Source organism: Garra rufa, chromosome 21, assembly GCF_049309525.1.
Source record: "Garra rufa chromosome 21, GarRuf1.0, whole genome shotgun sequence".
Classification (NCBI taxonomy): Eukaryota; Metazoa; Chordata; class Actinopteri; order Cypriniformes; family Cyprinidae; genus Garra; species Garra rufa.
Genome location: NC_133381.1, coordinates 26,853,806 through 26,925,894, shown reverse-complemented (window position 1 = coordinate 26,925,894; position 72,089 = coordinate 26,853,806). Strand labels below are relative to the sequence as shown.

At 40.3% G+C, this 72,089-nt stretch overlaps 2 protein-coding genes across 2 annotated transcripts; both read left to right on the top strand.

Annotated features, from left to right (window-relative positions):
• Positions 1 to 24,749: 24,749 nt before the first annotated feature.
• Positions 24,750 to 31,734, top strand: LOC141295367 (uncharacterized). The gene is made up of 2 exons (XM_073826577.1): positions 24,750 to 26,565; positions 27,154 to 31,734. The coding sequence occupies exons 1-2, from the start codon at positions 24,750 to 24,752 to the stop codon at positions 31,533 to 31,535; spliced, it is 6,198 nt and encodes a 2,065-aa protein (XP_073682678.1). The 3' UTR covers positions 31,536 to 31,734.
• Positions 31,735 to 37,193: 5,459 nt separating this feature from the next.
• On the top strand, positions 37,194 to 51,149 carry LOC141295256 (uncharacterized). Its single transcript, XM_073826466.1, has 3 exons — positions 37,194 to 37,503; positions 48,589 to 49,736; positions 50,241 to 51,149. The coding sequence occupies exons 1-3, from the start codon at positions 37,260 to 37,262 to the stop codon at positions 50,535 to 50,537; spliced, it is 1,689 nt and encodes a 562-aa protein (XP_073682567.1). The 5' UTR covers positions 37,194 to 37,259; the 3' UTR covers positions 50,538 to 51,149.
• Positions 51,150 to 72,089: the final 20,940 nt, after the last annotated feature.

Below are 72,089 nucleotides of genomic sequence, written 5' to 3'. Positions count from 1 at the left end.
TGAAAAGAAAGAAGCATTCAATAAATGTTTTTAACGTGTTTGTGAATAAATCCAACCACCCCTGTGACAGATTTAATTTTCACTTTCCCTGATCCATGACGAGATGAGGACCATCTTGACGGCAGGGATGGCCGCGATCACACCGAACGTGTTTTTGCAGTTGGAGGCGCCTCTTTTGAATGGTTTTCTGTTGGCAGTGAGCGTCCTGCGCGCTGTTTATGCGCCCCCGGCGCCTCGCGTTTTTGCAGGAGCGCTCTGAGCGCCTGAAGTTGAAAAAAAAATCAACTCTGAGCGGAAAAACGCCCAACGTCATTCGCGTTTTTTTCCATTGTCCAATCGAATGAACGGAGAGGCGGGCCTTCTGTTATGGTGACGAAAGTTTACCGTTGCTTAAAAAGTCCGGAGACTGCAAGAAATGGAGGAGAAACCTTTGGTGTCTATCGTGGGTAACCCGGAGCTGTATTATTTAGGGTTTCTGCTAATATGACAGTTTACTTAACAGCAAAAAAATAAGATTTTAGAGCGCTCGCGCTATAATCCTTTGATTTGACTGACAGGACAGCTGTTTTGGTCGTTGCTTAGCAACATAAAAAAACCCGCAGCACACCGCTCTTTTATTAAAAGTCACCAAAAAAGGCAGTGCTGTGCGCCTCGCGTTTTTAGAACTAAAAGACGCGTTCAGTGTTTTTATTTAAACCTAAATAAGTTCGTCTGTCAGTTGGCAGGCAGTTTTGGTCGCTTTATTAAAAGTTGTTGCTGTGTGCAGTGTGTAAAATAAAATAAAAATAGTTTTACCCTCCTGCTGACTATAGTGTCGTGCCCCTCCCAACCCATTCACACACACACATAGGCCTAGATGATTCGACTATCGGTCGACTATAGAAAGATTAGAAAATTCTGATTCGACTATGAAAATTCATAGTCGGGGACAGCCCTAATTTTCATATTATAATAATACATTTAATTGCTTTTATTTTTGTTCAAATTTTCATTTTTAATAATGAACCTACAATGCAAGCATACTGTATAGGTTTTTGCATTTATTTATGAAGGGAACAGATGAACAGAAACTGCGTTACTTTTCGTGTTCAATACCACACTCAGGAGTGACAAAAACAACAAAACATGCTAGGGCTGGGTAAAAAAAAATCGATTTCTCGATTTGAATAGATTCTCATTTTTATAGACTAATATTTCTTAAATCCCAATCGATCTTTCGGTATATGCTGTTTGTGAAGAGTAGGCTACATAGTGTGCCTCATTTGTTACTTTCAATATGAAAAAGCCTCAGATTTCAAATTCTGTCCATTTCGTTAGAAAATTCAAGTAATAAATACCGTTTTGGCGCTCTTTAATGTGGCGTGATAGATTGCTGTAGCCTTAACTGGGTACTGGTGTAATCAAACGCTTAGCAAAGGATTCGTAAGAGTTTCTTTTTTTTTTCTGGATAACGTGCTCTGAGCGAACACTGGAGCGCATTTGCCACCAACTGGACAGGAGTGGGAACTACAGTTACAAATTACAATAGATCACCCTCTGTGTGGTGTATTCCGTCAAAGTGACGGACAGCCTTCAGATTTCAGGCGCGTTTTGTCAATGAAGCCGGTACTTTGATTAGTAGTAAATCTCCAGCACGTGCATTCAGCTGGAGCGGCAAGTAATACACAGAGACGTAAATCACTGACAAGCCATGCCAAATCGCGCTCGAAATCGAATGATCGCACATCTGGGACATCATGTCTCGCTCCATCCACCAACGCCATGTTGCACCACAGACTGTCCAGGAGTTGGCAGATGCTTTAGTCCAGGTCTGGGAGGAGATCCCTCACGAGACCATCCGCCACCTCATCAGGAGCATGCCCAGGCGTTGTAGGGGGGTCATACAGGCACGTGGAGGCTACACACACTACTGAGCCTCATATTGACTTGTTTTAAAGACTTTACATTAAAGTTGCAACAGCCTGTAGTGTGTTTTTCCACTTCAATTTTGAGTGTGACTCCAAATCCAGACCTCCATGGGTTAATACATTTGATTTTTATTGATCATTTTTGTGTGGTTTTGTTGTCAGCAAATTCAACTATGTAAAGAACAAAGTATTTAATAAGAATATTTCCTTCATTCAGATCTACCCCATTGGATCACATAGATGCGTCCACCATCTTGGAACGATCAACTTTACGTCATTTGCCATATAGTAGTTTCGTAGACCAATGGCTGTGCAGGACTGTGGCATTTCCAATATTCAGTGATTACTATGATGAATGACACATGGAATGACAGATCTATGGGTGAATGACGTCAAGTTGACTGCTGCAATATGGCGGGCGGCTTACGTATCGTGGCCCATAGAAACAGTCGCTAAGGGGTATCTATGTATATACTGAAGGAGTGGAAGTCGGAAGACATCATGGTATGTCCGAATTCATAGTATTCGAAATTCAGTAGGCGAGAAGTACCCAGATGACCTACTGCTTCCGGCTGAATTCTGTAGTAGGCATACCATGGACACTTTCCTATCCCATGAGGCTCTGCGAGAGGAGGCGTCATATTCGAAAAATGGCGGAAAGTGGAGACGCGGCTCTTTTCAAGTGCAAGTATCTCAGGATAAAACGTTGTTTATTGTGATTAAATTACACTTGTTTAACACAATCTAAATAAACGGTTGACTTACAGATCTGGCCATTAAAAATGCGTCTATTTTCACGCGGCAGCCTGCAATTCGGCACGCGAGGCCACGCGTCGGCCTGCAGGGGCTTTTTCTGATTTTTTTAAAACGTTGTTGCGCTTCATATAATATCCACCAGGTGGCGCAAGGAACAACATTCTGTGGCCAAACCCTGCACAAAGAGGGCTATTTGGACAGTATTTGTTATGTCTGTTGTTTCAATATCTGTCGCCATAATCGGTAATTCATTCTGTATGTAACGGCAAAGTATTTATAATTTCGTTTCCTTTTTATTAAGTTAATTTAGAAAAAAAAATAAATTGGAGCATTTTTGTTCGTTAAACGTAAGCTTTTTGTTTCATAAAGACCAAGCGGCAGACAGTGAGTTGACCTACTCTGTGTTTCAATTTGCCTTCTCAAATCACAAATTGGCTAAAATAAAATCCATTGATGTAAAATAAAATATATAAATAATAATATATATAAATATGCGCTATTAGGTGCATATCCAATCGTTTACACGAGAGTGCAAAACACATTTTTAGGACATGAAGGCTCAAGCTCGATCAGTTACATTTTTTTCAGTGGAAAATATTTAACCGTTATTTTTTGTCAGACATGATAAATAAATATGTAGAAAGACTTAAATTACTACTCAACGAAAAAAACAAATAGAAAACAAAAACTGTTTTTATTATGTAGCTAGTCCGTAGAGATGCATTTCTCTCTAAAGGCGCGCGTCCAACGAGGATATGAGGACTGTTAACTGCATCATCACTGACTCAGAAAACAGTAGTTTCTAAATAAATAATTGAAATATCTCCTTACTATTAGACAGTCATGGTATTTACTTTTGCCAGTGTTTTGTGGTAGCTATGCTTTAAACACGGAACCCTTCCAAGCTGTGCTGAACGTGCGCTCAATGCTGCTGACAGGAGCGTCCGAGCCACTCTTGAAAGTCATGGTAGCCTGGTCTCGTGTTTCCCCCAGCGCTGCATTTTTTTTAAAATCACCACTGAATGTCTAAAATATAATTTTAGGCCGCATTTGATCTTTGACGGGCTAAAATGCAGGGCTATAATACTCTCTCTCTCTCTTATCTTTATTGTCATTGTCACAGGTACAACGAAATTTAAAGTGCTCTCTAGTCAGTGCATCATTCATTCAGTAACATGCATCCTCTCACACTTTCTTTTGTCACGCATTCTGTCAAAAATACATGGTTGATTTAAACAGTGATTGTGCACATTATTTCTTAGCAGCATCATTTAGAACGGTTATTGCAGTTGGGTAAAAACTGTTTTTGAATCTGTTTGTCCTTGCATTAATTAGTCTGTACCGCCTGCCAGAAGGCAACAGTTCAAACAGGGGGTGGCCAGGGTGTGAGGTGTCCTTTATAATGTTCTGTGCCTTTTTGAGACACCGGGAGCCATGTAGGTCTTCCAGTAAGGGGAGAGGGCAGCCAACAATCTTTTGGGCAGTGTTGATAACCCTCTGGAGTGCTTTCCGATGAGCTACTGTGCAGCTAGGGTACCAGATACATATGCAGTATGTTATTATGCTTTCTACTGTGGCACGGTAGAAGGACACCAGAAGTCTCTGTGTGATGTTATTCTTCCTGAGTATTCTCAGGAAGTATAGTCTCTGTTGGGCCTTTTTCAGCAGCTCATCGGTGTTTACCCTCCAGGATAGGTTGTCTTCGATGTGGACTCCCAGGAAGCGGAAGTCAGCCACCCTCTCCACACAGTCCCCGTTGATGATTAATGATGAGATGTCGGTTTTGTTTCTCCTGTAGTCAATTATGAGTTATTTGGTTTTTGATGTGTTAAGGAGGAGGTTGTTAGTTGTGCACCATGTCGATAGTTGCTTTACCTCATCTCTGTAGGCAGACTCGTCTCCCCCCGCGATGAGCCCCACCACTGTAGTGTCATCTGCATACTTCACAATGGTGTTGCTGTGATGGACGGGGGTGCAGTCGTGTGTGTAGAGGGAGTAGAGCAGGGGACTAAGCACACAGCCCTGAGGTGATCCGGTACTGAGGCTTATGGCCGTGGATGTATAACGGCCCACCCTGACTCTCTGCCTGCGATCTGTGAGGAAGCTGCTAATCCACATACAAATGGTTTGTGGCAGCCCCAGGTCTTCCAGCTTGATTAACAGTTTGTGTGGGATGATGGTGTTGAAAGCAGAGCTGTAATCCACGAAGAGCATTCTCACATAGCATCCCTGCTGCTCCAGGTGTGAAAGGGCAGCATGGAGTGCTGTGGCCACGGCATCCTCTGTGGATCGGTTCTCTCTGTAAGCAAACTGGTGAGGGTCAAGGCTACGGGGCAGGGCTGCTGTGATGTGTCTACGGACCAGTTTCTCAAAGCACTTCATCACCACTGGAGTGAGTGCCACTGGTCTGTAGTTGTTGAGGCTTGATATGTGGGGCTTTTTGGGCAAGGGGACTATGGTGGAGGACTTTAGGCAGGGTGGGACAGTGGACTGGGCGAGTGATTGGTTGAAGATCTTTGTAAAGTTTCCAGCCAGCTGGTCAGCACAGTCCTTTAGCACTCGTCCCGGGATTCCATCAGGCCCGGCCGCCTTCCTCGGGTTGACAGCCCGCAGTGTGCATCTCATGCTCCTCAAGAGTGAGGATCCTGCTTCTGTGGACCTGGTTGGGCTGTGCTGTCTCCGGTGAAGTGGCCTCAAAGCGGGCAAAGAAGATGTTCAGCTCCTCTGCCAGCGTGAGGTCACCCACGGCGGCTCCGATGTTGGTCCTGTAGTTTGTGAGATGCTGGACTCCCTGCCACACCTGCCGGCTGTTGTTGCTGCCTAGATGGTCCTCAATCCTCCTCCTATAGTCTGCTTTGGCCTCTCTGATGGCTCTCTTTAGGTTTGCTCGAGCTGTGTTGTATTGTTCAGTGTTCCTGGACTTAAAGGCAGTGTTCCTCTTTCTAAGTAGCTGCTGGACCTTCTGGGTCATCCATGGTTTTTGGTTGGGGTATATCCGGATGCGTTTTTTTCACTGTGACAATGTCCATGCAGTTCTTAATGTAGCATAATACACTGTCTGTGAATGTTTCCAGGTCCTGGTGCTCAAAGACCTCCCAGTTGGTCCTGTCAAAACAGTCCTGCAGCTGCTGTGAGGCACCCTCCGGCCAGGTTGCAACAGTCTTTGTGATGGTAGGTGCGGTCCTTTTGATGGGGGCATATGCTGGTATTAAAAGCATGGACAAATGGTCGGACTGGCCCAGGTGTGGTAGTGGTTTAGTCCTATAGCCCCGTTTGATGTTGGAGTAAACTTTGTCCAGGGTGTTCACACCCCTAGTAGCGCATTTGACATGCTGGTGGAATTTAGGGAGTGCTGCCTTTAATTCTGCATGATTAAAATCCCCTGCAATGACCTGCACAGCATCAGGGTGCAAACTTTGTAAATTGCTGATTGTAGAATGCAACAGTCCAATGGCAGAGTTAGCATTTGCATGTGGTGGTATATAGACGGCCGTTATTAAGACAACAGTGAACTCCCTTGGGAGATAGATGGGCCTGCATTTAACAGTCAGATATTCTATGTCTGGTGAGCAATGACTGTCTATAATCACTGTATCTGTACACCAGCAGTTGTTCACGTAAATGCAAAGCCCCCCTCCTCTGCTCTTACCGGAGTCCCCAGTTCGGTCATGACGCTGTGTTGTGTAGCTGGTTAGCTCGATAGCAGTGTCGAGTATGGATTGTTGAAGCCAGGTCTCGGTGATGAGTAGAATGCACGCATCTTTGACGCTGTTGTTCATCGCGATCTGTAGCCTCAATTCATCCATCTTGTTTGCGAGGGATCTGGCATTTGAGAGAAATAGACTGGGGAGCGGTGGTTTGAATGGCTGTCTCCGTAGCCTGGCTAGCGGGCCAGCCCTGCAGCCTCGCTTTTGCCTCCTCTCTCTCCGCCGCCTTCGTCTCCTCCCCGCGGGGATGATAATCCACAGAGAGCCGGGGTTTCTTGCTATCTCCACCGGAATGTTGTTTGAGCTGTGAAACTCGCTTGTCACACTCGTTTTGTAAGATATTCCAATCTTAAGTAGATCTTGCCGGCTGTAGATGATATTCGCCCGACCAAATGCACATAAAACAAAACAAAACACGTACAAAAACATCCAAACATAGCGCCGACCGGTGAGACACTGAGCCGCTGCAACTGTGTGCGCCGCCACTGACGTCATAATAACAGTAATACGTCTTCAAAGTGGAACATGGAAATATAATGGATATACTGCGAAAAAAGTTTTATACTCGACATTGTTTCCAAATGGTTAAATGTGAGATTCTGGAAATGAGAATTAAATTTAGCGTGAATTTAGCGGTCGGGTCGGGAAGAAAATTATTCTAAGTGGGTATATATATAGGCTATATATTCTAAGGGTATGTATATATATATATATATATATATATATTAGTGGTGGGCCGTTATCGGCGTTAACGTGCTGCGTTAACGTGAAACTCTTATCGCGCGATAAAAAAAATATCGCCGTTAATCTATTCTCAAATTTGGGTTGGGAGCTGGGTCTAAACTACGCAAGCTATGATGACTTTCACCTTGATAGTTTAACGCGGATGTATACCGAAGACTGTAGAATATGGTAGCGCGTTTAAGTCTCCTCCGCCAAAACACAGACGGGGTCGCGTCGTCCTCCATTCATAAAAACCGAATCTACTATAGCGAAATGCCACGTAAATTCGTCGTTTTTTGGATTCATAAATCAAATGTTGGTCAGTCACTTAATTCACATCGCGATATGGACTAGTGTATGTGAAAACTGAAATGCAAAAAGACCGTTTTAATATGAATCCGATATGTTCCGTTTGCCTAGCTGTATGTATGCATTGCGGAGACGAGCTTTTACTACACGCATACTGAAACACACGTGACGCTCCCGGTAATTTTTGGCATTTTCATCTCACATGAACAGATAAACTCAATCTCCCAAACTGCTGCGAGTGTCACTTTTACCGTTTCATTTGAGAAAACTAGCATCATATCATACTGTATGACACAGAAACTTCACGGCAACCTGTCAAAATAAAAGTACGGTGTAACATGTAATGGGCTGGGTAGGTGTTGACGTTAAAAAAACAAAAAACAATCTAATAGGTAGAAAAAATAATTTAATTGTTAGTTAGTTAGTAAACACAAGTACATCTAATTGAACATAATTTATTTTCATCAACAAATTATCATAGAACAGCTTTATGAGCTTTATGATCCATTCTCAAAGACTTTAAGTCATTATTTGGGTAGCACACATATTCTGAATGCCTTCAGCAGAATTCAAATTAGCCATTTTAATCTAGATTAATCTAGATTAATTCCAAAATTTAATCTAGATTAATCTAGATTAAAAAAATTAATCTATGCCCACCCCTAATATATATATATATATATATATATATATATATATTAGTGGTGGGCCGTTATCGGCGTTAACGTGCTGCGTTAATGTGAGACTCTTATCGTGCGATAAAAAAAATATCGCCGTTAATCTATTCTCAAATTTGGGTTGGGAGCTGGGTCTAAACTACGCAAGCTATGATGACTTTCACCTTGATAGTTTAACGCGGATGTATACCGAAGACTATAGAATATGGTCGCGCGTTTACGTCTCCTCCGCCAAAACACAGACGGGATCGCGTCGTCCTCCATTCATAAAAACCGAATCTACTATAGCGAAATGCGACTTAAATTCGTAGTTTTTTGGATTCATAAATCAAATGTTGGTCTGTCACTTAATTCAAATCGCGATATGGACTAGTGTATGTGAAAACTGAAATGCAAAAAGACCGTTTTAATATGAATCCGGTATGTTCCGTTTGCCTAGCTGTATGTATGAATGATGGAGACGAGCTTTTACTACACGCATACTGAAACACACGTGACGCTCCCGGTAATTTTTGGCATTTGCATCTCACATGAACAGATAAACTCAATCTCCAAAACTGCTGTGAGTGTCACTTTTACCGTTTCATTTGAGAAAACTAGCATCATATCATACTGTATTTATACACAGGAACTTCACGGCAACCTGTCAAAATAAAAGTACGGTGTAACATGAATGTAGAAGTAGTGGAAACGTAGGGGAAACACTGGCTACCATAGATATACATACGTAGATGTATATTTTTATCACACTGTACAACAATAATAATATTTTTTTTTTATTACAGTAAGGGCTAAATTTAGGGTTGGGCAGGTGTTGATGTTAAAAAAAACACAATCTAATAGGTAGAAAAAATAATTTCATTGTTAGTTAGTTAGTAAACAGTACATCTTATTGAACATAATTTATTTTCATCAACAAATTGTCATAGAACAGGTTTATGAGCTTTATGATCCATTCTCAAAGACTTACTTTTAGTCATTATTTGGGTAGCACACATATTCTGCACACATATATGCCTTCAGCAGAATTCAAATTAGCCATTTTAATCTAGATTAATCTAGATTAAAAAAATTAATCTATGCCCACCCCTAATATATCTATCTATATATATCTATCTATCTATCTATCTATATATATATATATATATATATATATATATATATAGTTAGTATATAGCGGGAGCGGGCGGAAGTGGAAGAAAACCTCATGGGAGTGGGACTAGAAAAGCACTTTGTTACAGCCTATAGACTATTCAGATACTTCAACATCAAATAAAAAGTTATTCATAAGCAGGAGCAGTTTCATTATTGTTTTCTTTTCTTTTTTCCTCATGAACTTTTATTAGATTGCATTTTCCCCAACCGACAACCGACGTCGTTATAACCGACAAGATTGTTTAAATACATTTAAATTAGAACTGATTGGTGGCTGTGACACATTAAAAACAGCTAAATTCGTTTTCGGGGGATTAATTTCACACAAGCAAAAAGCAGCATAAACATCAGAACGTCATGCGTAGAGCTTATGCGCAGAGAAAAACCTAGGCTGTATATAAAAGAAATAAATATGCCCATATGTGAAATATATTTTTCTAAATGAATAATAAATTAACAAAACGAAAGAGAAAAAAAATAACAAGTAGCCTACAAAATTACAAAATACATTATAAATTTCAACATTTTAAACCAACAGCAAATGAAGATTTGCATGTTTGAGAGGTAACTCGTCTTTTTCATACCATTTATACAATTTAAGATACACTTTATTTGATTGATTTGTGTAAGAGGAGAAATATAAACTGTAGTTTGGAGTGTTCATTTATTTTATGTATTATTATTAGTAGTACAATTTTCTCTAGATTTCTTTTTGCGTTTTTTGTGCTTTACATTATGGTGGCGCGCTGCCCATGCAGTTTAAAAAAAAAAAAAAAAAAAATTAAAGGAAAGGAAACCATTTACATTTGGCCTTATGTCTATGTAAGTACTATAGCCTACCCTAGTATTAGCCTATATCCTAATGTTGAAAATAATGTAGACAAATAAACAGAAGGCTAATTTTTCAAAACAATAAAGATTTTATTATATGACTGACAACGAATACAAAAGTATCACAAGTGCTAAGGACTAAGATATCAGGATTAAATGATATCTGTTTAAAAAACTGTTTAAAATGAAAAATATAATTTTATTGCATGTCGCGGTGTTATGTGTTGAGACACGGTGTAAGACAAAGAAACAGGTAAGACAACTCTAGATCAGAGCAACCCCCTTCCCCTGGTTTGCATTTGTATAGCTCCTCTCCAGTAATCATTTACATATAAAAGCTACACCGAGGCCAAGGTGACATGAATCATGGGGGGTGTCAGGTGCTAAGCCTTCCACATCAATTTTTGGCAGTTCCCGACAATTAGACAATTTAGACAGTTTGCAAGAATATTTAGTATCACTGGTGTGGAAATGCTGTTAGATGCCGGTGGAGTAAACGGGAGTTGAGAAAGTTGAAAGTGAGGGACAGACGCATCCTCCACTGGGATGGCAGATCCAGCTATTTTAGTCTACTTTGAATTTAGAGTTAATAAGGTAGTAAGTTGCATTGTCTGATAAAAAAAAAAAAAAAAAAAATTATCAGAACTATCAGCACAGTATATAACACTAATCTGGGTGCGTTTCCAGTACAACGACATAACTCGCTGGTTAACCTCCATAGTACGATGCATCGTTGTGGAAACGAACTCAGAGTGTTTCCCGAACACGGTCGCATCTCCGTTGTTTGAACCACATTAGTTCAACAACTTAGGGCGGTTGTTAATGGCGTCACCGAGTAATAACTTCTGCTATTTAACTGATTAGGGTCTCTCCAAAATGCAAATATTTCAAATATTTTTGTTCCCTGTCATTTCGCTTTATTTGATGTTGGATTCATTGCACGTTCTCTCTTACGTCACACTCCGGGGTTCCCTCAGGCATTTGTGCACATGTGCACTATTCATAAACAACGCTTATAAAGGACGCACAAAAATACATAGAGTAAAACGCATTTATTTTTAGATAAAATTGAGGATATAGATTGTACTGCTTGTTAGCTTGCAAACTGTGACCAAGAACATAATTTATTAAGCCCAGATTTGTGTTACTAAGAAGCAACAATGCTTCTAACCACAGGTCAAGAGCTGTAGTTCCAACCAAGTAAGTTTGTGACGCTGTTTGCGAATGTTCGTTTGAACTATGGTGTTGGGAAACACCCAATCGTTGAACTATGTTGGTAACGACGGAACTTGCGACCATAGTTGGCTAACGATGCTTTTGGGAAACGCACCCCTGGTTGCACAATAGAAAGAAATATGCAAACACTAGCCATGAGCCGTGTCAATTTCAACACAAAAGTTTAAAGATCACTCTTATTTTTATATGTGATATATATGTTATTTTTCAGTTATCTTAAAAGTAGTAGTTAATGAGGCCATCAGCAGCAATATAAGGAGCGAAATGTTTATGAATAGCCGAATGGGGGTGGACCGGTCTTTCTTTGAAAATGCTATTGTAACAGAAACTGCTGCCCCATACATTAGGGAAAACATCGGAGCACATCACCGTTTTTACCAGGACAATGACCCGAAGCACTCTGCTGCAGGCAGACTCATTGAACAGGGTATAAACTGGGTTAAGACTCCCGCCGAATCCCACGACATAAATCCCATTGCAATGGTGTGGAATGCTCTGATAGATTATATTCGAAAAGTAGCAAAACCAACTACAAAGTCTGATTTAATTGATGCCATAAATAAATTCTAGTTCGAGGAACTTACTGTTATAGCCCGGTGCTGGTTAGACGAGACGAGAGTCAAACTTAAATGATAGATACTTTAAATCTTGATTTTCAAGGAACAAGACAGGGGTTTTCCACACACTTGCTACATTTAATGACCGACAAAGACAAAACTCAAAAGACAGACTTATAAAGCCGAACTAATCAAGAAACACAGGTGATACAGATAATGAATAGACAAGGACTAATCACAGGGCTAAACCAAATCATTACAAACAGAGGGGGGAAGACAGAGGGAGAAACCAAATGACAAACAGTGTACAACAAAGGCAAAAGGCAAGAAACATAAGGCTACATATGACATTACCTCCCCCTCCCGGTAGGCGCGTCTCGCGCCGTGATGGAAACACCGGGGAGGGAGGGCGGGCGCCCTGGAGGCCGTTACGGGGCAGGACCTTGCTGGGTTGGGAAGGCCTCCAGGGCAGAACAGGAAGCCATGGCGGGTCAGGCGGCCACGGCCGGACAGGCAGTTCAAGTGGCCATGGCGGATCAGGCGGCCACGGCCGGACAGGCAGTTCAAGTGGCCATGGCGGATCAGGGGGCCACGGCCGGACAGGCAGTTCAAGTGGCCATGGCGGGTCAGGCGGCCACGGCCGGACAGGCAGTTCCAGTGGCCATGGCGGGATCAGGAGTTCAGGTAGCCATGGCCGGGTCAGGAGTTCATGGAACCATGGCTGGGCAGCCCCCGTGGCCTTGGCCTCAGTCCTTGGCCAGGCCACGTGGACTCGGGGTATGTAGCCCCCCCCCCAAAATTTTCTTGGGGAGATTCAGCAGTTCATAGGGGGGATACTCTGGACGGCTGGACGGAACCAGCTGAGACTCTGGACGGCAGGACGAGACCAGCTGAGACTCTGGACGGCGCTCTGGAGGAGCGGGCTCAGGACGGCGCTCTTGAGGAGCGGGCTCTGGACGGCGCTCTTGAGGAGCGGGCTCTGGACGGCGCTCTTGAGGAGCGGGCTCTGGACGGCTGGACGACCCCAGCGGGGATTCAGGAAGGCTGGGCGTCTCCAGCGAAGACACAGAATGAGTTAGCTCTGGGCGAGCGGTCACTGGCGGGCACTCTGGCGGCGCAGTCACTGGAGGGCGCTCTGGCGGCGCAGTCACTGGCGGGCGCTCTGGCGGCGCAGTCACTGGAGGGCGCTCTGGCGGCGCAGTCACTGGAGGACGCTCTGGCGGCGCAGTCACTGGAGGGCGCTCTGGCGGCGCAGTCACTGGAAAGCGCTCTGGAAGGCGGGGCAGGATCAGCGGAGGATCAGGAAGGCTGGGTGGAACCGGCGGGAACTCAGGACGGCTGGGCGGAACCAGCGGGAACTCAGGACGGTAGGAAATTACTTCTCCAAACCAGTCTATTAAATCCGCTTCCACATTGTCTATAACGTCGACCATCTTGGCCGAGATATCGGGAGCGCTGGCCATCCTGACGGCGGTGTCCGGGGTAGCGGTCACCTCGACCGGAAGATCAGGATCTGTGGCCAGCGGTGTTAGGCTGAGGAAGCCTATGGAGCTCTGGATGGTTGCCGGATGTTGAGGGCGAGGCAGGCGGTCTGAACGGTTGGACCGGTATGTAGAGGCACTTGGCGTTGGGTGAGCCGGTGCGCGGTACTGTGTTTCTGAGGGGGTTGGACTTCGGATCGGATCGTTATTTTCTATTGGCTCCACCTCGAAAAAGGAGCCATTTAAACAGAGAATAATATTCACCAACTCGACAAACGAAAGATCATGGACAGAGAGATCACAACGAATTGTATCCTCATCCAACCCCAACAGAAACACAATGCCAATGGAGGCGTCGGGCCAGCTCACCCGATGATAAAGCTCAAGAAAATCCTCCACATACCGTTCCAACTCCCGACTGCTCTGCCTCAAGCTCCACAGGCGTTCCTCAGTGCTGCAGTTTAGGTCGGTCATCTTGTTATAGCCCGGTGCTGGTTAGACGAGACGAGAGTCAAACTTAAATGATAGATACTTTTAATCTTGATTTTCAAGGAACAAGACAGGGGTTTTCCACACACTTGCTACATTTAATGACCGACAAAGACAAAACTCAAAAGACAGACTTATAAAGCCGAACTAATCAAGAAACACAGGTGATACAGATAATGAATAGACAAGGACTAATCACAGGGCTAAACCAAATCATTACAAACAGAGGGGGGAAGACAGAGGGAGAAACCAAATGACAAACAGTGTAAAACAAAGGCAAAAGGCAAAAAACATAAGGCTACATATGACACTTACAGCAGTGGCATAAACACGAGTTTAATGCATAAACAAACCTACGTGACCATAGTAACCCAGGATTATCAGAGATAGGTTTATTAATATTTTATTTTGAGTTAAGAAATTATTATATTAATTGTTATAGAAATTAATACAATATTAAATAATTATATAGGCGATGCTGTATATGCCAATGCTGTCTGTGCGCGATTTAGACAGCATTCACAAGTGTATCATGAATAAATATTACCTACTTCAAATTAAATAGAAGAAACAAGAAACATTTCATGCATCCCACACAGTCTTGTCCTTTAACTTAACCTCTTTTTTTCCGTATTATTCGTTTATATTCGTTATTTTCACCTTCATTTTGATCTCTTTACATAACATTCTGGGCTGCATTTCCCGATAACGATTAATCTTAGCGCTTAAGAGCGTTTTCTACGAGTCATTTTGCGAACATTCGTTATTGTTTCATGTGCGTTTCCCAAAAGTGCACTTAACACAATTGCAAATTGCAATTAATAGACAAATCATTGAAGAGTGAATTATTCACGTAGTTTCATTTGGAAATAATTTAATCTTCACATAAAATAGGCCTACATTCCTTCTATTAACTGAAAGTCTTTTTTCTGTGTTTGTATTATAATTATCATTATTATTACTATTAATAATATTATTTTTATTAGCCTGTTATTTTTGTATATATTTTTATTTTCGTTTATATTCGTTTCCCCCCCTTAATTTGGCTCTCTAACGTTCATGTAAATGATTCTGTAAATGCTTGACATATGCTATGAGACAGATTTTCCTGGAATGTAGTTTAAAGGTTGAATTGAACATATTTTATTTTGTTTCGTCTAATTAATAGACTAGACTATATAAATACTAAACTGTTTTACTGAGGAATGAATCATTCACGTAGTCTCATTTGTAAATGAAAACATGCTCATTTATCGTCACACACGGGCATAAATACAATCAAAAACTTTATTGGCATAATTGTCAGGCGTTAAAAATAAATAGCCCTAACCAGTTATTTAAATAATAATAACCTAATAATAATAATAATAATAATAACTAAGTGAAATAGAGATAGAGAACTCTACTTTTTTCTTTATTGTGAATCGCTTAACCTAAATAACTTTCTGTATATGCTATTTGCCATATATTTAGCAAATATTGTAAACGACAATTATGCCAATAAAGTTTTGACTTTATGATTGTATTAATGCCCGTGTGTGACCATAAACGATTTACAAATGGAACGTGAATGATTCACTCGACAATGAAACACTATATAGGTTTTAATTAGACAAAAAAAATGAATATATATATATATGTTAAATTCAACCTATAAACTGCATTCCAGTAAAAAGTAAAAATCCCAGCCATATAGGATAATCAAAGCTTTAATGGCATGTCAGTATTTATCATTTAGATTCAGAATGTTAAGAGATCGAAATTAAGGGGGAAATAATGAATATAAACGAATAATAAATTTATTACAGAAAAAAAAGAGGATCAATTAATGGATAAGACTTTAGGATGCATAAAATGTTTCTTGCAGGGCTATTTAATTTGAAGTACTTTATGTAATATTTATTCAGGATAAACTTTTGAATGCTGTCTACATCGCGCACAGACAGCATTCGCATATACAGCATTGCCTATTGTTAATATAATAACTTAATATTGCATTAATTTCTATAACAATTAATTTAATCATTTCTTAACTCAAAATAAAAAATATTAATAAACCTATCTCTGATAATCCTGGGTTATGGTTACGCAGGTTTGTTTATGCATTAAACATAAGGATTTCGTTACCTCGACAAAATGATCTTGTGGCCACGACATAATATGACGTTCCCACGAGTTAATATGGCATTCCCAAGAATTAATATCTTGTGGCAACGACAAAAAGTAATATGACGTTCCCACGAGTTCATATGTCGTGGCCACGACAAACATAAGAGAACTGAAGGTATCCCCTCCAGGTTACCGTACAAAAGAGTCTTTGCAGCGATGTTTGCTGCCGCTCCAGTTCAGTGCGTTACATGACTGCCCCCTACTGATCATGTCTTTCCTGTGTCAGAGCATTTTCTAGGATCCCTCACAATACACCAGCGTCACGCGTGACCACTTTACTTCCCGCGCGCATTTTAAATGGCCAGATCTGTAACTAGCACATCATTTACTGAAACTTAAGCTTAATCATTAAATTCTGTGCTTTAAATGTCCAGTCTGTAGGATGAAGGTTGTAGATTGCAGCCAACTCCCCTCACATCTCCCGTTCCAAATTGTAGTAGAACTACTGTGGCAGACTAGAAAAAGTGAGCAGTCCTATCTAGAGCCAGTGTTTGTTTGTCTGTTGTGGGCTACCTTAGGAACATGGCGGCTTTCGTGAAAGGGGACCATATTTAGATAAGAAACTGCCCATTCCAAAGTAATTAAAGCACAGCATTCTTATTTTCAGGATTGTATGTTATCCCCTAAATGTTACTCAATGGATCTCTGAGTTTCCCGTTTGTAAATCTAAATTGAAATTTTCACATACTTCAATTATCTTTTTTAACATTCATCAAAAAAAATTTTGGGGTGCAGTATATATATATTTTGTATTTATTGAAGAGTGCTGTCTCAAACCTCTACACCTGTACCTCCTGTCCTTCTAGACAGCAGCAAGCTTCGCCACCGCCTACGAAGGAAGACAAAAGGCAGAAGACAAAAGGCTCCTTCTTCAAGAGATAGATAAATACAATGGTCTTGTACTAGACTCTGCCACTAACATTGATGTAGCTGTGGTGGAGCATTCCCTGACTGGAGAGAGCACTGTGTCTCAAATATGGCCGTGGGAGGTTCATAGCAATGGTAGGTCAGTTTTTGACATTAGATGCTTAACAAAAAATTTTTAAGTTCTACTTTATAGAGTACACTGAACGAAGACATGCATGTAACGTATTGAGTGTTGTAATTTTAGTTTGATTTTGAAAAGTACATGTTTGTAGTTACAAAACATTTAAAAGCTATTATGCTCATAAATAGATTGTCTCATGAATACATATAACTGTTTTTGATTCTTAGCAAACATTTCAATGAAGAAAAACTGCATGACCAAGTGATGTTGACAACGAGACTGCAAGAGGAAAAAACATTTTGGTGTTTGAGATGGCACAACACTGCACGTGGTTGTAGAGCCTGGCAGTGGTTTTACAAGATAATAAAAGCTCATAGTGGGCGGGATTCGGCCGTCACCATCTTGGTATCATGTCGTTCCTGGATAATCAAAAAATTGCCCTGCTGAAAAAAAAAATAGATAAAACCAGTCTAGGCTAGTTGGCTGGTCAGCAGGCTGGTTTCAGAGGGGTTTTGGACACTTTTCCAGGCTGGTCAGGCTTGGAAACCACCAGCTAAAACAGCTATTTCCAGTTTAAACCAGCTGAGACCAGCCTAGTCTGGTTTTTGCTGGTTTTACATACATTCTAATTCATAAACATCTTAAAGACATCTAATAGATAGGAAAGGTCTAATAGACATATTGCAGATGAGCAAACTACGTCTTACAGATGTAAATGCAGACGTCAAATAGACATCTCTGAGATGTACGTGTGGTATCAGGGTAACGACTTAAATTTAAAAACTTATTTTGGGGTATTTATTTATTTATTTTTTAAAGTATGACATAGGCTGTTTTTTATTATTTAAAATTAACTAGTACTACAATGTGTGGGACAGCAAATGTTCTTTAGTTCATGCAGGCTAATTTGTTACATAAGATCATACAGTCTATAGCGAGCACATGCATTCATTTTTTCTCATATAAACTATATATATTTGAATTGATTGTTGGTTTAATTTTTATCTTTATTTTAGGAGTAGAAATGGCATCACCAAGTATCTCAGCCATTTTAAGCATGCCAGCTTACCTTAACAAGACCTTTGAATCCTGGGGCATTTCAGTGTTTAATGTACATTAGAGCTCATCACTTCAAAATGAAGTACCAATAAACATGGCAATGAAAACGGTGTGCTTAAAAATCAGTGGATGGAAAACTATGTGTTTGTTCTTCATGAAAGAATCACCAAGAACGTGTGCTTCTGTGCTCAAGTTGCAGCAAAGAAAACTACATTAAATCTTCCGAACTTTGAAACAAACACTTGACGAAATAAAACTTTGAGGTATTCCTAACATAAAGCACACCATAGCTTTGTAAATTATAAAAAAATAACATTTAAAAATAAACAACACATCATAAAGTTTCTTAGAAAGGTGATACTGTTAATATTATTATTTTACAATTAGACGGTGGGCCGAGTGGAGATTTCGTGTTTTCAAACGATCTGTGGTGAGGGATAACCCAGTTTTTTATATGTAACCACTACGTTTTTCAACAAAGTAAATAAAAATTGTTGCCACTCACACACTTTGTCCATTACTATAATATCGATAACTTTCTCCAGGTTATTTTCCCGGCGAATAGAGCAAGCAACTACGTGCGGGGTCCGACCTGCATGACGTATTTGATGCCTTCATCCAATAGCGTGCATGGAAAGTGTCGGTGTTGGTGACGCGTTTCTGAACACACTGGCGCGCTTCGCGCCCAGGATTTAAGTTGTGTTATTTAAGATGAGAAATAGTTTGCCTAATTTTGCTACATATTCAGTTTGACACAAAATGAGTACGTAGAGGTAACGTTATCCATTTGTACTGTTTTTATTTTATGTAATCACCTTTTGTCATACGAGGTCCTGTCATTTCTTTGTAATCTTTAATAAATACATCCTTCTGATTTAACACATTTGACAATGGTATTGCTTGGAAACGAGACAGACAATACTCTTTTTCCCGCCCATGTTTACTTGGAAGAAATGGCAAAACATGAAGTGCTGTATGCATATATTTGAGGGAAGTGGTGGACCCACCATTCCCTTCACAGACATAAGTTGGGAGAAATGTATTAAATCAGTGTTTCTGTGGAAAGACCTTGAGGGCAGAGAAGGTATCATTGCAGAAGAGGCAGTACAGGCGTACAAGTTACAAAGCCATGAACCTACAAACCAGTTAGTCAAACCAGCTAACACTGGCTACCACAGGGAGTGCTACAGCCATTTCACAAATATCACGAAGATAAAACGAGCACAAAGGAGAAGAGAGAAGGCAGTATTAGTTGAAGAAACTGCAAAGGAAGGTTGGTATTATATTGTATAGACAGGTGGTGCAGTATTAGACATACAGTACAGGTCTAAAGTTTGGAAACATAACTATTTTTAATGTTTTTGAAAGAAGTTTCTTCTGCTCATCAAGCCTGCATTTATTTGTAAAAAAAAATACAGAAAAAATGTAACATTGTTATATATTATTAATATTACAATTTAAAATGATTGATTTTCAATTTATTATACTTTAAATTATTTCTGTGATTTAAAGCTGAATTTTTAGGATTATTATCACATGATCATTTAGAAATCATTCTAATATGATTCATTATCAAAGTTGGGAACAGTTCTGCTGCTATAAAATCAATACTTTTATTCAGCAAGGATGTGTTCAATTGATAAAAAGTGATACTAAAGATTTATATTATTAGAATTCTTTTATTTATTATTTTGAATAAATGCAGTTTCTTTTTAACCTTTTATTTATCAAATATATTAGGCAGCAGAACTGTTTCCAACACTCATAATAAATCAGAATATTATAATGTTTTGTAAAGGATCATGTGATAGACTGGATGTCACATGTGACACTGAAGACTGGAGTAATGATGCTGAAAATTCAGCTTTGCATCACAGAAATAACTTTTTAAAGTATATTCAAATAGAAAACTATTCTAATAATATTTCACACTATTACTGTTTTTTCTGTATTTTTGATCAAATATATGCAGGCTTGATAAGCAGAAGAGACTTCTTTCAAAAACATTAAAAATAGTAATGTTTCCAAACTTTTGACCTGTACTGTACAGTGCAGTATGGACAGTAGTATACAGTTAAGATAGTATGGTTTACAATAATATAAATTAAATATATTATATATAAGAGCAAAATAGATATACAGTATGAACAACATATACAGATATGTGCAGTGTAGTTGCAGTAACAATATAAGATTAGTACAAAAAACTACACAAAATTTGTTGGCAAACTTTTACATTGGCTTGAAAAGGCCTAGCCCGAAAATATGATAGTAAATATTAAATAGATATTAAATATGATATTCTACAACGGCTATGGCTACTACTAGTTCGCCAACTGAAACGTTACCCTACTAAAACGAAACTAACGAGACGCTTACACACGTTTGAACAACACAGTGTACAAAACAAACATTTTATATAGATATCATATTCTAATTAAATGAATACTTCCAATCACACAAAGAATGTCCTTGACGATGATCAATGCGCTGCTGCTGCTGCTCGTGTCTGATAGCTAAATCATTCGTGTAACAGCTGTTCGAAATAAACTACATCTGATTGGTTAATAATAATCCCGTGTCAATATCTTGCCGCGCTATTGGCTCAACTGATATAGTAGGCAATCGCGTTTGCCTGCATATTTACGGGTCGCGAATTATGATTTTGTGGAAAATGTGCAATAAATGGGAGTGGCAACACTTTTCATATCGTTTAGAATAAAACAACTGTCCCAACTTTACAAATCCAGGTTCTCCCTCCATGGGGATCATCCATTTCGAAAAGTAAAGCAGATACGGACCCTCGGCCCACCGTCTAAATGTTGCGCTGGCTGAGCAAGCCGGCTGTTCTCGAAACGCTCTCGCGTTACTTTGATGCCACACGTGAACGTCACGTGGTGTTGGCGCCGGTTCAAGTCGGACAAAATTTCTAACCGGCATGCACTACTTCAAGTCAGCCGCCGATCGGTCTGCGCAGCGCTGCATGAAGTCGAACGCACCTAATGACAGGCATAATACAAGGACTAAACCAAAACTGACATAATGAGAGGGGTGTGACAAATATACTGTCTACATAAGGTCAGGCTTCACACCTAAAATAACAAAGTTCCTGTAATTCCATTTGATGTTAGTGTTCTTATAATATAAGTCTATGATTGACTGAATGTTCCAGTTGGAAGAGAACATGTGTTAGTGTTTTAGAATAATAATTCGATTTTGAGACGTTTGATGTGAGATGTTTGCAGTGTTTTGGTAGATATAGTGTATTGTGTTAGTGTGTTATTGTAAGTCGAAAATTAGTGTCAGAGTTTAGTTTGATAGCTGAAAACTTTAGCGATCGTAAAAAACTAATAATTTCTGCTTCTCATAATTTGGCATTGGTTGCATTATTGTTTTATTGCATTAAGTCTTATTCGAAGTGTCGCATGAGTAGATGTGTTGTGGGATTTGGCTGTTAACATTTGAATTATATTCTACTGAAGTGAACGAAATGAACAAAATGCCTGAAAAAAGATGAGTTCATTTTGATGAATGAGATTCAAAGATCTGAGTCAGTAAAATTTCCCATCACTAATACACACATAAGAGATCTTAAAGAAAAACATAAAATAAGATAGTTTATTGTTATTAAAGAAGCCTTTTTTTTCAAAGGCAATAATGGATGAAGTGAAGCAGTGTTACGCATTGATAGAATTTCAAGACAAAGCACAGATATTCTCATACCAAAAGAGTGGCTTTTTGAACAAAAGTGTTACAGGCCAAGCAAACCAAACAAATTTGAAGGCAGAAGTGAAGATCAATGGAAACAGGAACAGGAAAACCAAATATGGGCATTAGAGTACACCAGGGAAAACAAGGACAAGGAGCACATGGGAACAAAAACAAACACAAGGACAGTCCATATTCTTGACAATCATTACTGCAAAACACACAATTATATTGGTTGAAATGAAATTATAGCCTACTAAATTCAGCAGAAAGATAAATGTTAAATTCTAAATGAATCTCTTTTGCTTTAGGTGTGTGTGAATACAAATGTGAAGTGGGATTATCTTTTATCTGTGATGCTCTCTATGTTTCTGCCTCTTTAACTGTTGTGAATGTTAATGCTAATGAACACTTGAGTTGTGTGTGAATGTCTTTCCCTGATCTCTGTGATCATGAGTGCTATAGTTAGAGTACAGTATAGGCAAGGCAAGGCAAGGCAAGTTTATTTATATAGCACATTTCATACACAATGGTAATTCAAAGTGCTGTACATAAGAGGAGTTAAAATCACAATAGCATAAAAATCATAGTCATAAAAATTTAAAATAATAATCACACAACAGATTTAAGAACAACAATAAAAACAGATAATTTAAGAACATTTAAGATGATTTGAAAAATTGAATAGAACTGATCCCATCCCTTGAATACTGTGTTTAAGCTTGTGACCTGAGAGCTTTGTCTTCATCTGTAAGAACGACCTCCTGAAATCTGAATAAAACTCCAGTCATTGAGTGTTTTAGTCAGTCTGGATGACCACAGCGACACACAGGACCAGCTCAAACAAGTCTCCTGATCTTCATTTTCCTGCAGGTGTATTAAAGGTAAATGTTTAACTTCACTAAAATCATGACACTAATACAACATAACATACTTTATTGTTTTTCTGATAGATGTACTTCTAGTTAAAGTTTCTAATAAACTGTATATTGTTTTTTTATTCTATGAACTTTTCACTGTCGGTAAAATAAGATATTGAGTAACAGCAGAATGTGTTTGCATGCTTGTGCCAATTAACCAAACTAAAAAGATAAAAATCAATGAATCATATTCCTTTACACTGAATAAAAGAACATTACCACTGAAATAAATAAGATCAAATACAGACCATATTATCCTTTATTTCTAATATTTACAGAAGACAGTTCATTTTCAGTGTGGATCTGTTATCAATGACTTTTATTTGTAAATACATTTCCAGCTGAAAATTGAGATCTTATTATGTAACTTGTTTGTATTATAATCATATTTTAGCACTGATTATATGCACATTTAAAAAAAGATAATCTGGAGAAATGTAAATCATATTTCATTAACATTCACAATAAATAAACCTTTGTAGCGTTAAATAGAAACTGACACATATATTTTTGTGTCCTCATTTGCCTCAATAAAAATAAAATCCCTGACAGTGTTTCAGTAACTTTCCAAAAGAATAATAAATACACAAACAAACAAAATATCAAGAGCTTTATTACAATAGTCAAAAGAGTGATAGACCAAATTTGCCATCGCACCTCCTTTGTTATAAATGTACATAAAAATTAGAGAATAACATTAATGCTACAATGCTAATAACTTTATAAAAGCATCATCATAAGGGTACGAAATTATATTCTATATACAACATTTCTATAATGTGTTTGTGATTCTAGAGAGCAGTGCACCAATGGGACTTTTATTTTGTTCTGATGATGTGACGTCATAAAGATGCGCCGCGCTCCTCATCTGTTGTGAGTCACATGAAGAAAGGTTTGTGCTTTTAAAGCTTTTAAACCAGTGCATACTGTTATGTCAATTAAAGCGTTTTTACAAGTGTGGTACTTTTCAGTTTGAATATGTTTTATATATTTTCCATTTGCATAAAAAAGCTTTAATAACTAAACTATAGAGTGCTAATCACTGTGAAACTGTCTGAAATGGTTAATTGATATATTATGTGCACGGTGCTGCAGAGAAATGTTGCAGACTGCTGAGGATAGCATGTCCTGTTATGTCCTGCATAGATAAGAACAGATACTTTTGAAGGTTTAGCAGGACGTGAGCTGTGTGTGGGTGGTGGAAAGAAACCTCTGCTTTAGACGCCAGCAGTCAAGAGAAGATACACGGAAGACGTCAATAGATAGCAGACAACTTTGATATGTAAGGGTGTGTTTCTAAAAGAGAATTCAGAGGAACTCGGAAGAACAGAATTCTTCTCCAGCGCTGTTTTTGCTCTTGATTTCTCCTATTTGCTGAGCTTTAATAAAACTTTTAAACTTTGATAGATTGACTCCTGAACCATTTTTGAACACGCATAGGACTATTTGAAAGTCCAACAATTTGGTGACCCCGACGTGATGGTTCACGGAGTTTTCTGAGACAAAGGGAAATATCTGAATTCAACACAAAGAGCCGGCTCATAATCAAAAGGTAAGCAGAAACCTTTTTAATTAAATTCTGCGATTGATTATTCTAAATGAAGTGTTGAATTTTGACTATTTTCTGATGTCGGTGGAGAAATCAACAGTAATTTAATTGAAAAAGTATATCCTGTGGTAGGATAGTATTGTGAAGTATATCCTGTGGTAGGATAATATGCTGTGGTAGCATAAGTCCTGTGGTAGGACAGTCCTGTGGTGGGACAGAATTAATCCTGTGGTGGGATCCTAAATTTAGTCGGGGATTTTACAGAATTCCATACCTGACGAGGGTGGTACTGGCGTAAAATCTAAAGACCTACCCGACTGAGGCAGTGAGTTTGCTCACTATAAAAAAGTAATTGGCTGTCCAAAACTTTAAAAACCTCTCCCTGACTGAGGTAGTGAGACTTCTCACTATAAAAAAGGAATTGGCTGTAGTTACTGTATTTTAGATTAGGGGCAGTTTAGGTGCATCAGAGCGTGAGTGACGCTAGCGAGGGACAGAGTAGGGAGCGCGCAGACCATAAAAGACGTCATGGAGGGTGAATTTGACAGGGAATGTACGGAATATGACTGTCCCACTATTGGACAACAGTGGGATGAAATGATTGAAATTGTAAAAACCCAAACTGATCCAAAAGATATGAAAACACGCATGCTAGAATTGGAAACTTGTAAACATGAAATGATTGAACATTTTGGTGATGATTGCATGGAAAAAAAGGGTTCTCTGTTTCAGAAAGTAGGGGTGAAAGAAAAAAGAGCGCAGGAAGCGCTTCAGAGAAATAGAAAAGAGAAAGTGGGTTTACTGCAAAGACGAGCACACGCAAAGAGAGAGAAAGAATTAGATGCTGATCGCAGGAAATGGGCCAGAATAACAGCCGCGGCTGCCATTTTAAAACCAAAAAAGAAGGAAGGAGAAAAGGGCGAGGTCAATGTTAAACTGAGCAAGAAGCAGGAAGCAGAGGCTACCTCTCCCCCTCCTCCTACAGCTCCTGCTGTGCAGAGACTGTATCCAGATCCTCCACCCCCCTACAATCCAAGTACGGGTAAAAAATTGAAACAGCTGCCTCTCAGGAAAATTATGAAACAAATGCCTCTGTACAAAGTAAAAGGTGGAACTTTGGAGTTGAATGAGGAAGAAAGTCAGGGTTGTAAAGATAGCGTGATAGAATCGTTCGTTGAGGAAGACGTAGAAGAGAATAAAAAAGAAGAAGATGAAGAAAGTGAACAAGATTACCCAGTAGGTGAAGAGATAGTAATTGAAGGGCATGAAGAGAATAAGAAAGATAGGAAGGTAGCCAGTAACAATGACTCTGATGATGAGAAACAAGAAAAAATGTTTGTTACTATAGAAGGTACTTTTGCTATTGGTGAGGACAAAAAAGGACAGAGAGGTAGAAAGGGAACCAGGGGAAATTTATCAAAGAAAAGAGCATCCCCATCTAGATCTAGTGCAAGATTGAAGGACATGTTGCAGAGGAAAGAGGAAGGGAAGACTGATTTATCTGATATGGGAACAAAATTCCAGTTGCCCATATTGGCTGGCTCTACAGGGCCTGTGTATCAACCGTGGTCCCTTACGGACTTAGAAACATTAGTAAAGAAACTCCCTGCCATTACAGAGGGAGGAGGTAGATGGGTGAACAAACTCTTTGCATTGTCACATGGCCAGGTCCTCTCCGTAGGAGATTTGAGACAGATAATGAGCAGGGTGTTGTCTGCACACCAGATGGCAGACTTAGAGAATATGGCTCTCACCAGAAATGTGAGCAACAGCGCCCCATTGGTGACTGGGGGAGGCCAATCGCCCTTATGCCAAGCCATAAGAGATAAATTCCCCACACCTGATACAATGTTCGAAAACATGAAATTTAAACATAAGCCTGGTGAGAATGGAGCAGCATATATAAATAGATGCTCTCAAGAATGGGAGGAGGCTTGTGATGAGAACCCCCTGTCTAACCCTGTCACTAATAGAATTTTCAGGGCAGCAGTGTTGTATGGAGCTCCAGCTGGCGTGACTCAAGCAATGGAGCAGTCCCCTGAGGTACCAGGCAGTGATGATGCAAAGTGGAAAAGGTACGCAGTACATTTTATTGACAAAGCAGTAGAGAAGGCAGAGAAAGAAGGAAGTGAGCTATTGAAGCTGCAGAAGGAGCTTCTGAAACTACAGGTTGAGGAGAGGAAGTCAGCTAAAAATAGAGAGCCGAAACAGATGGCTCAGCAACAGCCTACCCTCACACCCACGCAGCCACAACCACAGGCTGAGCCTGTACATAAAACTTCTGTAAAATACCATGATTATGTTCCACAATACCCCAAACAACAACAGTGGGGTGGTGGCAGAGGTAGAGGCAGGGGAGGAGGGTTAAACAGGGGGGATACCTGTTTCAAATGTGGGGGAGTGGGACATTGGTCACCAGACTGCCCAGAGCCCCAGAGAAGGTGCTACTACTGTGGGGGAGCAAACCATGTAGCCAGAGATTGCCCCCAACAACCACAAAGAGCGCCCCCTAGGGGTCGGGGTAACCAAAGAGGCAGGGGCCAACCGCAGAGAGGGGAATGGGGTGGCAGACCAGTGCCCTCCAACCAATTTAGTCACCAGCAGCCACTCAGTCCAGAGTGGAATCAGTCTGATGACTACTATGCATGAAGGTCCCCACAGAGAGCCCAAGAGAGGGCTATGGCTGAGCCCCTCTTAACCATCACTGTAAATAATAGTGACTTACAGGCCCTGGTTGACACTGGAGCAACTTACTCCACTATTACAAAAGACATTGACAAACGACATCTTTCAGATAGAAAGGTGGGTGTAATGGGTTTCTCTGGGGACACAGAACATTGGCCATTGACAAAACCGCTTCCTGTTACCATTGCAGGTCAGAAATTGATACATTCATTCCTATATTCGACAAATTCTCCAATACCATTGTTAGGTAGAGACCTACTAATTAAAGCAGGGGCCAGTATACTATGTACTCCAGAGGGAGTCGTTATATCCTTTCCAACAGGGCAGAAGATTAACTGCTCCATACAAGGTGGAGTAGGCCACAACCAGTGGCTGCTGGCACCTTCACCCACCCCAGATAGTTATGCAGACATTTACTGGGCTCTGCTGACCCCCTCGCAAACCGGAGCTTATTCACTTTTCCAGAAATGGAAGTCGTGGATATATACCTTGGACATTTTTACTCCGCCCCCTGATGACCTACACTGTACGTTGTTTTATGACAGACAGGAAGACCATGTTTATCAGGAAGCATTTTCTGGTGTTGAAGGCTCTCAATGGAGCATAAGAGGCATGGGACTGCTGATAGGAAAGGAAGGTGTAGTGGCTCCTGTATGCCTAACAGCCGAACAGGAGGGCTGGTACATGATGAGAGAATCAGCTGCCCCACACATATCACTGGCTCTGCACTCTATGCATGAAGCCAGAGAATTGGGCTCCATGACAAAGAGGCTTCTAGCAGTTACTGATTGGGAACCAACTGAGAATAGACAGCTATACTACTCCCCCTCAGCTGACAGTTTCAAGGTGGTAGAAGAAACCACTGACTTAGGCATCTTGGAACATAAGTGGATCCCCAGGTGCCACGGCAGAGATAAATCAGACGGGGAAGGGGCTGTGGAATTGATTGAATCTATGCCTCAAGACTTGTGGTCGACAGGACCCACTGATGTGGGGTATTGTGACATAACACCTGTCACTTTCGAAATATCGAATGGACCACCAGTGTGGAGTCCACAGTATAGAAACAGACCTGAGGCAGTGGCTGGTATCAGGCCGATAGTTAAGGGATTGCTTGACTCCGGGGTGCTAACCCCATACCAGTCGCAATGGAACACACCAATATTTCCTGTCCCAAAACCAGGAGGGATGTATAGAATGGTGCATGATTTGAGAGAAGTGAATAGCAGAGTTACCACCCCCATAGTTGCTGTCCCAGACCCATACACTGCATTGTCTATGGTGAATGCATCCCACCAATGGTTTTCCTGTATTGACATGGCTAACGCATTTTTCTGTGTACCCATTGCAGATGAATGCAAAGAATATTTTGCCTTCACATTTGAAGGAACACAGTATTCCTATAACCGCCTTCCACAGGGATTTATCTTAAGTCCAGGAAAATTCAATCAGGTCATGAAACAACAACTGGAATCCTGCCAGTTTCCGGAGGGCGTGGTCACCATCATGTACGTGGATGACCTTTTGATCTCGGCTGAATCACCAGAATCCTGCCTAGAGGCAACTGGCATTGTTTTACACAGACTGCGGGAGGCTGGGCTGAAAGTGAGTAAAGAGAAATTGCAGGTGTGCAGACAAACAGTCACCTTCCTAGGGAGAGTAGTGGGAGCAGGTGGAAATGGTGTGTCACCAGCACACAAGAGGGACATTTTGACACACCCAAAACCTATAACTGTGAAGGAAATGCTTTCCTTCTTAGGACTGGCAGGGTTCAGTAGACACTTTGTGCCACAATATGTGACTCTGACTAGCCCTCTAAGGGACATGGTGAAACAATGTGGTATGAGAAATTTGAAAGCACAGCTACAATGGACAGTCGAAGCAGAGGAGGCGTTTCAGAAAACAAAAGCAGAGCTAGCACATTGTAGCAATCTTTGCACCCCAGACTACAAACTGCCCTTCAGATTAGATGTATCTGAAACAATCACGAGTGCACATGGGGTACTTTACCAAAAGCAGTCGGGCAACAGACGAATTTTACTGTACATGAGTGTGCTACTAGACCAGGTGGAAGCTAGACAGCCCCCGTGTGCTAGATTCGCTGCAGGCCTAGCTAAGATCATACAGAAAACATCACACATCGTTATGGGTCACACGCTGTTGATCCTAACCTCTCACTCAGTGGTCAGCTTCGTTAATTCCAGCGCTTTCACTTTCTCTGCTTTGAGACAGAGGAGGATGTTGAAAATTTTGACAGCACCAAACATTACGTATACTCACAATGGGGTTAACATGGCTGACCTCCTGACTGATGGAGAACCTCATGATTGCGCCCCCTTGACGAACAGATTGTCGGTGGTGAGGGAAGGTTTATTGGCCAGTCAACTTCCTGAAACAGACAACCCTATAACGCTTTTTACTGATGGCAGCTGTCACAGAGCTGATGATGGGACATTGAAGGCAGGATTTGCTGTGATTGAATTGCAGGGTGACAAATTTGTGACGGTGAAAGCAGAACCCCTAGTGGGGAAACAGTCAGCACAGAAAGCAGAACTGTTAGCATTGATCAATGCATTGAGATACTCTGAGGGTAAAACAGCAAATATCTACTCTGATTCTGCTTACGCAGTTTCCGCAGCCCATGTGGAGCTGCCTGTGTGGGTCAGATGTGGATTCACAACCTCGTCCGGCCGGCCAATTACTCATGAGAAAGAAGCAAGAGAGCTCTCAGAAGCCATAATGCTACCTAACAAAGTGGCTATTGTTAAGTGCACTGGTCATTCCCAAGGAACTGACCTACTCTCGAGAGGGAATGAGGCTGCAGACATGGCGGCAAAACGTGCTTCAGGCTACCTACAAGGTCAGCTTGTGGTAGTAGCAGAGCCAGATGTGACATCCCTTCTCCCTGAATTTTCAAGGGAATTCTTGTCGGAGCAGCAGGACATGGCTGCCCCAGAAGAAAAATCTGTGTGGAAAAACAAGGGTGCGGTCAGGCATTCTGATGGCCTTTGGACATCCCCAGATGGTAGGGTTCTACTACCGGCTTCATTGGCCCCAATTGTCTTGAAAGAAACTCATACTCCTGCCCACTGTAGTGACAAACAAATGGCGCGAGCTTTGCAATCTTGGTGGCATCCTTTCATGCCACATCTGATTGCGGGGTACATAGCATCGTGTCCTATCTGTCAAGAACACAACATTAAGCCGTCCATGAAACCGTCCCAGGGTTCGTTTCCTCTCGCAAATGGTCCTGGAGATGAAATTGTAATCGACTTCACTGACATGTGTGAAAAAGTGCAGGGAAAAAGATATCTGTTGGTGATGGTGGATGCCTACACTGGTTGGCCTGAAGCATTTCCTGTTGGCAGGGAGGACAGCACTGCCGTCATTAAGTGTTTGATAAACCACTATATACCACACTACGGTTTCCCGAAAAGGGTCAGGTCCGATAATGGCTCGCATTTTAAGAATGAACATCTGGCTCAAGTGGAGAAGGCATTGGGTTTGGTACATCACTTTGGCGCAGTTTACCACCCTCAATCGCAAGGGAAAGTTGAACGTTTGAACCTCACGTTGAAAAACAAATTGGCTAAAATCTGTGCACAGACCAAATTGACATGGTTAGCGGCCCTTCCACTGGCCCTGATGTCAGTCAGGAGCTCTGTAAACAGAACCACGGGATACACCCCGTTCGAGCTCTTGACTGGTCGCCAGTTTCCTGGTCCACATGCACCATTGCAACTGGAACCAGTTCAACCCCTATCGCATAAGGTGTATTACGACAAACTAGTGGCCCTTGTTGGGTCGTTTCATGATGTAGTGCCCATTGATGACATGGTTCACGAATACCCCGCCCGGTTGCCAAACCGCACCTGGGATTGGGTGCGATTGAGAATCTACAAGCGCAAATGGAAAGAACCTCGCTGGTCTGCTCCACTGAAGGTAACTGCACGCACCTCTCACTGTGTTCGTCTTGCAGGAAAAGGAGACACGTGGTACCACCTGAGTCAGTGTTGTCCGGCGGATCAGCCGTCCAGATCCTTGGAGGACACCAGAGTGGACCTTGCTTCACAGGTCCAAGAGAGGGAGGATACAGGTGACACACAAAATACAGGTGACACACAAACACATACACATACACATACACATACAGGAGAAGACCCAAAAGAGGATTTCCAACCATCACAAAGTAATCTGCAAGCCCTGCAAGTGGTCCATAAGACTGGGGATTTATTCACAGCCCCTAAAGGTGAGCCAGTAGCTCATTGCATCAGTGCAGATTGTGCATTTGGAGCAGGCATAGCAAGGAAATTTAGGGAAAGGTACGGGGTTGAAAAGGTGTGGGCCCAAGGGAAGACAAAAGGTGACTGTGCCGTAACACATGAAATAGACAGGATCGTTTTTCATCTAGTCACAAAAACATTTGCCAGGGATTTACCCACCTATGAGGATTTTGAGAACAGTTTAAGCTGCATGAGAGTGTGGTGTGACAGGCTAGGCATCACCAAATTATCTATACCCCGGCTGGGGTGTGGTTTGGACAAGTTGGAGTTCTGTAAAGTCCTTCACATTATTGAGAAAACTTTTAGAGGTTCAAACATAGTGATTTCTATTTACCATATTGATTAGTGTAACAAGTGTGTTTTTGTATCTTTTATCATTTTTTGGTTTATACTTATTGTGAGAGACAACATATGTCCTGGACAGAGAAAATAGATTGGAGTAAAGTACCCATTTTCCCACTTCCAAGGTGCAACTCGGACGAGGACGTAAAATTGTCCAGCGTGAAATTAGCTTCAGTCCAGGTACAGGGAGAAAAGAATCATGAGAGTGAAATTGTGGGAGAATTGGAAACTTCTGGGGGTCATAGGAGTGATAGCCTTGATAATAGTGGGAATAATTCTGGGAAAGAATAAAACACTTACTAGATATGTGAGAGCTGTAAGAAGTGAGACCCTGCAAAATGGAGACGAGAAAAAAGATCCGTGTTTAAAGAAATATGGAGGGATCGAGTTAAATTACACCAGAGGGTCGACCACATCCTATACGTTTGACTTGTGTGATGTTATAGATTGTGGTGGGAAAGATAGTTCATGGAGGGGATATGATGTCTACCTCTGTGGATTAGGTTGGCCAGGAAACCAAAAGTGGTGTCCAACATGGAACAACGTCTGGCAAGCGACAAACCCAAGTTTCACAGGAACCACTGAAAAGAAAACCTCAAATGGAAAACTAAAAGCAGCAGGGTATTTTAGGATGCAGAGGGATTTCAATAGGGATAAAAACCCCATAACATTGTCAATAATAGGCCTTAAACAAGACCCATATCCAGCTAAACCTGGAGGGGTAGCAGGACAATGTTGGGACACCGCTGAGGGGCAATTTTATGTATTAATTGGTGTTGAAGTGGGTGGGAAGGATCCACTAGGGTTGGTAAAGGTTAACCTAGTGGAACCAGTAGAGAATACTACAATGGAAACTATAGTAAAGGATTATAGCAAAGAGGTAAGGGGAAATAAGGTAGTTATTGAAATGGATTACACAAAATTGACCCCTGAGGATTTAATAGAAAAAGCTACGGGATATGGGGAGTCCAATTTGTGGTTAGAATGGATAATATCCGCTGCCCGGGCAGTACAGATGACGGAGTGTGTTGCTTGTGCGAGAGCTAGACCCACCCTTAGGATAGAACCAGCTCCGTTGATAAAGACTGACAAAGTGGGGTATGGCTGTATGATGAGTATTACCCAGGAAGCCAAGCCCGAAGGATGTGACACTTTAGCAGAAGTATTCCCTCCAATAAGTAATCAAACAAAAACAGGTCCCTTCTCTGCAACCTCGGGGAACTTTACGTGTTTTAACTTTAGCGCCTCTGATCCAAGGTTTAAGGTGGGACATATTGATCCTGCTTGGTGCAGTGAGGTCATTCAGAATGCTGAGGATGTAATTGGACCGTGGGCGCGAGGGGGATTATACTATTACTGCGGGCATAGGAGGCTGTTCGTGAGAATAAAAGGGAAATTGACTGTAGGAACATGCGCGATGGTTAGGTTAGCAGCGCCATTGGCATTGATTGGTAGGAAAGGAATAGCACAAGACGTGGAAAAAGGTAGGAGGAAAAGAGAAGCGGGAACATTCGACCTATCCATTAACTCTCCAACCTACATAGACTCGATAGGAGTTCCCCGGGGGGTGCCGGATGAGTACAAATTGGCAGATCAAATTGCGGCCGGGTTTGAGAACATCCCAATCATAGCAGCACTCTTCCCTGTTACTCCAAATAAAAATGTGGATAGGATAAACTACGTTCATTATAACGTAATGAGATTGGCTAATTTGACTAGAGACGCAGTAGAAGGCCTATCAGAACAATTGGCTCCGACTTCCCTGATGGCCATACAAAATAGAATGGCGCTAGATATGCTCCTTAGCCAGAGTGGGGGCGTTTGCGCAATGTTCAAAGATTTTTGTTGTACGTTTATCCCAAACAATACCGCTCCAGATGGGTCAGTAACGCGGGCCCTGGAGGGACTGAAAACTCTCTCTAAAACTATGGCAGAACACTCTGGTATAGATAACCCCTTTGATGATTGGCTAACCAATGTGTTTGGAAAATATAAAACCATGATAACATCCATTCTAGTCTCTCTCGCTACTTTTGTGGCTATAGTGGTAACTTGTGGATGCTGCTGCATTCCGTGCATCCGGTCATTGTGTAACAGGGTGATAGTAACAGCAATTGAAAAGAAAGAAGAGGCTCCGCCCCCTTACACAATGCCTTTGTTGATATCCCCAGAAGAAGAAGAAGAGGAGGAGGAATGTAACTTGTGAATGTTCTCTCTCTCTCTCTCTATTAACTGTGTTTTCTTGCAGATGCTGATTCATCATAAATTGTGTGTTATATAGAGATGTTCAGTAGATGTTTTGAGCCTAGAAGGAATGTGTAGAAATGTTTAGCTTAGATACTTTCAGTGTGATTGTCTCAGCTGACATGTTGTGGTCGCCCAATTGCAAATTAGGGGACCGTCTGGGCGTCTTTCCCCGTGGGGGTTTTCGGCCCAGTCCTGTCTGAGCACACTGGTAGTATAGGGAATTTTACCTTTTGAATTTTACATGCATGCAATGTTGACTAGAGTAGAATGTTGATACATACCAGTAAGTAAGGCAATGCCGTGATTCGAAATATACTTATTCATTTTTTCTCTCTGTTTGACTGCAATATGACAGTTTGTTGGTCACATGCTGGCCTCCACCATGGCTAAAGCTGTAAGTGTAGTGAAAATGAAAAATTTTTATATTTGCAGTCAATCGGATGTAAGACTACTTTTACTACAGTTTAAACTTTCAAAACTGATCTTCACATGATGATTTACACCCATATTTTATTGTTAGTAGGAAGTCTCAATGGCTCTCATGGTTCTTGAATGCACCTTTCCTAAACTGCAAGAAAACACCAAATTCTGAAAGAACACTGTTTGGGATAACCAATGGGAAAGAGCGGTTACCAGTGTTAATGAGGTGATTTCTCGATGACGGGTAAGATCCTCTTTTGGCCAAGCGGAGGGCAACCTAAGGCAGGGATTCACCGCCACTGGGCACCTGCCAGAAATGGAGGTGTTATATGTGAGACTGTTGTGGAGTTGAGCAGATGCTTGATAGGCCTAGAGCATCAGAGAAGCTGTACAGAGTTGCAGCAGGCAGTCTGCCTTTTTAAAATATGAGCTCCTCCTACACTGTTCACCAGCCACCGCATTCCTTGATGGCTTGCTTTTGATTGCGACCAGGGTCCACAATTTGATGCAATTGTGCCAGGGATCACAGCCCTGGGGAGAAAATACCTTTTATAGTAAGTTAATGGAGATGTGCTTTCAGTAACCATCTGAGACTATGTGATGATATTGCAAAATTTAAATTGGCTGCTTGAAGCTGTTAGAAAAAAAAAAAAAAAAACATTAAGCTCTAGGATGAACACTGGGTTTATGAGACTGATATATTCCATAGACCTTTGGACGTGGTGGTGGCTAGAGCATTTGGCATGACAGACTCCAAACTGTTTTAAATGATTTGTGTTGCAGCATTGTAGAAAAAAAAAAAAAAAAAATTCATGTGTCTTATCTTTTCTTTTTTTTCTTGGTTGTATATTTCTGTGCTTTTTTATTGTGTGGCCTCTTTCAGAGGCCAAGAGAGGGATTTGTGGTACTTTTCAGTTTGAATATGTTTTATATATTTTCCATTTGCATAAAAAAGCTTTAATAACTAAACTATAGAGTGCTAATCACTGTGAAACTGTCTGAAATGGTTAATTGATATATTATGTGCACGGTGCTGCAGAGAAATGTTGCAGACTGCTGAGGATAGCATGTCCTGTTATGTCCTGCATAGATAAGAACAGATACTTTTGAAGGTTTAGCAGGACGTGAGCTGTGTGTGGGTGGTGGAAAGAAACCTCTGCTTTAGACGCCAGCAGTCAAGAGAAGATACACGGAAGACGTCAATAGATAGCAGACAACTTTGATATGTAAGGGTGTGTTTCTAAAAGAGAATTCAGAGGAACTCGGAAGAACAGAATTCTTCTCCAGCGCTGTTTTTGCTCTTGATTTCTCCTATTTGCTGAGCTTTAATAAAACTTTTAAACTTTGATAGATTGACTCCTGAACCATTTTTGAACACGCATAGGACTATTTGAAAGTCCAACACAAGCTATGGAAAATAAATGTAATGCTTTATTTAGTGTTAGTTAAAGCGTTTGTCTTTAGTAACTGAGAATGTTACTTCTGTTTCGCTCTCTATATCATGAATCAATCGTGTGATGATAAGAAGTGATGAGAGAAACTGAGAATCCGAATCATTTGAATCAAATCGATTCAGCGACACGCGGACTACAAACAACAAACACAAACGAGTGAATTCACAACAGTAGATATTTTCATGAGAGTGTATTATATTAGATATGATGTACAAATAATTGAATACAAAATATAAGGGTGTTTCTTCAACTAGGGGCACTTTTAGCCTTGTGGGAAAAAATGTTCAAAAGTCAAGTTTAAATGTCTAGTTTTATGATCTGTAAGAGGAAATTTTAAAATAGAATAACTTTAGCTTTTATATTAAGTAGAACATGAACTCATAAATTGTGGAAACATTTTATAATATGTGATGAGAACTTTTAAAATATATAAAAAAAAGTGTATGTGGTGGAAATGACAGCGTGTTGCGAAAATGACCAGAAATGAATGTAAATGTAGGGAAACTTCATCCCAGTGCTGGACCATGACTGTTTCTGGATTGAAATATTAACAGTCATGCAAATCTATTCCTGCAATCCATGTAAATTGTACTTTGTAACCATTAATGTCATTTCCACCACAAAGAGCAGTTTGGTGGAAATTACATTGCTGTAGTTTTTTGTGAAAAAAATTGAAGATATAGCTTCACTGATTGGCTTTGAATTATTACTTAGCATTTCGTGTATGCAAAATACTCTTATTTAACCTAAAAACTTTAGCTTTTTAATAACACTATTGACAGTACATCATGTGGTGGAAATGACATAGAATAAATATATTCGCTGATCAAGCAATATTTACTTGGATTTTTCTTCATTTGTTGTTGATGAAATGTAAATTCCCTGATGTCACTCAACTTTCCATAGAAAACACCTGAAAAAACTTTGACACAAACTTTTTAAAGATGCATTACAGTGTTGTGGTGGAAATGACACCAATACTGTGAGACAGCTATATTTTGTATAAAAAGTAATATTGATAGAGGTCTCACATTAAATACTATAATGTATTTTAATTATTTTACTAGTGCTTAATAGTTACCAGATAAGTCTGGTCTAAGATTAAACTGTATTTTCATTGTTGAAGTTTAAAAGTCTGGGTGTGTGACAACGAGTAAACACTGATTTTGACACCTATAAGAAGGTTGAAATTTATTTAAAAAATCATAATAAAAAGGTAGTAAAAATTATTTTAAGTTGGTTTTATTGATAGCTTGACAAGAAAGAGGAATTTGTCCAAAATTATTTGTATTTTTAAAATACGACCAAAGTACATAAAAGTGCCCATAGTCTAAGAATCACCATAAATCAAAATATCTATCTAAATATGAACGATCTGTGTAATTTGTATATATTTTATACATTTAACATACAAGTCTATTAACTCTCTGACTGTCTTACTAGTGCACTGACTACTGAACTAGCAGCTGATTGAGACGCACCCAGAGATGAGTTTGCATTGATTTTTCTTTCTATTAATTATTCTCATATTAAACAGGACAAAGTGTTCAAACACACAGAAAAACTCCTGGAGAAGCAACAGAGATCCATGTAACACTATTATAAAGATGGTGTTTATTAAAGAGGAGAGTGAAGACATGAAGATTGAAGAAACATTCAGAGTCAAACATGAAGATACTGAGGAACAAACAAAGATGGAGTTTATTAAAGATGAGAGTGAAGAAGCATTTAGAGTCAAACATGAAGATACTGAAGACCAAACAAATATGGCGTTTATTAAAGAGGAGAATGAAGACTTGACGATTGAAGAAGCATTTAGAGTCAAATATGAAGATGCCAAGGAACAAACAGGTTGGTTTTTCTTCTCAAACCTGAAGTCATTACAGAAATGAATGATATTTATGAATAATGTCACACAAGTGTAGAAATGTTTTGACATTTGACAAGTGTTGAGAACACATACTAATGCTGCCTTCAATTGCAGCTGAGAAGATCTTGCTTGCACATTGGCCATTTGTAATTATGACCTCATGCATTTAAGTTGTAATAATAAAATGGAATTAGCCTAAACCAAAATTATATATTTTTTCTTCTGTAACATTAAATCTAGTATCTGCTTCTAATATTAAAACCATTGATTTCTAGCATTTCTAACAAATCAAACCTTGAAATGTGAGTAATCATGTTTAGCTACTGCTTGATTTCTACATTTGTTAATTTAAAGTATTTGGTAAGCAAATAAACAAGTAAACACTTTGGCTACACCTAAATGAATCTGCATACAATTGAAAACAGCCTTTTTTATTTTCTCTATCCACACTATCGTTTTCAGGCATTTTCCATCCACACTGAAATGTCAGAAAACATTAATCACCTTACTGCACATACTTGAAAACTCATAAAACCTCACTGAGACTATGAAACAGATTACACTTTTTCATGCAGTTTTTCTAGTAAGTGTTAGAGTAGCTGGTTTTGAAGAGCCAGAGTGAAACTCGAGGAGTCCGGAATAAATCAAACAAAGTATTTTATTAACTCAAAAGCGGGATCTAAACATAAAAGACGACAACAAAGAAACTATGGATCAAACAACTTATATAGAGTGACTAATTACAAGACCTGGGGCCTCATGTATCTACGCACAAGAACTTTGCGTACGCCAGATTTCACGCTCACGTTTGGATTTACTAACGATGAAATTAACGTGAGAATGTGCTTTGATCCACGCCAACTCCATGTCTGGCGTACGTGTATTTTTTGTGCGTGTGTTTGTTTTATTTCCCTTGGCGACTCCTAGAGGCAATTATTTTAAATTGCACACTACAAAGTATCGCACCAACACATGTGGAAAACATTGCTATTAATTTATAATTGATAAAATGGGTTAATTGAGACAATATTTTTCTACCAATTATGTGATTTAGAACATATAAAAGCATTTGCAAATGTATACATCCCTTAGTCTATGGCAATGGCAGTGTTGGCCTTATTGGAGGACATTGTCAATGGCCAAATCCGAAGGGAATGCGTTTTTAGGGATCACAGTGATTTTCTGGCCCACGATGATGACTGGCTTATAAACTGCTTCAGATTTCCAAGAGCTATCCTCTTGGAGCTCTTTGCTGAGTTGGGTCCAAATTTGGAGACAGCGAGGAGCCACGCATTACCCGTTCCCTTACAGGTGCTGATAACGCTTCGTTTCCTGGCAAATTGTTCTTTCCAAAGGGAACTGGCAGATCGCTCGGGGTTAAGCCAGTCGTCTTTGAGCCGTGCAATGCCAGCTGTATGGGACGGGATCATCCGCATGTCTAGCAGGTATATAAGATTTCCATACCATGCAGTTGACCAGCCAAACAAAGCGCAATTTGCAGCGATCACCGGTTATCCTAATGTAAGCGCAAGCGATCGACTGCACGGACATTGCTATAAAGGCGCCATCTGAAGAACAATTTGGATACGTGAATCGGAAACAGCTAAGTTTTACATTATTTTATTTTATTGAGCGTAATTATTTAACTGCATATCAGGAGACCGCGGTTATCCATTAAAGACGTGGCTGTTAACCCCCCTCAACAACCCACAAACTGACCAAGAGCGCAGATACAATGATGCCCATTCTCGCACTTGTAGAGTGGGCGATTGGGCAGCTGAAATGCCGGTGGCACCAGAGCCGTGCACAGACCTTTTGAGGGGCATGTGCTGAAACTGAAAAAAAGGGCACCCCCCCAACCCCTCCACCACCAAAAAACACACACAATAATATTCTTATTTTATATTTAATTAGTATTAATAACTTTTATACAGATAATATACATATAGAGGGTATGTAAATATCTTAAATATATATATATATATATATCTTATGTAAACTAATTCAAACAACACTGCGATCCACTGGGATGTCCCTCTCAATGGCTATATAGGCTATATAATATGATGAAATGTTAATAAATTACATCATGTAATTTACAAGCATCAGCAAATTCAGCAGATAACCATAAAATCAAAATAGAAATTTCTTATAAAATATTTTACCTAGCTGACAAGGATCACTCGGTTGCTTTGTGTCAAACTAAATCACATTATGTCAACATCACACCGAGTGGTGAGGCATTATATGAACCTTTATAGACATAGGCCTACTATTGTTTATTTCATAAAGACAACGTTGCACTTATTCAAACAAGATATTTTACCGTTACAAGACAACGATGTTCATCTGCTTGCGCTCTATGACTCTGACTGATGCGCTGAAACGTAGGCTAAGTCGCCGATGTTCTCCACCCGCACCTTTACATCGGACCATTTCTTTTTTAATTCGTTCACAGTGCGATGTTCAAACCCCACTGCGTTAACCGCGTCAGCTAAACTCTCCCACTATTTTTTTTTTTTTTTTTACAAACTTGCAAAATAACAGTTTTTCTCCGGTCTACCGGTGAGGAGCACCTTCAAATCACATTCTGTTAAGTTTCTCTTGCTTGCTTTTTCGTTTGGTTTTGCCAAAGTGGAGTCATTACCATATTAATACGGGGGAGGAGGCAGGGAGGGGTTTTGCGCTCGTGCATGTGCGCTCAATTTCACGTTAATTCAGATGTACAAAGAGATATGCGTGGAATTCCGCGTACGCAGTGTTTCATACATCTGATTTTTTTACTGCGTACGCACATTTACAGCTTTGTCCATACGCTATGTTTTAGTATGAATTCAACGCAAGTCTTTGTACATGAGGCCCCAGGTGAAGACGATAATCAAATCAACACAGAAGGGCTATGGGAGAATGCAAAGTTAACAGAATGACAGGGGGAGACAATGGGAGAAACCAAATCAGAAACAGTGCAAAGACAGGGTAGACAAGGATACATGTAACATTACACCCCCCTCCCGGTTGGTCAACAATACTACCGGGGAGAGAGGGTGGGCGTCCTGGAGGCTGCTATGGGACAGGAACGTGGTAGTCTGAGAAAGCCTCGAGGGCGGATCAGGGAGCTATGGCGGATCTGGGAGTTCAGGAGGCCATGGCCGGGCAGCCATTTCATGAGGCCATGGCGGATCAGGGAGTTCAGGAGGCCATGGCCGGGCAGCCAGTTCAGAAGGCTATGGCAGATGGGGGAGTTCAGGAGGCCATGGCCGGGCAGCCATTTCATGAGACCATGGCAGATCGGGGAGTTCAGTAGGCCATGGCCAGGCAAACGGTTCATGAGACCATGGCGGATCTGGGAGTTCAGGAGGCCATGGCCGGGCAAAACAGTTCATGAGACCATGGCGGATCTGGGTTTTTTCTGGAGGCCATGGCCGGGCAAACGGTTCATGAGGCCATGGCAGATCTGGGAGTTCAGGAGGCCATGGCCGGGGAAACGGTTCATTAGACCATGGCGGATCTGGGAGTTCAGGAGGCCATGGCCGGGCAAACGGTTCATGAGACCATGGCAGATCTGGGAGTTCAGAAGGCCATGGCTGGACAGACAGTTATGGAGGCCATGGCGGATCAGGGAGTTCAGGAGGCCATGGCTGGACAGACAGTTCTGGAGGCCATGGCGGATCGGAGAGATCAGGAGGCCATGGCAGAATAGACAGTTCAGGAGGCCATGGTGGGTCAGCCTCCTGTAAACCTATGCCCCCCTCCATTAAAAATTTCTTGGGGGAATTTAGTGGCTCAGAAGGGCCTTCTAGCAAAGCGGGCTCTGGAGGAGCGAACACTGGAGGGAGCTCGGGAGGTAGTTCTGGAGGGAGCTCGGGAGCTTGTCCGTGTACTCTGTTGAGGCTGCCATCTTGGCCGGAAACTCAGGTGCGACCGCCATCTTGGGTGCAGACTTTGAGGTGGTGGCCATCTTGTGAGCAGCTGGCGGTACTGGGGTGAGGTTGGCAATGGAGCTTTGGATGATGTTGGGGTGTTCGGGGCGTGGCAGGCAGTCTGAGCTGTTGGTGCGGTAAGTGGAGGTTCTTGGCTTTGGGGGGGGGACTGACTATCATCCTCTATTTGTTCGATCTCGAAGTTAGAGCCGATTAAGTTGTAACGGAAAAAAAAAACGTTACGGGTTGTTTTGTTGTATTTTGCACTGTTATTTTTGTTCATCTTTTATGGGTTTGTCTAAGGGTTGCCTGTAATGCCTCTAGGAGCAGCTTGAGGGCGCTATGGCCTTGAGGTAATCAAAGATATAAGCTCAGCTACCATAGAGTAAGTAGTTTGTTTGGTAGAGGGAAACCATTGCCATTGTGGTGAACTCGTGCTACCTGTTGGCTCTTTCAAGTCCGTTGTTGAGAACTCTTGAGTTTACGCTCAACTGTGAGTAAGGAATGTCTTGTAATTTTGATATCGTATTTGTATAAAAGTGTATTGATGTCAGTCATTTTGCTTTCTTTGTAGAAAGGACTTTTTAGTGTCGTACCATCTGTGTGTTCTTTATACGAACGAGATTTGGATACGAAGGGAATAGGAAATCATGTGTGGTTCACGCAGGTTACAAAGTTATGGCACTTTTAACCAACGCAGCGCTGAAGATGACTCGCCGAACTCTGTTGATCATGGTCTTGTCTCGTATTGTGGATAATTGCATTGCGTCGCTCTCAAATTTCTTTTGGAAGTGAATCTCTCAATACTTCATCTTTGGCATTTCATCTCAAAGACTGGACATCAAAGCGATAAGTTCTCATCCTTTCATTGACTCATTTAAGAGACAAAGACTGTTGAAATTGCTAAGAGTTTATTCATGAACTTGTTTTTTGTGGTATGTTATGAGCACTTGTGAGGAAATTAAATTGGGTTTAAAGAGCATTTGTTTTGTGAGGTGTGATTTATATCAGTACAAGTCAAAAATCTGTTGAACCCCTCAGAGTAACATCCTAAAAAGAGAGCGGTGTTACAGATTGGCGCCCGAACAGGGACTTATTTGAACTTGACGGAGAACTATAGATTTATTTCTCTGTGTCCCTTAATTATAAATTTTGACTGTACTGATTAATCTTCACAAACAAATATTTAAAAAAGAACAAAAAAAGAAACCATCTGCAATGGAAGAGTGTGCACCTGATTTCTCAGTTGAAGCCTTTATTCAACGGAGAGACCCAGTAACTAACCTCATTGATACCTTTAGTGAGTTATATTTAGACTCGGAAGAAGAGAGAGAAGGCAGAGATATTTCCACTGGTCAGATACCTGATCATGGTTTTAGACCAGATGACTTGCCATTGCCCCCTCCACCACTTGAGTTTCATGAAGATAGACTGCAGCCTGGAAATGAAGAAGCTGGCCAGCGTATGTGTAGCATTGAGGAGCATCTTGCTGATCTCGAGCATCGTGTCAGTGAGCTAGTTACCACAGATGTAATGACTGCAAGGTTGAAAGCATGTGAAGACAAAATCAACTATTGTTTGCAAAGAGAGGTGGACCGTGTTAAACAGCTGTTTCATTCTAAAATTGACGACTTAAGCCAAAGTATTGTGGATTGTTTAAAGCGACGGGACAAACAGCTAGAGCAAAAATTTAAAACTTTCAAACCTCTCATGTCTACCCCTGTGCACTCCAGTACTTCTACTACTCATAGGATGTCCCAAACTTCATCCAAGATCGACCCAGTTACTCAGAATAGCACAAAGCAAGTAACGTATCTATCTTCATCTTCTAACCCTTCAGTTAAACTTGAACTGCCTACTTTCAGTAACCTTGATTCAGAAGACCCAATTGATTTTATTGATCGATTTGAAGAATATAATGAGCTGAGACCTCTGTATCCTGAAGAGTTGTTGGCATCATTATCTGTGAGTCTAAAAGGTACTGCTAAGAGTTGGTGGAGAGCGGAGAAGCAGAACATTAGAGATTGGTGTTCTTTCAAAGAAAAGTTTCTCTTTTCATTCTTAAATGAAGATCACAAAGAAGTTGCTGCTCAGAAATTAGCAAGTTATCGTCAAGGTGTTCAGGAGAGCATTAGAGACTTTGCTTTTAATTACAGAGCGTTGTGCTTGAAGAATAATCCTGAGATGGCTGAAATTGAGATTGTTCAAGCGACTTTAAGAAATTGCAACCCTCGCCTGGCCTCGCTGTTAAGGGGAACAGTGAAGACTGTCGATGATCTGGTCCGTCTTGGCACTCAAATAGAAAAGGATTGGGTTGAAAATAAAAGGAGATGGAATCAAGGGAAAGATGAGGAACAGAAGAAGAAATCTTCTGGTGGAAGAGGCCAGCAAAACCAACTTCTGCTCATTGATCCAGCGACTGACTCTCAATGTAACAATGTACTGCAAGCTCCAATAATTTTAAATCACACTTATTTTAATGCTGTAATTGACACAGGAAGCACCTTATCCTTATTGCAAGAAAAGGTTTGGCAGAGGTTGAGAAGGGACAGTGAGCATCTGATCAAAAGTTCCCAAACTTTTATGCTTGCTAATGGTCAGAGCCAGCGAACACAGGGAAAAGTGCTCTGGGAGTGTGAGATATATGGAGTGAAGCTTGTTGTCACATTTTATGTGATGAGTGATGAAGACTTGGCTGTTCCTGTAATCTTAGGGCTGGATTTTCTAAAGGAAGCCAAAGTAACTATTGATTTTAATTCTTCACGTGTTCACTTACCTGATACCAACACCAGTCACCCTATTCGGTATAATGAACTTCACAAGAATGCTGCCGTCCAGTTTTATGCTGCACAAGGTGGTGTGGAGTTAATCTTCAATGAGGAAGACTTGAAGCTCATCGATCAAGCGGTTGAAAATTCTCATGCCTCATGCAAGGTAAAGAATCAGTTAAAATCTTTCATGTATGATTGGCCATCAGTTTGCACTCACAAGCTAGGACGTACAAACTGCATCAAACATGAAATTAAAACAATTGATGAACTTCCCTTAAGGAAGAGACCTTACCGGGTTTCAAGAGTCAAGAATGATTTTATTGAAGAACAGATCAAGGAACTACTTCAACAAAAAATCATTAGACCTTCCACATCTCCATGGGCCTCACCTGTTGTGGTAGTGGATAAAAAGGATGGAGGATCTCGGTTGTGCATTGATTACCGTGGTCTCAATTCTAAAACTCACCTTGATGCTTATCCAATGCCCCAGATTACTGATATACTGGATTCGTTGCAAGGAGCCAAAGTGTTTAGCACTTTGGATTTGAAGAGCGGCTACTGGCAGGTAGAGATGGATTCTGCAAGTGTGGAGAAGACCGCGTTCATCACCGCGTCAGGGTTGTATGAATTTTTGTGTCTTCCCTTTGGTCTCAAAAACGCAGCTGCTTCTTTTCAGCGTTTGATGGAACAAGTTCTTAGAGACTACAAAAACAAGTGTTGTATGGTGTACATAGATGACATCATTGTGTATTCACCAGACATCCAAACACACCTGCAACATCTTAACCAAGTATTCACCAGTCTGCACACCGCCGGTCTCACGCTTAATCTCAAGAAATGCAAATTCATCTGTTCATCATTGGACTACTTAGGCCACACAATTACTGCTGAAGGAGTCAAAGTGGATTCTGACAAGGTAGATGCGATCAAGTCATTTCCAACCCCAACTTCCCTAAAAGAATTACAACGGTTCCTAGGCCTTGCAGCTTGGTATCACCGTTTCATTTCAGATTTTTCCACTAAAGCAGCACCCTTACATGCACTAAAGAAAAAAGGAGCTAAATGGATGTGGATAGACGAGTGTCAGAGATCATTTGAAGTCATTAAAGATGATCTGACCAAAGCCCCTGTTTTAATTACACCCAATTTTGAATTGCCTTTTAAAGTGCAAACCGACGCTAGCGATGTTGGTTTAGGAGCTGTGCTGACACAGGAGAGAGATGGACAAGAGAAAGTGATTGCTTACGCATCCAGATTGTTGAGAGGTGCTGAAAAATCATATTCTGCATCAGAGAAGGAATGCCTCGCTGTAGTCTGGGCTGTGGAAAAATGGCACCACTATCTTGAAGGTCGAGCATTTGAGGTAGTTACTGATCATGCTTCTTTAGTTTGGCTTTTCCAACACCCAAAGCCTTCATCAAGACTAGAAAGATGGACTATCAGACTTCAAGGCTACCACTTTACAGTTCGCTACAGAAAAGGCCAGTGCAATGTGGTACCTGATGTTCTGTCACGGAGATATTCTGCTGAACCCACTGCAATTCTGATGCACACTCCAGCAAAACCTATTTCTGCTCCAATCACTTGTGAGTTACCAATGGACTTATCTCAGATTGCTGTTGAGCAGAAGAAAGACACAGAGTGTCAGGAACTTATAGTAAAAGCCAAAGGTCAAAATACCACTGATCGTATGAGAACTCACTATGTACTCAAAAATGATATTTTGTTCAGGAGTGTTCCTGTCCCCAAAGGAGGTCAAAGATGTCAGATTGTGGTACCTGCTAGTTTAAAGGAAGTTTTCTTAATTTATGCCCATGACAACCCTCTCAGTGGACATTTAGGCAGATTTAAAACTCTAATGAGACTTCTAGAATTTGCTTATTGGCCATCCATGCGTACCGATATATGGCAACATTGTAAACAGTGTGAAAAATGCCAGCAACATAAGCCCACAAATTTGAAACCAGCAGGAGGTCTTCAAAACGTGCCCGTTCTTGAGCCCGGACACATGCTTGGTATGGATATTATGGGACCATTTCCACGTAGTACCCGACAAAATGAATATCTTCTTGTGGTTGTAGACTATTTTTCCAAATGGGTAGAGGTCTTCCCCATGAGGGCTGCCAAGGCTACTACTATCGTTCGAATTCTCATCGAAGAGATATTTACAAGATGGGGAACCCCTGCATTCATTGTTTCAGATAGAGGCACTCAGTTCACCTCAAACATCTTGGATCAAGTCTGCAAACAGTGGCAAGTAATCCAAAAGCTCACCACTGCTTATCATCCACAATCAAACTTGACTGAACGCATAAATCGTAACCTAAAAACCATGATTGCATCATATGTTGGCAATAATCATCGTACTTGGGATCAATGGATCCATGAGTTCAGATTTGCTTTGAATACAGCATGGCATGAAAGCACAGGATTCTCACCAGCTGAAGTAGCCCTTGGACGTCAATTGAAAGGACCACTACAAAGAGCTCTACAGAATCCACCAGAGCCAGATGAACCAAGCTACAGTATCATCGATCGCCAGAAACTGCTATACGAGTCTGTCAGAGAAAATGTTGAGAAGGCACAAACTAAACAGAAAAAGTATTACGACCTCAAGAGAAGAACTCAAGACTTCCAGGAAGGTGATATAGTTTGGGTGCGCACTCATCCTTTATCTCGTGCAGATGATGGTTTCATGGCAAAAATTTCTCCAAAATGGCGAGGGCCTGCTAAAGTGGTCAAAAAGCTTGGTCCAGTTAATTACAAGGTGTCAATGTTGTCTGATCCTACTCAGATTGACAGTTACCATACACAAAACTTAAAAATTTGCCATGTGTCAAATTTTGATGTCGAAGGGAGGGGTATGTAACGGAAAAAAAAAACGTTACGGGTTGTTTTGTTGTATTTTGCACTGTTATTTTTGTTCATCTTTTATGGGTTTGTCTAAGGGTTGCCTGTAATGCCTCTAGGAGCAGCTTGAGGGCGCTATGGCCTTGAGGTAATCAAAGATATAAGCTCAGCTACCATAGAGTAAGTAGTTTGTTTGGTAGAGGGAAACCATTGCCATTGTGGTGAACTCGTGCTACCTGTTGGCTCTTTCAAGTCCGTTGTTGAGAACTCTTGAGTTTACGCTCAACTGTGAGTAAGGAATGTCTTGTAATTTTGATATCGTATTTGTATAAAAGTGTATTGATGTCAGTCATTTTGCTTTCTTTGTAGAAAGGACTTTTTAGTGTCGTACCATCTGTGTGTTCTTTATACGAACGAGATTTGGATACGAAGGGAATAGGAAATCATGTGTGGTTCACGCAGGTTACAAAGTTATGGCACTTTTAACCAACGCAGCGCTGAAGATGACTCGCCGAACTCTGTTGATCATGGTCTTGTCTCGTATTGTGGATAATTGCATTGCGTCGCTCTCAAATTTCTTTTGGAAGTGAATCTCTCAATACTTCATCTTTGGCATTTCATCTCAAAGACTGGACATCAAAGCGATAAGTTCTCATCCTTTCATTGACTCATTTAAGAGACAAAGACTGTTGAAATTGCTAAGAGTTTATTCATGAACTTGTTTTTTGTGGTATGTTATGAGCACTTGTGAGGAAATTAAATTGGGTTTAAAGAGCATTTGTTTTGTGAGGTGTGATTTATATCAGTACAAGTCAAAAATCTGTTGAACCCCTCAGAGTAACATCCTAAAAAGAGAGCGGTGTTACAAAGTTAAGAATGATGTTGATCAATTCAATCAAAGGGAAATCGTGAACAGGGAGATCGCAACAAATTGAATATTTAGGCGTGAGGCGTCGGGCCAGTTCACCTGATGGTACAGCTCAATAAAATCCGCCACATACCGTTCCAACCTCTGACCGCCCTGCCACATTCTCCACAGCCGTTCCTCAGCAGTCATTGTTTCGGTGTCTTCTTCTGTGAGGGTTGCTGGTTGTGAAGTGCCAGATTGAAACTCGAGGAGTCCAGAATAAATCAAACAATGTACTTATTAACTCCAAAAGCTGGATTCAAAGGAACACACAACCAAACATAATGTTAATATTAAGAAGACACAAAGAGACTGAGGGACTATGAATGTTTCATCTGAAGGTTGAGTGGGGAGTTTGTACTTTTTACTATTTTTTTTAGTTTGGTCTCTCTTACATTTGTTGCATTTGATCCCCTAGGAGATTGAGATCAGTCTGTATCTAGGTTTCCTTAACAATTAGATTGAATAAATTGTATAGCAGCCAGCTTAAACTCTATAGGAGACCAGGCGACAATGATCAGGTTTGGACGCCATGATATGAGATCTAGCATACATACTATGTTTTGGTGTTACCTGCTTTGTGGCATTAACTTTTATTTCCTTGTTTTCCCACCTTAGGCCCAACAGCACTGAAAGAGGAGAGGGAAGTACTGATTGGAACTGAAGAGAAAGATCAGTATGAGAATCTCCATGATTTCATAACTGGAGAAAAATCATTTTGTTCCTTACAGTCAGAAAATACTTCTACACAAAAAAGAGCTCCAAAGACAAAAACTATGGGTTTTTTCACTTGCTTTCAGTGTGGAAAGAGTTTCAGTGAACAAGGAGAATTTACAGTCCACAAGGAAACTCACACTGGAGAGAAGCCTTTTATCTGCCAACAGTGTGGAAAGAGTTTCAGTGCAAATAAAAAACTTAAATTCCATATGAGAATTCACACAAGAGGGAAGCCTTTCACCTGCCAACAGTGTGGAAAGAGTTTTGTTCAAAAAGGAAACCTTGAACTTCACATGAAAATTCACACTGGAGAAAAGCCTTTCATCTGCCAACAGTGTGGAAAGAGTTTCACTCGAAAGGGAACCCTTAAAAGGCACACGAGAGTTCACACAGGAGAGAAGCCTTTCACCTGCCAACAGTGTGGAAAGAGTTTTGTTCAAAAAGGTAACCTTGAACTCCACATGAAAATTCACACTGGAGAAAAGCCTTTCATCTGCCAACAGTGTGGAAAGAGTTTCACTCGAAAGGGAGCACTTAACAGGCACATGACAGTTCACACAGGAGAGAAGCCTTTCACCTGCCAACAGTGTGGAAAGAGTTTCATTCAAAAAGGAAACCTTGAAGTACACATGAAAATTCATACTGGAGAGAAGCCTTTCATCTGCCAACAGTGTGGAAAGAGTTTCACTGCAAATAAAAACCTTAAATTCCATATGAGAATTCACACAAGAGGGAAGCCGTTCACCTGCCAACAGTGTGGAAAGAGTTTCAGTCAAAAAGGAAACCTTGAACTTCACATGAAAATTCACACTGGAGAGAAGCCTTTCATCTGCCAACAGTGTGGAAAGAGTTTCAGTGAAAATAAAAACCTTAAATTCCATATGAGAATTCACACAAGAGGGAAGCCTTTCACCTGCCAACAGTGTGGAAAGAGTTTCAGTCAAAAAGGAAACCTTCAACTTCACATGACAATTCACACTGGAGAGAAGCCTTTCATCTGCCAACAGTGTGGAAAGGGTTTCACTCGAAAGGGAACCCTTAAAAGGCACATGAGAGTTCACACAGGAGAGAAGCCTTTCAACTACCAATAGTGTGGAAAGAGTTTCATTCAAAAAGGAAACCTTGAATTTCACATGAAAATTCACACTGGAGAGAAGCATTTAATCTGCCAACAGTGTGGAAAGAGTTTCAGTGAAAATAAAAGCCTTAAATTCCACATGAGAATTCAGACAGGAGAGAAGCCTTTCACCTGCCAACACTGTGGAAAGAGTTTCATTCATAATGGAAACCTTGAATTTCACATGAAAATTCACACTGGAGAGAAGCCTTTCACCTGCCAACAGTGTGGAAAGAGTTTCATGCATAATGGAAACCTTGAATTTCACATGAAAATTCACAATGGAGAGAAGCCTTTCACCTGCCAACAGTGTGGAAAGAGTTTCATTCATAATGGAAACCTTGAATTTCACCTGAAAATTCACACTGGAGAGAAGCCTTTCACCTGCCAACAGTGTGGAAAGAGTTTCATGCATAATGGAAACCTTGAATTTCACATGAAAATTCACACTGGAGAGAAGCCTTTCATCTGCCAACAGTGTGGAAAGAGTTTCATGCATAATGGAAACCTTGAATTTCACATGAAAATTCACACTGGAGAGAAGCCTTTCACCTGCCAACAGTGTGGAAAGAGTTTCATGCATAATGGAAACCTTGAATTTCACATGAAAATTCACACTGGAGAGAAGCCTTTCACCTGCCAACAGTGTGGAAAGAGTTTCATGCATAATGGAAACCTTGAATTTCACATGAAAATTCACACTGGAGAGCAGCCTTTCATCTGCCAACAGTGAGGAAAGAGTTTTACTCGAATGGAAACCCTTAGAAGGCACATGAAAGTTCACACAGGAGAGAAGTGTTTCATCTGCAAATGGTGCGGAAGAAGTTCAGTAATCCTGGAAACTTTAGAGTCCACCTGAGAGTTCACCCTGGAGAGAGATCTTACCCCTGTAATAAGTGTGGAAAGTTTCTGCATAAAATTACAACTTACAAACCACATGAATGTTCACACTGGAAAGAAACCCTTCACCTGCCATCTGTGTGAGAAAACAAACCCTTTATGCCCACAGGCAAATTCACACCTTGGAGAACCTTTTTACTTGCCAACAGTGAGGAAAGAGTTTCATGCATAATGGAAACCTTGAATTTCACATGAAAATTCACACTGGAGAGCAGCCTTTCATCTGCCAACAGTGAGGAAAGAGTTTCACTCGAAAGGGAACCCTAAGAAGGTTAAGATGTTAAGATGCCTTAAGATGCCTTAACATTCACATGAGAATTCACACTGGAGAGAAGCCTAACACGTGCAAACAGTGTGGAAAGAGTTTCAGTCAACGAGGAAGCTTTGACAAGCACATGAATATCCACAATGGAGAGAAGGCTGACAGATCTCCTCAGAGTGGAAAGAGTTTTGATCAAAGTGGAAACTTTGACATCCACCAGAAAATTCACATTATAGAGAGCCTTTTTACCTGCCAACAGTGAGGAAAGAGTTTCACTCTAAAAAGAAATCTCAACAGGCACATGGAAATTCACAATAGCGAGAAGGCTGCCAGATACCCTCAGTGTGGAAAGAGTTTCAACCAAAATGTATCAAATGGACTGTCCTTGATTCTGATTGGTTGAGACACATCTGAAGCTGTTGTAAATTGTAAATTACTCTACAAAACGACATTCTTTGTTGCCTATGTGCTGCTCGGAAAAAAATCCAGACCAATCAGACACACAGTTCACCAAATAATAAATTCTTCATTAGATTGACAAATGATCACAAACCCCCTTCACCCAATCCACAACACTGGCTGCCGTGATGTCTACAAATAGTCTTACTATGGCATCCAGGACTCCTCTGCCAGACCAGATAATCTTTACGACTCAAAATTATTTAAAAAAGAATTTTCCCCAACTAATACTCTAAAAAAAAGGACACATACTGCCATAGGAACTGACATCTTTCATTAATTCTTCTAAACACTTTTCTGTGAACAAACACATATTCTCAGATCGTTGTGTAAGTTACTACTGTTAATTTATTTTGTCTTTTGTATTGTGCAATGTTTTTATGCATGTGTTATAATAGATCACTAAGTAATATAATCACACATATAACATGACTAGTCTGGTTGAATTAGTTGATGATCTAAAAGATGGTGTCATATCTTTTGATACCTATGCAACATTATTAATGTTTTAAGAATCTTTATTAGTTTTTACATGAAATTACAATCCCAGTACATATGCAAATACCATGCTTACAGACAAAGAGTCGTAAACTTTCCCTCCAAAAGCAAAAGTCACCATTGGCTCTCTCGCATCTCAATGATCAATTAACCTGGCCTCCCAATTACCTTTATCTCCTAACTGTGACCCCCATAGGAGATAAAGGCTTCACACAGTGACTTGCCTCAATTCTCCAGGGTTTTCTCAGTTCTTTTAGTCCTGTGTCTCATCACCTTGCCATCTTCTGGTTGATAAGTCCCAGAGTCGATGATTCTGCACATGGGAGGCCTTAAACTCCTAGGAAGATGAGGCCTGTGCCAGGCCCTGCAGCCTTGTCTTTTCATTCACATCACAAGATTTCAGCTGGGTCTCTCTCTCTCTCTCTCTCTCTCTCTCTCTCTCTCTCAGCTCATCATTCTTCTTCACTTTCAACCTTGAAAGAAATTCTCTATAACCACAGAGTCAGCACACCTTTGAAATTCATCGCTCCTTTAACCCAGAAAAATGTGATCTCAAGTCAAAAACCTTGAAACCATCAAGACTTTCATCCAAGACTACATCCAAACACTTGTCAACGACCAAGGAAATGCAAGTATCATAAATTTAACTAAAACATATTTATGTCTACTCTTTATATAGCCTTTTTCTTGTTTCTCTAATGGCTCCATTCATCCAATCTGACTTAACCTTCCTCCATGTATGAGCGATTGTATGTTTGTTTATTTAGATTAGTCATGTGTTAGTCCTTAATAAAACTCTTGTGCACAGATTACATGAGTTTATGATTTTGTCTTGTAAATTAATGTCCCTTTACGATTCTGATCAAGCTACATGCTCTAATGCATTAATACTGTAAGAATTTTTTTTTTTTTTTTTTTTTTTTTGTGGCCAAGAAAATATCATTGCTTAGAGTTGCTGTGAAATTAACCTGAATTATCGCTGGGCGAACAGATTAGTCCATGGCGATATTTAATTCTGCTAAAGTAAAAACTGGCAGCTGATATAAATAATTGTAATCATAATTAGTCATAAATTAATTATTTATATACATTTCCCTCTTGAGCTAATTCACAACTGATTGTGAGGAACTACAGATAAAGTCAACAGTTTATATTTCCTTTTCAGAATCTGCAAAATATTCCCTTGTAAAAAAAAAAAAAAAAAAAAAAAGGATTCTAATTAGAATTTCTATCATGTTTTGGAAACGTTCCTTGGATTCCATTAGGAATTGTCTTATAGGACAAGACATAATTGTCCTGTAGGATAATTTCTACATGATTTTAATGGGATTCAATTTGATTTTGAATCTTTAAAAAAAAATGAAGAATGCTACTTTTTCAATGTATCTACTACTAAACAATAGTTTTTGCAGTTTACTTAAACTCACCTTGATGTACTTTGTTCAGTTGCAAAACTTACATTAGTGCACAGCATTAGTGCAAACATTTCTAAGGAACTGATAAGATTGATTAAAAAAAAAAAAAAAAATTAAAAGTATTTTAACTCTTTCCCTGGCAGCATTTTTATTAAGTTGGCAGAAACTCCCAACATTTTCACAGGACCGTATTTTAGAATCGCACGATATGTAGGATTTTATTTCATATTTGCTGGGTTTTTGAGCATTGTACACCCTGAAAGTGAGGTGCCCACGCCACAGAAGTATCCACTCATCAATGCATATTGATGCATTAGGCTGATACGGTTCACGGAATTTGGACAAGAGGTAATTTAAGACAGGACAGCCTGTCAGTGTCATTGGCTGGCCTTGCTGTATTATCATTAAAGTGAAGAAAATGTGTGCTGACAGTTCATTTCATGCCACTCTTGAAGAGGTTCAGGATCTTCAGCTGGATGGCTCACAGCGGACCATGTTGACATGGTTCACAAGTCCGACCTCTGCATTGTTGCTGTGTTCTACCTGTAAATAATTATATGAATCAAATGTGTATTGGTCACCCCCATACTACAACATTTCACTTGAACACCTGACAACTGGACAATCTTTTTGTTTATTAATGTATTTACTGATTCAGGAATGAATGTCATTGAAGGCATGTCAGAACTGCCTAGAAACCTTGTTATTTACTCCGTTATGCTAATACTTTTTAGAATTTAATACATTGATGAAAAACTATAAGTAGCTAAGTTTGACTGTAATGCATGGTTGTCTGTTGTTGCTTTGGTGGTCGTCACATCCACTGCTGCTCTGAGCTCTGGATCGGCTGCTGTCCGTGGTGCTGAAGCTCCAAAGCTTCACAAATCAAGAATTAAGCCAGACCTGCAGCTTCCTTGACAGGGATAGGAACGAAGATTTCTTAGCCTGATCACTGTCTGGTGATTTTCAAGTAGGCTGTTTTGCAGAGATATGTACTATTTTCTCTGGGTTTTTGTGCAGCAAAGTCACAAGTCAAAAGTCAACAATGATTATGGTTATCCCAAATCCAGCTAATCATATAAAATCTGAGATTAATAAAAATTAACAACAAAACGTATAATTTTGCGAGAGATACAGATATACAAATAATAATACATACACCGCGTTCCAAATTATTATGCAAATTATATCTTTCTCTGGTTTTCATAATTAGTTAATGCAAATGACAGTCAGTATAATTTTTAAGTCATCCACCATTAGGGTATAATTCGAATTTTATTAAACAAACCTCCTAATGATAACAGTATTTATTTCAAAAATAAAAAACTGAAAATGCACTGTTCCACATTATTATGCACAACAGAGTTAAAACATTGTATAGGTTGTAAAGAACTGAAAATGGGCATTTGCTGAATTTGCAGCATTAGGTGGTCATATTTACTGAAATCTAAATCTATTTCAATCAAAAACATCCTAACTGGGCAAGTTACATCTTACCATAGGACCCCTTCTTTGATATCGCTATCACAATTCTTGCATCCATTGAATTTGTGAGTTTTTGGAGAGTTTCTGATTGAATTTGTTTGCAGGATGCCAGAATAGCCTCCCAGAGCTGCTTTTTGATGTGAACTGCCTCCCACCCTCATAGATCTTTTGCTTGAGGATGCTCCAAAGGTTCTCAATCTGGTTGAGGTCAGGGGAGGATGGTGGCCACACCATGAGTTTCTCATCTTTTATGCAGATAGCAGCCAATGACACAGAGGTATTATTTGCAGCATGAGATGGTGCATTGTCATGCATGAAGATGATTTTGCTACGGAAGGCACAGTTCTTCTTTTGTACCATGAAAGAAAGTGGTCAGTCAAAAACTCGACATACTTTGCCGAAGTCATTGTAATACCTTTAGGGATCCTAAAGGGGCCAACCAGCTCTCTCCCTATGATTCCGGCCAAAAACGCCACCTCCTTGTTGTGGTCGCAGCCTTGTTGGGACATGTTCCATCCACTACTCCATCTATCTGGACCATCCAAAGATGCACAACACTCATCAGTAAACTGACTGTTTGAAAATGAGTCTTCATGTATGTCTGGGCCCACTGCAACCGTTTCTGCTTGTGAGCATTAGTTAGGAGTGGCCGAATAGTAGGTTTATGCACAACTGCAAGCCTCTGGAGGATCCTACACCTTGATGTTCGCGGGACCCAAGAGGCACCAGCAGCTTCAAAAACCTGTTTGCTTCTTTGTAATGGCATTTTAGTAGCTGCTCTCTTAATCTGATGAATTTCTCTGGCAGAAACCTTCCTCATTCTGCCTTTACCTGCACGAACCTGTCTGTGCTCTGAATCAGCCTCAAATCTCTTCACAGTACAATGATCACGCTTACGTTTTCGTGAAATATCTAATGTTTTCATACCTTGTCCAAAGCATTGCACTATTTGACGCTTTTCGGCAGCAGAGAGACCTTTTTTCATTCCCATAATTGCTTGAAACCTGTGGCCTGCTTAATAATCACAGGTGTCTGAGATTAATTTCAGTGATCCAAAGAGCCATGAGACACAATACCATCCATGAGTTTAATTGAAAAACAAAAAACTGTGTGTTTATGACACTTACATACAATTTGCATAATAATTTGGAACGCGGTGTAATTCACAAACTGGCAAACACTGATTGATAACAGACATTGTCGGTAGCTGGAGACTGATGCAGAGAAAAACACAGAGAAGATAACACAAGGACAGCTAGTGAATGAAAACCAAAGATACGGACAATGAGAGACGGTGTCATGTATCTGGTCTGTCTTCTCATCATGAACTCTTGCGCACACATTCTGGACTGCAATCCCCATAAGCCACTGCACCAATCACTGCACACAGCTGCTCCTTGTTTCCCACTGAACTGATTGCTGCATACACCTGTTTATCATTTACCCACATGCATTTAAGCCACTCACACATACAGCCACCTTGCGAAGTCTTATTGTTCCTATGGTCGTAATTCTAAGCGTTTATCTCTGTGTTGGATTATCTGTGTATGACTCTGGACTGTGTACCCCGTTGACGATTCCTGCTTCCTGCCATTGCGACCATTGCCTGTCTATTGAACTGTTTCCCGGATTACCTACGTTGTTCCTGTTTTCTGGTGATTATTCCTGCATGTTGCGATTCTCAATAAATGCTGCAAATGGATCCGCTCGTCTCAGTCTGACTCTCTGTGACAGACGGGTAGTTTATAGATAAATGTAAGACTAACATATTCATACTAAAAGCATGATGTAGTGTGTTTAGTTTGTGGATTTTGCTCAGTGTTCCTGCTTGTACCCATCCAGAAGTCATTAAGCATTATAATGTTGGACTTTACACTACATGTTACATTTCAGGCATTCTCTTTGTACAGAATTTCTGTGGAATTAATGGTAGATGATGCCTAAGAGTCTTGTTTGTGTTTTAATTATTGCACTTTATTTTCATGCTGGGAAAGTTTTTTTTTTTTTTAAATAAGATATTTAATAAAAAATACTAATGATATTTAATATGAAATACTAATGATAGAAGTTGTACTTATTACTTATTCAAAAGTTAGTCAAAGGATTAAACAGCTAATTTAAAAAAAAAAATCATTTCATGAACCGGAAATAAAAACAATCAACAGATTAGTTGACTAATCTAAAAATTAAGCGATAGACTAATCTACAGACAAAGTAGTCGTTAGCTGCAGCTCTAATTCAAACTAGTAACAAAGGCTTGGGCTTAGCTGCAAACTGTGATTTGAAGTAGTTCTGCACAAAAGAGGGGTTTTAAAAACACTCTAATGTTGTTTCTTAAGTATTTACACACTTGTGCCATCAAACCGTTGTTTAAACACAATATCACACTCGTAGACGAGAGATATGGCTGTATATTGGCACAATGTGATTACCTTCGGCCGAATGTGATGTTGCTCATATATATATATATATATATATATATATATATATATATATGTGTGTGTGTGTGTGTGTGTGTGTGATATCAAGTGCTGGTGTGTACAGGGTTAAAAGCACAGAGAGATTATGAGGTGCCAGATCATGCAAAACCTTATAAGCAAAAGCATTAGGATTTTATTGAAGGTGAAGCACCTTGTGAAATTGGGGCCCGACCAGAAAGACCCCCTCGAACCTGGCGTAGGCCTGGGTCACCGTCTTCGCCGTGAGGTCATCTGCGTGTGCCACGTACCTGTATTTTTATGACAGAAGATAATACAGTTACTTTAAACACGGCTTTTCGATGCTCTTCTTAGTGTGTGTGTGTGTGTGTTTTTCTTAGTGTTACATTTTTTTCGAATGTTTCACTATCACATTTGTTCACGATAACTCTCTCTCCGTTACTCTCTAATGCAGGTGTAGTTTTATAAACACATGTGTTCTTGTGCATGGATGCCCGACTTACCGGTCCGCTAAAGCGTTGATCGTCCTCCGGTGTCGCTCATTGTGCATGTCGCACATGGTCACGACGCGGCTCACCGGGTGCTTCGCCGTGGCCGGCATGTGGCAATGGGGCGTCATGGTGTACAGCTGCAAAAAGTTGACCTTGACGTCTTGGCTCAGCATGACGTCCATGAGCCTCGGGTCAAAGTCCATGGGCAGGTGGTCGAGGTTACTCTGAAAGTTCGCCATCTCAGTCATGGAATAAGAGGAGAACAGGGTCCCCCGCTGACCCACCACCTCCTGCAGCCCACAGCATGACTACAGGAGGTTGACGGTCCCGTCGCTAGAGGGGTGGATGTTGACGGCCACGTGATATGAGATGTCGGCGACTCCCCGCGTGTCGGCAAGACGCCTCAGGTTGAACCACCCTCTGTCCCTCTGCCCGAACTTGGTGAGTGTCAGGTATATGCCCATGTCCACGTCGACGTTCACATCTTTGACTGAGCTCATGAAGAGGTCAAGCAGGAACCTCTGGTCGCCGGCCAGGACGTTCATCTTCGTCAGGTTGCCAAGGTCATTCTTCGTGATGCTGGCTCTGGCCAAGTCGCGCGCCGGCAGGCCCTTCAGCCGGGCGGTGAAGTTACTGTAGACGGCGTTGATCATGCCAATGGCGTGCGTCTTCGCCATAATATCGCTCCGGAACATGGGGGCAGTGTTGTTCGGGTCGACCGGCATGAAACTTATATTTAGAAAGTAGCCACCGTCGACATAGGCCAAAATGCTGCCCATCGACCTGAGGAAGGACATGACACCCTCCGCAGTGTAGGCGGTCAAGTCCAGGTGCTTCCTGAGAATGTGCCAGTGGTTGATCACCTTCGATGGGTCAACTTTGCCCACGAAGAGGTAGTGGAGCCCAGCTTTCAGGCAGCACACATCCTCTGGGTGGATGACGACCCCGTCGAAATCATATGAGTACCTCACTACCTCGCAGGCTTCGTCTAATACAGTGGCAAAGATGGGGATCCGTGGGGAATCCGTACTTAAAAACTCCGACACACTCTGGAATTTTTGGAACTCGGTAACAAGGCCGCGTGTGTTCTCTGCACATGTCACATCGAACGGCTCAAAATCCTCACTGAATAAACCCAAGAAAAAAAGCCAATAAACTACATGGTTTGACACACACTAACTATTACACATCAAAGATTAAACATATATAAACACTCACATGTCCATTTTTCAAAATTTTCGTCTCTGAGGAGATGGATGATAAAGGGTGCAGTTACAGACCCTATGTGCAGACCCTTTCTCCTTTCTCCCAATCGCTAGGTCACACATTTATCAGGGTCACTTTGTCAAAACTATCCACACAGTGAGCACAGCAGAAACTTGTTTTGGGCTAAACTGTGGACCATTTATCAGTGCTATGGCACAAAGTGCATTAGATGACGACATCTTTCGATTTTTACATGAATTATTTTTGCACTTAGACATCAAAACTTTACGTTCCACACTGGCCAAGCTGCACAGGCGTACACACTGCTGTCAAAACTGTTAAACTTTTTGTTTGAACAAAAATGTTTTGTTCAAAACAAAAACATTTTGCAAAATTGAACGAGACATAAATTTGCTACATCTCCACAGTGATGTTGTAATGAAATATATGATGTGCTTTTGAGGTCGGTGCTTTCTGATTAATAAAAAGTGTGTTTGTTGAACTAAATAAAAAAATAAAATAAAAACTTTGCAAGGGTTCTGGAAGAGTTGAGTAGATTTGAAACATGAATCAATTCTTTTGGTAGATTTGGTGCATTTAGAGTCTGTTAAGTGAACTGCTGTGCCAAGATGAAATGTCGGTGGGGAGAGCTTTGTGAAGAGTTCTGCAGAAGTGACCCAAGCATGGGGAAATGTGTCAGAGCAAATTAAACCTAACTGTACATACCTAAATGTAAACATGGTGTAGTAAGCAATCTACTGTTTATGTCTTACTGAAACTTACAGATTCCTCGTCCAGAGTCAGTGCTATATTGAAATTGCCAGCGTCTTTCTGGTGACTCCGGAGGACCACTCTGCTCCTGTGGGTGACACGGCCCACCCAATCTGCATCCTGGAAAACATCAAAGGTGTCATTAAAAAAAACATCGAAGGTGTCATTAAAAAGGAGTGAGTGAGTGGGTGGTTGTTTGGCTGGGTGGGTGAGTTTGTGAGTGATTTTTTGCATGAGCGAGCGTGTGTGCTTGTTTTTGTGATTCATGAGGACACAATTTGTATAATGGCACGACCATTACGATGTAAACCTGACATTGCGTGGGTCCTCATTTTTGAAATAGCTTTAAAAAACAATTTCAAAATGTAAAAATGCACAATGTTTACTGTCATGGGTAGGTTTAGAGTAGGTGCAGTGTAAGGCCGATATACAGTTTGTACAGTATAAAAACCATTACGTCCATGGAATGTCCTCACTTGGATAGCAAAACAAACCTGAGTGAGTGAGTGAGTGAGCGAGCGAGTGTGCGTGCGTGTGTGTGTGTGTGTGTGTGTGTGTGTATGTGGGAGCGAGAGTATGTGCGTGTGAGTTAATTTGTGAAAGTGTAAACTGGTCACAATGGATGGACTTACTGTTAGATTTTGCACCACCATGGGGACCTGCACATGATTGTAGACCAGGACCGCCTCACAGTAATAACGGTACACGGTCTTGTCTCTTCGCGAAATACTGCAGCCCAACTCCAAGTCCCCACGTATTCTATCCGTGTCCTCTTTGGCCACCCGCAAAATGGTCTTACATTGATAAAGACAGCCAGTAGTACGCCTGTTTGGATGAAATGGGTCAAAACAGACAGGATACTTAAGACTCCACCCTTAAGATTACGTGAGACAAGACAGGTGCATGCCGATGATAATGTTGCTATTACCAAGCTTTATTTTGACACGATAAAGTCGCACTGCAAACGATGCTTTGCTGCACTTACTTTTTGCGCTGACAAGATTGGACGACAGCAGCGGTGGAGGTGGAAGGGCCGGCAGATGAAGAAGGAGCTTCTTCACTGAGGTCTGGCTGGTTCCTGATGAGGAAGCCTAGCCGAAGAAGCTCCTTCACCATCGCCACCTGGCAACCTCTGTCCGGCAGTAGCCCACATAAATGTTGGAAGTCCCAAACCCGGGCGTTCCGCGCCCAGTCTCTGGCGGAAGCCTGGGCTTGATTCGCTGCAGCCCTTTCAGCGGGTGTGCCGTCAGTCAGACACCCACTGGCCAGATGCTCGTGGATGTCGTCCTGCGGCTCCTTACACACCAGGCAGGACAACCAACCTTTGAGAGAAAAAAACGATACAATACATTACAAAAATTCAAAACAAAAAAAACTAAAATATAGAAAGAACGATACTCTCAATAAAACGATTCAATTAGATATTAAACATCCAAAATAAAATAAAACTGTTCACACTTTACGGTTTACTGTTTACGGAAATGTAAAATAAATGAAATCATGTTTACATTACACCGTTTTAGAAACGTTGCTCTGTTTACTTATATATATTGTGTTAGCTGATGTAGTAACTATTGTTTCATAAATGAACCTGATTGAAAAGTGTTAACAATGAATGTTATTTTTATGACTGTCTATGTCATTCATAATAAACTAAAGTTCTAAACACTTGATTATAGACTGATGGATTTATTGTTTGTTTATGATTACATTTAGTTTGGGGAAAACCTCAAAATGTAACGTTATAAATTAAAAGTACACATTTTTAAAAATGACAAATGTTTAAAATGCATGAATGTTATATGTGTGACATATGGTTATGCGTATTACATGTATGATTATCTCTATAGCCTTTACAAAGAATTCATGTCATAAATGCTCATTTATTGAGTTATTCACACAGAAAAAAAGGATTCACACAGGTAATCAACAGGTTTATTTGCAGAAGGATGTCCATCGCAACGATGCCAGCAGGTGAGTGTGATGATACCTGTCTTGTGCTCTCCTTGGCTGCGTTCGAAACCGCATACTTCCATACTATATAGTAGGCAAAAAGCAGTAGGCGAGTGAATAAGTATGTTTGAATCTTAAGTATTCATAAAAGAGTAGGCGAGAATGAGTAGGCGAATGCACTAATTCCCGCGAGATTCGGACGAACGTCTACTTAAAGTGCGTTCGAATATGCCTACGTACCTACTATATTGTAGGGACAATGAGTACGTGAAGAAAAAAGTACGTTCGAAACCTCAGTATTCATAAAAGAGTAGGCGAGAAATCCCCGGATGTCCTACTGCTTTAGCCCAGATTCTGGAGTGTGCATCCGATGGACACTTTTCTATCCTAGAAGTCATATCCAAACATTTCAAATGAAAAATGGACGCGGGTGTTTTTTAAATGTGAGTATTAGAAACCAATAACACCGTTCCTTCTGTTTGTTGAGATACTGTAAACTTCAATTGTTGCAGGTGTAAAGACGCTACATAGCATAGTAACGTTATATTTCTGATTTGTTTTATGTATAGCTAACAGTAGTAAGCACACGTACGTCTCTAATGTGAATATACATGTAAGATACACCATATATATCTAAAAGATGATAACCAAATGTATACTTAACATCTGACAGGAAAATCTTAGATAAGTTTTGCAGATGAACACATGTGAATGATGTATGTGTGCTTTTATGCAGTTAGCATCACTGCTTACATTAGATGTTACTGTAAGTAATGTAAATACATTTACATTAAGAAATTAGATGACATAAATTAGATTACATAAAGAATGTTTTATTTGTCCATTAGTACTGTTGATGTATTGAGAAACATTTGTGTTGGATAAAAAGCAACTTACCACATCAGTAACTAACTGAACATGTGAATGTAGTATTGAGAGCATACATCACTAAGGCAATCTATTTGAATGTTACAGGGACAGATGAGCAGACGCATCTGCTTATCCGGTGGAGAGCGGCTAATGAAGCCCTCTTCACCGGAAAGCGAAATGCTGCCATCAAAGGCTTCGAGTAAGTATACAACAGAAATGAATAAAACATCTTTTTAAATTTTAAGCTGTAGTTTATTTTAATTATTGTAATTTCAAATAGTTATTACAGCACTTTTCTGTTTCTTGATTTTGTGCCTTTGCTGCAGAGCTTTTGTGGTGGAGCAGGGCCTGCAAGGAAAGGTCACTGCTTCATTCATTAAAAAAAAAAGGGAAAACTTGAAACAAAAATACAAAGTAAGATCATATTGTTACCTCTAATAAAGAAATCAAATCACACTGTGCTGTTAAACTGACTGTTTTTGTATTGTGTTTGTGCAATTTTGTAGGAACTGAAATGTCCAGCAACTGGTGTGAGCACTGAGGATGGAGACCACACAGCAGCATCATGGAAGTGGTTTAGTGCCATGGATGAGGCAATTGGGAGCAGACCCTCCATCACACCACCTGCTCTCGTTGCCTCATCTGGGCCAGGTGTTGCTGTGGCCTCTTCATCCTCGGTGATGCCAGCGCTGGGAAAAAGAAAAAAAGATCTCGCCGATCTGATGAGGGAGATGGAGGAACGGGAAGTGGAGAGAGAGCGGGAAGCATCTGAGAGGGAGGAAAGAAGATGGCGAGAAATGGAGGAGAAGGAAGACAGAAGGGAACGAGAGAGACAGGAGAGAGAGGAGAGACGAGAAAGAGAGGCAAGAGAAAGAGAAGAGCAATGGCGGCAGGAAACAAGTGAGAGAGAGGAAAGGAGAGACAGGGAGGCAAAGGAAAGGAAGGAAAGATTCCTTCGCCTCCTTGAGGCTCTCACAAAAAAATGAATTAAATAAATTGTAAAATAAAAGCATGTTCTGATCATTTACTCATTTGGTTTACATAAAGAACAAACATTTTAAAATAGATTCTATCTATCGATCTATCGATATGCATACAGTACAGTGCAAAAATCATAGGCCACTACTTGCTTTGTTGTTTTAGCAATGCTTTAATGACCATCCATATTTATTTTGTAGTCTCTTTTAATAAGATAAAAAGATTCCGATTTTTAAAAATGGTTTTATGTATCTCCTTTATTTATTTTTTTATAAAGGAGATACATTAAACCATTTTTAAAAATCAGATCAAAATGGCTTCTATAGGCAAATATATATATATATATATATATATATATGTGTGTGTGTGTGACCCTGGACAACAAAACCAGTCATAAGGTAAAATTTTACAAAACTGAGATGTATACAACATATGAAAGCTCAATAAATAAGCTTTCTATTGATATATGGTTTTTTAGGATAGGCCAATATTTGGCCGAGATACATCTGTTTGAAAATCTGGAATCTGAGGGTGCAAAAAAATCTAAATACTGAGAAAATGACCTGTAAATGACCAAACTTTATGCATATTACTAATCAAAAATTACATTTTGATATATTTATAGTAGGAATTTTACAAAAAAATCTTAATGTAACATGATCTTTAATTAATTTCCTAATGATTTTTGGCATAAAAGAAAAATCAATAATTTTGACCCATACAATGTATTTTTGGCTATTGCTACAAATATACCCCAGCGACTTAAGACTGGTTTTGTGCTCCAGGGTATATATATTTGTAATCATCTATTCATAATAGCATTGCTAAAACAACATCAAATGGTGGCCTGAGACATTATGCCTGATACGATGCATATAAAACAATTTCTATTCACAGTACACTGTGGACTTATAGACATTTGGTGATGCATTCAGAAGATAACATTCATAAATTGTTAAAATATAAAGTGATGAACAGTTTGTGCATATGTGGGGTGCAATGTACCACACACACTTTAAAAGGATAGTTTTATTATTGTGTGTCTGATTCCTAAATGCATATAGAGCACTTAAAGGAATATCATGTTGGCCACTGCTCTGTTGGGTTTAGTTCCAACACACCTGTCTGTAATTTTCAAAGCAGCTGTTATTAATTGGTTTGATTAGATTGTTCAGGTGTGTTTAATTAGGGTAGGAAAAACTCTGCAGAACAATTTCCCTCCATGACCTAAATTGAACTTGAGACTGCTTGCACAAACTGCCTTAAGTTTTGCATTAACTACACACTAGTAACAAAGTGATTAAAGTTTAACAAACTTTATAAATTTAATCAGTATTTACTTCATGTTATTTGATCCCCGTGTTTCCCCCCTTTTACACAAGAGCTGAGTATCAGTCAGTGGACTTTCAGAAGTTTCAAAAGTATCATCAAATAATGTCATGAAGCTCCTGAAAATCAGGCTCCATTGACTGATATTGTATTAACGGAAAAATAGAAAAAGAGAGATTGAACAACATGAAGGCAGGTAAATAATGATAGAATTTATGTTCAGGTGAACTAACCTTTTAAGCCCCCAAATAAAAAATGTATGACATGCAGTTATATTATAGTAACAGCTTTAGAAAACAGTAAGAAAACAGAAGCTTTATAGAGAGTTTGTTCCGAGACGCTTTCAAAAAAGGTTTTTCTAAAATCATTTTGATTTCTGCATTTGACAGATGCTTTTATCCAAACTGACTTACAGTGTTCTTATTACAGGGACCCCAGTGCCTCTGGAGCAATCTGGAGAAATGAGCCTTGCTCAAGGACACACTGGTTATGATGGCTGCTGCAGAGATGGAACCAGCAACCTTCTGCTCACCAGTTCAGCAGTTCAGCTAACTACACCACAAAAGTAATAAGGCTACACCAGAAATGAGCATATCTTTGTAAACATTTGAAATTAAATTACGCAAGAACTGAAATGCTGACAATACTCATTTTAAATGTTTTAATTGGATAAAATGTTTTATAGATAGTCATGCTCATGGAGAGCAGCCACACAAATGTTTGGGGCAGACACAGCTGCAGCCAGGTTGTCCCGCACGTGATCTCCCGCTCTTGCCTGAGGGTTGTGGGGTTCAGGGGGGCCGTCATCATGGTCTTCCTCATCCTCTGCCTCAACGATGTCCCCATTGAGAAGAGCCAGATTATGAAGCACAGCGCAGCACGCAACAACCTCAGGCACAAAGGCAGGGCTGATCTCTAAGGCCTTGAAGAAGATAGAGCGCCAGCGCTTCTTCATCATCCCGAAAGCTCTCTCAACGATGTTACGGGCACGGGAGTGCTTGCTGTTGAAACGAGCCAGCACAGGGTTCTGCACAGGCTCTCTGTAAGGGGTGATGAGGCAGATGGGTGCACTCAGACAAGGATAGCCACCATCCCCAAGGATGCACTTTCCTGGTGGTGGGAACAGGCTGCCCAAGTACACAGGGCTGTTCCTCAGTACCCTGGCATCGTGCACAGACCCAGGATATCCAACAAAGATGTCAAGGAATTTCCCCCGGTGATCAGTGATGGCCTGGAGTTGGATGGAGTGAAACAACTTCCTGTTGTAGTAACAGTGGGAGTTATTTGCTGGAGGTTTCATGCGGATATGACAGCCGTCGATTGCACCAACTGCCCTGCTGAAAGCTGGTGAACCAGACAGCTGTGCAAATCCTGCTCCCACTGCCTCCAGGTCATCACCGGTTGGAAAGCAAATCACCTTCCTTAAAATTCCCAGGACAGCTTTGCTTACTCTGTGCACAATGTCATGCACAGAGGTCTTGGGGATATCGAAGGTCTGTGACACTGCCCTGTAGGATGCTGCATGGGCAAGCCAGTAGAGGAACACCAGCACCTCGATATCCATTTCCCACCCGTGGTCAGATTCCAGTCTGAGTGCACCAATGAGGGACCTGATAGACGGCAAAGACAGGCGAAGGTGGGCACGGTGGTCAGCTGCTTCATCCAAATACAGCTGCAGAATCGGCACAGCTGCATCAAGACCGCAGTAGGGTTCACTGCCTGTAAATATGTGATTGTTAGCACAATACGTTTAAATAAAGCATTGTTTCATATGTTGTGGACTTGTATTCATTTTTATTTTTATTTTGTCAATGTGGTCAGTAAATAGAATATACTTTAATTCATGCATTAACATGAAAATTAACAGAAAATGCATATATTCACATTGGTTGATTTTGTGTAGTTCATGCATAGTTAGTTCATATAACAATACAATTAAGTTACTTTTTTCTTTGTTTTACAAAAATATATAAGTTTCAGTGACAAATTATGCAATGTAATTTACTATTGGTCAGCATGTATCAACATTACATAATTGTAGGAGTGAGCTAGCAATGCAATTAATTTAATCTAAATTTTTAAGTATTGATACTTACATTTTTTGATTGTAGAATTAACAGTCTTCTCCAAAGGTGAGATCTTCGAGCAGCTGCTCGACGTCTCCTTTTGGATGAGATTATTGCACAGATTTTTCTTGCAAACATTCTTGTAGTAAAGTGGTATAACCACTGATGAAATCAGGTGTTAGTGCACCTGTCAGTCATACCTTTTAAATTGTTGCGCTTGGTATAACGTCACAGGTTGCATGGTAACGCCAACGCAGATTCATCATCCTCTTCATTCATGTGAGTAAACTGTACAGTAGGTGGCGGTAATACTCCGTAGGAGTGAACGGCGATTAAAGAAGAAGAAGAAGGTAACGTCAACATGGCAGCTGATGTTCGGATCGTATCCATACTCAACGAGATTTGGCTGTAGAGTACGTACAGAAGCGCGGAGCAGCCTTATGACGTCACATTACCAGATCAAAAATATAAGTCCTGTTCACGCGCTTCTGTGTCTACGATCCAAAGAGTGCATAGATATTTACAGGGAAACACATATGAACTATACAAATTGTCTTTTTTTTCTTGTTGAAATACATATTAAAGTATATATAAAGAATAAAATAATAAAAAATATATTATTTTACAAATATTTACAAATGGTGATATTTATAATTTTATTGACTTATTTATGCAATTTTTTTTCAAAAATGCATTCATTCATTCATTTATTAATTTATGTATTTATGACAATGTTTATGTCAACAATTGTTTCTTTCCATATTCATTTAATATTTACTTAATTTCGTATTTATTTCTGCATTATGTCTACATTTATTTATTTGCTGACTTATTTACTAAGACATTTATTTATTTAGACCTTTCTTAGTCAGCAAGGGAGAAGCTAAAGATAAAGGTTGCGTAGTTGCCACTTTTCTGTCTCTCACAAACCTTCATGCATTAGGCTATAGGCAGCTGAGTGTTGACTGAAAACTAGTCTTCACGTGTTGCCGAAAGGTAAACTGAGACAAATTGAAGGAATGACTGAAAATTTAAAGCATGTGAATGTTATGCTAAACTCACTTCCGAAGAGGATTCCAGCATTTTTTTTCACTTCCAAAACAACCCCCTTTCAAAAATTTGGGGGCATCTGAGTCCTCAAACATGCATTTAACATGATATGAAACATTTATAAAAACATTTACATTTTCATTTCAAAGGCAAATGACTTTTAAATGACTTATTAAGTACCCAGTACAGCTGACTACTGAAGCCCAAGATGAGCTGCAGTGGAGATTCAACTACTACAGCAAAGCAGATCTGGCTTCTTAAAAATATGGAATTCCTTAAAAAACACAATGGCACGCCACACAGAGACTAGTGTAAGTATTCCACTTTATCCTCCAAACCTAAAGTTTGTTGTACTGAAGACAGTGAGTTGTGTGATTGAAATACACAACTGTGAACATAGCCATATCATTAAAAAAAACTGTTATTCCACACTTTCTTGTACAATTAAAAATGATAAACGTGGACTGACAAATTCAGATCCTCTTTTGAATGGAGAAATATCATGACAACGATGTTGAAAAACTGATTTAAAATGAAGTGTAAAAGAAAATTTAATAAATGTATGTTCCAATTTTATTACACTTTTGTCTATTAAAAGAACTCTTATTACTTTTTACTTAGTTTTTACGTACTTTTTTTTTTTTTTTAAAGTCATCAATCTGTTGAATAAACTTGATTTTAAAAGATTTGACCTTTATTGTGGATATTTCTATGTCTATTAATTATTCACCAAGACTTTTTCAGTAAAGGAACTGTTGATAGAAGATGAGAAGTATCCAAATGAACTGAGGGATCAAGAATTGAAGCAAGACCAGTTAAAAAACGTTCTGGGAATGCTTAAACTGATAAAATCCCAACCAAAAAAACAACAGAAACTGCGACAATCTGAAGACAGAAATTTAAAAACTCTTTGAAATCTGCTGCTGATAATTCAGAAATGAGCAACTAATAATAAATGGAAACGGTAGAAAATGACTGAGATTTCTTTACCTCCTTACTGGTCCAGACCAGTTACCTCCTGTATGAAGCATATAGTGATATACTACATAAACAATAATACTGAATAAAATACAGAGTAATGTACTGCAAAAACAATGCACTATAAAACACAGTAATGTACTGCATAAACAATAATATTGCACAAAAAACCCTGTAATATACAATAATACTGTATAAACAGTATAAAAGTGTCTAAAATGCAACAAGATCCAACTGGTACTGCAGTAACCAATGTCAAGACAAAATGAATTAAACATTCATTGTTATACTTTTACTGTTTTGCGAATGAGTCTATTTTTCAGTCCATGCACCTTTACAGAACACTGCTCACCTCCAAGGTCACCTCCAATGCAAATCTTTTTTGGGGAAATCAAAATTAAGCACAAAAATCAGCCCGACTAGTAGAGCTACACCTGGGGGACATCTCTCCGGACAATCTTCCTCCAGCACCACAGTAGTCAAAGGCAAAGTAGTCAAAGGCACCATCTCCATCAGTCATTGAGAATGTCCAGATCCATTCCTGCAGTCACACGGTCTTCAGAACAGTAATTGTATTATCAAAATATTTACAGTCAGTTATTTTATTTTGTTGAAAAGGAATATTCTTACGTATTAATATAGACACCCCACGGGCCTTAGTAGAGAAAGTAGAGTGGTACATCTGTCCTATCCATCTGCATTTAAGTCTGTGAGCACTGGAATGCTTAATGTGAGTCTCCTGTAGAAACAGTATATCTGCATGTAAAGAGTTTAAGTGTGCAAAGACTTTGGATCTTTTAACAATGTTGTTTAAACCACGCACATTCCAGCTCACAATATTCAGATCTTTCTTAGGGGGGCTCATCAAAATGCAGTGACAAGTAAACCATAGGATAAACTGAACTAGATAAGTACAAGCGTTGGTATTGGCGGTTAAGCAAAACAAAAACAAAAAAAACCAGAAAAATTCAATACAAAAATAAGCTGGCATAATACTACCCCAGAAACCTCGCTTCTCAAACGTAAGCGAAAGTCAAAGTACCCCATTAAAACGTGGGATTACCGAACAGAACACAAGGAAGGGGAAAAAAAAAAACCTCACAAGCTAACAAGAATCGACCGGTAACGGATGAACGATTCTTCGAGACAACACACCGCTCCGTCTCCACACACTGTGATCCAGAATACTTCGTATGTAAATGAAAGCATAGACATCCCAAAACATAACATAAAAAAATATATACAGAAAAAATATATATACAGACCCGTATACATTTATACACATCTTATGTAGTTATTGGCCTGATAGTCTTTGAATTTAAAGGTGGGGCGACTAATCCGTCAGGACTACAGAAGCTAGTAATAATAATAACAGAAAAAAGTCACGCCAGCAAGTCCAAAAAATGTACAGGCCACGAACCATTAAAAGTAGTGTCTTATTTACCATAATGGATCCCAATATAGTTCACGGGGAAAGACTGTCAATGTAAAATTCGCCCTCCTGTGGTGACGAAAATATTTTCTTCGTCTTCTCATGAGTGAGAATCAGACGAGCAGGATACAGAAGTCTGTATTTTATTCCCTTGGCTCTTAATTTCTCCCGTACACTGTCAAACTGCTTGCGTTGAGTGGACACCTCTACTGGAAAGTCCGGGAAGATACTGATACGACCACCACCGGCTCTGGGTACGAGAAAGACGCAGTATTTCGGTCTTCACAGAATCGTGATGTATTCTGGCAATCATAACTCGCGGCTTGTTTCCGATGGGGCCAATACGGTGAGCCCGGTCAACCTTTACACCACGCGGAAAATTAGATTCTCCTAGTAACGGGGGTAGAAGTTCAGAAACAAATCTTGTGGGGTTGCCTTTCTCGATGTCTTCAGGAAGACCCGCTATCTTGATATTCTGCCTGCGAGATCTGGCCTCCAAGTCCGTTACCTTTGCCTTTAGAGACGTGTTCTCCTGTGACAGACCGGAGCAAAGCTGCTCCAGGTGAGAGATGCAGCACTCATAATCAGCGCTGGCCTCTTCCAGGTCAACGATACGGGATGTATTGGCGGTTAGCGTAGACTGCACTACAGACAAGGAAGCTTCCAAACTGTTAAATCGGGCATTCATAGAAAAATCCATCTTTCTAATGGCTGAAAGAATGGCCCTGGGTGAAGCCTCATCTCGAAGAAGCATCGGTCTCGGTAGTCTCATTAACAAAGTTAACTTTAGCATCGGTTAGCACCGGGCTAATTAAAGTGTCTTCCACTCGATTGACAGTCGGGGAGGGAACTTTTTTGACAGTCTTCTTAGATTTATTCATCGTTAATGTATTGTCTTTGCAAACTGATCAGTTTAAGTAAGAATAACGAAGTTTTAGATGATTTATTCCACCAACTTTGACAGAGCTGGGTGAAAACACGTCTTACTCCATGTGCTACTCTCTAGCGCCCCCCACACTGATGTGTTTTATCTGCATTTCCACAATTATTAGCATGGTAAATCTAGAAACTATTATATTTTCGTTTTTTAAATTAATGTACATTTACAATACTATTAAAAAAGCTTATAAATACAAATTTTTGAATTTGACAATGTCATTACAAAGGTAAAAAGAAAATGCCACTCTAAATCACTTTGAGTCAAATATCACCTCATATTAGGAAGGCAATTTTTTTATCAGAATTTTCTTTATTGATCAGAAGATGCTTCTACATTTTTTTAAATTAGCAGGACAAGCACTACAAGAAGAAAAACAAATGCTTATAAAGTGGGTGGGTAGATGCCTCATTAGCAACTGTTTCTATGGGGCGCTATAAGTCCTTTTAAGATGTATTCTATAGTCTTTGCTATACGTAAGCCGTCCGCCATATTGCAGCTGTCAACTTGACATCATTCAACCATAGATCTATGTCATTCACCATAGTAATCACTAGAGTTGGGGTACTCGGACTTGTACTCGGACTCGAGTCCGGTCTCGAGTACAATTTTTAGCGGACTCAGACTTGTCACGGACTCGGATGAATTTTGACTCGGACTCGAGCTTTTCGAACTCGGGAATTATTGCTGAGTCCAGGGACAGTTGATGGAAATTTTACTGATTCGATGCATTATTACGAAAGCGACATTCAGTATTCACATGTGTT

Coding starts and splice junctions, on each gene's coding strand:
- LOC141295367 (XM_073826577.1), top strand. CDS start 24,750: ATGGAGGGTGAATTTGACAGGGAATGTACGGAATATGACTGTCCCACT. Junction 26,566..27,153: donor ACAGTGGGGTGGTGGCAGAG/GTAGAGGCAGGG, acceptor TACCATTGTTAG/GTAGAGACCTACTAATTAAA.
- LOC141295256 (XM_073826466.1), top strand. CDS start 37,260: ATGGTGTTTATTAAAGAGGAGAGTGAAGACATGAAGATTGAAGAAACA. Junction 37,504..48,588: donor AGATGCCAAGGAACAAACAG/GTTGGTTTTTCT, acceptor TTCCCACCTTAG/GCCCAACAGCACTGAAAGAG. Junction 49,737..50,240: donor AGGGAACCCTTAAAAGGCAC/ATGAGAGTTCAC, acceptor CTTGAATTTCAC/ATGAAAATTCACACTGGAGA.